General features: G+C 45.2%; 1 protein-coding gene and 1 pseudogene across 1 annotated transcript; both read left to right on the top strand.

Annotated features, from left to right (window-relative positions):
- The first annotated feature begins 16,794 nt into the window (after window positions 1–16,794).
- On the top strand, window positions 16,795–17,924 carry LOC118643842 (annotated as a pseudogene).
- Window positions 17,925–24,623: 6,699 nt separating this feature from the next.
- MAN2B1 (mannosidase alpha class 2B member 1) lies at window positions 24,624–38,806 on the top strand. Its single transcript, XM_036240733.1, has 24 exons — window positions 24,624–24,822; window positions 25,607–25,709; window positions 25,885–26,058; window positions 26,420–26,613; window positions 27,201–27,333; window positions 27,561–27,706; window positions 28,146–28,262; window positions 30,566–30,648; window positions 30,731–30,851; window positions 30,931–31,009; window positions 31,216–31,325; window positions 31,624–31,731; window positions 31,963–32,079; window positions 33,001–33,174; window positions 33,936–34,033; window positions 34,117–34,234; window positions 35,450–35,568; window positions 35,660–35,761; window positions 35,957–36,044; window positions 36,226–36,306; window positions 36,730–36,957; window positions 37,546–37,701; window positions 37,803–37,905; window positions 38,390–38,806. Exons 1-24 carry the CDS (start codon window positions 24,664–24,666, stop codon window positions 38,497–38,499), a joined length of 3,021 nt encoding a protein of 1,006 aa, XP_036096626.1. The 5' UTR covers window positions 24,624–24,663; the 3' UTR covers window positions 38,500–38,806.
- The last annotated feature ends 20,261 nt before the right edge of the window (window positions 38,807–59,067 follow it).

Genomic DNA, 59,067 nt, shown 5'->3' with positions numbered 1-59,067 from the left:
GGACACATCGAGTGGCTGCCACCCGCACGACCAACCAGGGCCGGGGACAAACTGCAACCGAAGTACGTGCCCTTAGCGGGAACCGAACCCGGGTCTCTCCAGACCGCAGGCCGACACTCTAACCGCTGAGCCAAACTGGCCAGAGCCTCATGAAGTTTTTGTAGGTAACCTAAACAATTGTTAAAAATGAATATATTTAATATATTTAAGTAGAATAAATGGTTTTTATTTTATTTTTTTTATTCTCACCCGAGGACATTTTTCCATTTTTTTGTTCAGATAGAGCGGGAGGGAGAGAGAGGAAGAGAGAGAGAGAGAAACATCGATGTGAAGGGACACATCGAGTGGCTGCCACCCACACGACCAACCAGGGCCGGGGACAAACTGCAACCGAGGTACGTGCCCTTAGCGGAACCGAACCCGGGTCTCTCTGTACCGCAGGCCGACGCTCCAACCGCTGAGCCAAACCGGCCAGGTCGAATAAATGGTTTTTAGATGAAACCTATAGCAGTAGTTGTAGAAAGTTTGTGTTACAAAGAAATTTTTTTTTATCCTCACCTGAGGACATTTTTCCATTTTTTGTTCAGATAGAGTGGGAGGGGGAAAGAGAGGGAGGGAGAGAGAGAGAGAGAGAGAGAGAGAGAGAGAGAGAAATATTGAGGTAAAGGGACACATCGAGTGGCTGCCACCCACACGACCAACCAGGGCTAGGGACAAACTGCAACCGAGGTACACACTCTTAGTGGGAACTGAACCCGGGTCTCTCTGGACCACAGGCCGATGCTCTAACTGCTGGGCCAAACGGCCAAGGCACAAAGAAATTTTTGGAAAAAAAAATTTAATGTGTGGTCAAGCTGGCTAATATTAGTATATATATAGTTAAGGTATTTTAATATCAAAAGTAGAGTTTCAAGATGGTGGCAGAGTAGGAAGATTTTTATGCACCTCCTCCCAGAAACAGACTGGATAAAACTAAGTTGGGAACATTCACCCTAAATTACAAACTGAAGTCTAACTGAAGAGGAAACTTTTATTCTCACCCGAGGATATTTTTCCATTGATTTTTTTTTTTTTTTTGGTATGTGCCCCTAGCGGGAATCGAACCCAGGATTCTCTGGTCCGCAGGTCGACACTCCAACCGCTGAGCCAAACCGGCCAGGGCTTTTTCCATTGATTTTTAGATAGAATGGAAGGGTGGGAGGGAGAGAGAGAAACATTGATGTGAGAGAGACACATCATTTGGCTGCCTCCTGCATGACCCCGATGGGGGCTGGGGAAAGAACCTGCAACCCAGGTACATGCCCTTGACTGAGAATTGAACCCACAACCCTTTGGTCTTCGGGTTGACACTCCAACCAATAAGCCAAGCAGGCAAGGGTTGACGAGGAAACGTTAAAAAAAGGAAGGGCAGAAAGCATCTTGAGCATGCACCTGCACAAAAGCTTGCACAGTGTGGTTGGGGTTGAGCCTCACAGTCAGCCAGCCTGAGGGGATATCCCACCCATGAATGGGACAAAAACAATCAAGACCAAATTACAACAGGACAGCCCAGATAACCCATATAAGGGACATTCTTAGAGCATCCAGCTCAGGAGATCAAAGAGACTGCAACACTGGGCCCCACAGGACACTGACTATATAAGGCCACCACACGAAGACTGGGGGGCATGGCAGTTCTACCTAATAAATAGAAACAAACACAAAGTGACAGCTAAAACGGAGACAGAGAAACAACAACTTAATGTAAGAAAAGGAAGTTTCTCCAGAAAAAGAGCTACAGTGTAAATGAAATGGAGGAAAGCAGTTTATCAAAGCATACTCACAGAATTTATTGGGAACTACAATAGCATGAGGAAGGAAATAGAATCTATGAAGAAGAACTAGTTGTAAATGAAGAATACCATATCTGACATCAAGAATACACTAGGCCCTGGCTGGTTTGGTTCAGCAGTTAGAGTGTTGGCCTGTGGGTCAAAGGGTTGTGAGTTTGATTCCTGGTCAAGGGCATATACCTGGGTTGAAGATTCAATCCCCAGCCCTGCCTGGGGTCAAGCAGGAGGCAACTAATTGATGTGTCTTTCTCACATCGATGTCTCTTTCTTTCTTTCTTTCTTTCTTTCTTTCTTTCTTTCTTTCTTTCTTTCTCTCTTTCTTTCTCTCTTTCTTTCTCTCTTTCTTTCTCTCTTTCTTTCTTCTTTCCCTCCCTCCCTCCCTCCCTCCCTATCTAAAAATTTTATTTATTTATTTATTATTTTTATTTTCACCCGAGGACATTTTTTTGTTGTTGTTGTTCAGATAGAGCGGGAGGTAGAGAGAGGAAGAGAGAGAGAGAGAGAGAGAGAGAGAGAGAGAGAGAGAGAGACATCGATGTGAAAAGTACACATCGAGTGGCTGCCACCCACACAACCCAACCAGGGCTGGGGACAAACTGCAACCGAGGTACATGCCCTTAGCGGGAACCGAACCTGGGTCTCTCTGGACCACAGGCCGATGCTCTAACTGTTGAGCCAAACCAGCCAGGGCTCTATCTAAAAAATTAATGGAAGAGTATCCTTGGGTGAAAATGGACCCCACCCCCAAATAGAATATGTTGGAAGGCCCTGGCCACTGTGTCTCAGTGGTTAGAGTGTTGGTCCATGCACCAAAGGGACATGTACGTGGGTTGAAGGTTGGATTCCTGGACCCAGTCAGGGTGCATGTGGGAGACAACTAATTGATGAGAGAAACACATCAATTACTCCCCCTCCCTCCCTTTCACCTCTCTAAAATATATCAAAGGAAAAAATAACCTCGTGTGAGGATTAACAATAACAAAAAAGGAATACACTGGAAGGAATTAAAAGTAGATTGAATGAAGCAGAGGATTGGATCTGTGATTTGGAAGACAAGGTAGGAAAAAATACCCAATTAGAGCAGCAAAAAGAGAAAAGAATTATAAAGCAGGAGGATAGTTTAAGGGAACTCTGGGACAATATGAAACATAACAACATCCACATCATAGGGGTAATGAGAAGAAGAAAGTGTGCAAGTAACAGAGAAACTTTAAAGAAATAATGACAGAAAATTTAGCTAATCTGGTAAATGAAAAGGTCATACAAGTTCAGGAAGCACAGAGTCCCAATCAAGATGAACCTTAAGAGACCCGCACCAAGATACATCATACTTAAAATGAGAAATGTTGCCCTGGCTGGTTTGGCTCAGAAGTTAGAGTGTTGACCTGCAGACTGAAGGGTAGCAGGTTTGATTCCTAGTCAAGGGCATGTAACTGGGTTGCAGGTTTGATTCACAGCCCTGGTTGGGGTATGTACGGGAGGCAACCAATGGATGTATCTCTCTCACACTGATGTTCTCTCTCTCTCTCTCTCTCTCTCTCTCTCTCTCTCTCTCTCTTCCTCTTTCCCTCCCTCCCTCCCTCCCCACTCCCGCCCTTTCTCCCTCCCTCCCTCCCACTCTATCTAAAAGGCAATGGAAAAATATCCTTAGGTAAGGATTAACAACAATAACAACAACAAAAAGACAAATGTTAAAGACACAGAAAGAATCTTAAAGGTAGCAAGAAATAGAAAATTACCTATGAGGGAGTTCCCATTTAACAGTCAACTGGTTTCTCAACAGAAACACTTCAGACCAGAAGGGTTTGGAATGAAGTATTCAAAGTAATGAAGAGTGAGGACCTGAATCTAAGACAAGTTTATACAGTAAGGCTATCATTTAAAATTGAAGGCCAAATAAAAAACTTTCCAACACCCCCTCCTCCCCAAAAAAGTCTAAAGGAGTACATTTACCACCAAACCAGCACTGCTAGAAATGTTAAAGGGACTGCTGTACGAAGCAGAAATTGAGAGAGATGAACACAGGTGTAAAGAAATAAAGGCAAAGGAAGGAAGGAAGGAAGGAAGGAAGGAAGGAAGGAAGGAAGGAAGGAAGGAAGGAAGGAAGGAAGGAAGGAAGGAAGGAAGGAAGGAAGTAAATAAGTACCTATCAATAATAACCTTAAATGTAAATGAATTAAATGATCCAATCAAAAGACATAGGGTAGCTGAATGGATAAGAAAATATTGCCCTGGCCAGTTTGGTTCAGTGGTTAGAGTATTGGCCTGTGGAATGAAGGATCTAGGGTTCAATTTCAGGTCAAGGGCACATACCTGGGTTGCAGGTTTGATCCCTGGCCCTGGTTGGGGTCGTGTGGGAGGCAACCAATGGATGTGTCTCTCTCATATCAATGTTTCTCTCTCTCTCTCTCTCCCCCTCCCTCCCTTCCACTCTATCTAAAAATCAACAGAAAACTATCCTAGGGTGAGGATTAACAAACAAAAAAACAAACAAACAAAAAGAAGATTTGACCCACATATATGCTGTGTACAAGAGACCAATCTCAGAACAAAAGATTCACATAAAATAAAAGTGAAGGTATGGAAAAATATTCCATGCAATTGGAAATAAAAGAAAAATTTTGAGGTAGCAATACTCATATATGAGAAAACAGACTTCAAAACAAAGACCATAACAAGAGACAAAGGTTGCTACATAATACTAAAGGGATTGACCTAACAAAATATAAGCCTTGTAAACATATATGCACTCAATATAGGAGCACCTAAATATATTTTAAAAACGCTTGGTGGCCTTTAAGGTAGAGATTGAAGCAATACAGTCATAGTAAGGACTTTGATACCTACTGACATCACTAGATGGATCTTCCACACAGAAAAATCAAAGAAACAGCCACCTTAAATGACACACTAGATCAGATAGATTTAATTGATATTTACAGAAAATTTTATCATAAAGTGGCAGAATATACATTCTTCTCAAGTGCATATGGAACATTCTCAAAGATAGATCACATGTTAGGACACAAAACAAGTCTTTACAAGTTCAAGAAGACTGAAATCATATCAAGCATCTTTTCGGATCACAATGGCATAAAACTAGAAATCAACCATCATAAAAACACTCAAAAACACTTATACACATGGAGGTTAATAGTGTGTTATTAAATAATGAATGTGTTATCAATGAGATCAAGGAAGGAATAAAAAAATTCCTGGAAACAAATGAAAATGAACACATTAGAACCCAAAATCTGTGGGACACAGTGAAAGCATTCCTACGAGGGAAGTTCATAGCATTACAAGAAACAAAAAGAGGCAACAAAATTTCAGACATCATACACAACAGAATTTTCACTGATACAACACCTAAGGCAAGAGAAACAAAGGAAAAAATGAACACATGGGACTACATCAAACTAAAAACTTCTGCACAGCAAAAGAAACAACCATAAAAATGGAAAGGGAACCCACTGTATGGGAGACCATAATTGCCAATGATACATCAGATAAGGGGTTAATTTCCAAAATAGAGTGCTCATACAACTCAACAAAAGGAAGACAAAGAACCCAATTAAAAAATGGGCAGAGGACCTAAATAGACACCTCTCCAAACAGGACATACAAATGGCCAAGAGACATATGAAAAAATGCTCAATGCCACTAATCATCAGAGAGATACAAATTAAAACAACAATGAGGTATCACCTCACACCTGTCAGAATGGCCGCCATCAACAAATCACCAAACAACAAGTGTTGGCGAGGGTGTGGAGAAAAGGGGACTCTAGTACACTGCTGGTGGGAATGCAGACTGGTGCAACCACTATGGAAAACACTATGGTGTTACATCGAAAAGTTAAAAATTGAACTGCCATTTGACCCAGTGATCCCACTTCTAGGAATATACCTAACAAGCCTGAAACACCAATCAGAAAGAATATATGTACCCTTGTGTTCATAGCAGCACCATTTACAATAGCTAAGATTTGGAAACAACCCAAGTGTCCATCAGTAGATGAGTGGATAAAAAAGCTGTGGTACATGTACACAATGGAATACTATGCAGCCGTAAGAAAGATCTCTTATTTTTTGAGGGACCTGGAGGGACCTGGAGAGTATTATGCTAAGTGAAACAAGCCAAGCAGAGAAAGACAAATATCACATGATCTCACTTATTTGTGGAATATAATGAACTAAACAAACTGATGCACAAAATTGACCCAGAGATATAGAGGTGGGATACAGACTGACAAACCTCAGAGGAGGGGGTTTTTGGAGGGGAAGAGATAAAGCACAGAACTTATATGCATGTATGCATGACCAATGGACATAGACAACAAAGCTGGGGATGGGTCGGGTGGGTTTGGGGAGGAGGGTGTCAATGGGGGAAAAAGGAGAAACATCTAACAAAAATAAACAAACAAACAAACATAAATAAATAAATAATAATAAAGAAACAAGAAAAAGCTCTAACAAACTACCTAACACTACAACTAAAAGAGTTAGAAAGAGAACAGCAACAGAAGCCCGAGTAAGTAGAAGGAAGGAAACATAAAGATCAGAGCAGAAGTAAGTGACATAGAGAAAAACACAAACAAACAAAAACAATACAAAAGATCAATGAAACCAAGACCTGGTTCTTCGAAAATATAAACACGATTGATGAATATTTAGCCAGACTCACCAAGAAACAAAGAGAGGGTACCCAAATGAATAAAATCAGAAATGAAAGAAGCAATATAACAACTGACACCACAGAAATACAAAGGATTATAAGAAAATAATATGAGCAAGTATATGCTAACAAACTGGAAAATCTGGGCAAAATGGACAAATTCCTAGAATCATACAATCTTTCAAAACTCAATCAGAAGAATAAAAAAACCTGAATAGGCTGATAACAATTAATGAAATTGAAGCAGTAATAAAAAGAAACTCACAGCAAAGAAAAATACTGGGCCAGATGCACTTATAGGTGAGTTTTTCCAGATATTCAAAGAAGAACTAACACCTATTCTCAAACTATTCTAAAAAAAATTCAAGATGAGGAAAGACTTCCAAGCTCTTTTTACAAGGCCAGCATTATTCTGATTCCAAAACCAGATAAAAACACCAAAAAAAAAAAAAAAAAAGAAAAAAAAAGAAAGAAAGAAAGAAAGAAAAAAAAGAAAAAGAAAAGAAAGAAAATTAAAGTCTACTATCCCTGATAAACATAGATACTAAAATCCTCAACAAAATATTAGCAAATTGGATCCAGCAATACATTAAAATATCATATACCATGACCAAGTGAGATTTATCTCAGGGAAGGAAGACTAGTACAATATTTATAAATTAATAAATGTGATAGATCACAAACAAAATGAAGACTAAAAATCATATGATTATATCAATAGATGCAGAAAAAGCATTAAACAAAGTCCAGCACCCATTTACAATAAAAACTCTCAGTAAAGTGGAAATAGAGAGATTGCACCTCAACATAGTAAAGAGCATTTATGACAAACCTAAAGCCAATATCATATTCAATGGGCAAAAACTAAAAGTGTTTCCCATAAGAACAGGAACAAGATAGGGTTGTCGGCTTTCACCACTGTTATTCAACATAGTACCAGAACTCCTTGCCCCAGAGATCAGACAAGAAAATAAATAAATAAATAAATAAATAAATAAATAAATAAATAAATAAATGGCATCCAAATTGGAAAGGAGGAAGTAAAACTGTTATTATCTGCAGATGACACAATATTGTACATAGAAAACCCTAAAAACTACCAAAAACCTACTAGATTTAATAAATGAATTCAGAAAGGTAGCAGGACACAAAATTAACATCGGAAAATCAAGGGCATTTTTATGCACCTATAATTAACTCTCAGAAAGAGAAATAAAAAAAAGTAATTTATCATTTCAACAATAACAACAAAATACCACTAATCATCAGAGAGATGCAAATTAAAACCACAATGAATTATTACCTCACACCTGCCAGAATGGCTACCATCAACAAATCAATAAATGACAAAAACTGGCGAGGATGTGGAGAAAAGGGTATCCTAGAACACTGCTGGTGGGACTGCAGAGTGGTGCAGCCACTATGGAAAACAATATGGGCTTTGCTCAAAAAATAAAAAATTGAACTGCCATTTGACCCAGTGATCCCACTTCGAGGAATATATCCTAAGAATCCCGAAACACCAGTCAGAAAGAATACATGCATTCCTAGGTTCATAGCAGCGTTATTTATAATAGCTAAGATCTGGGAACAACTCCAGTATCCATCAGTAGACGAGTGGATAAAAAATAGCTGTGGTACATTTACACAATGGAACACTATGCAGCTGTGAAAAAGAAGGATCTCTTACCCTTTGAGACAGCATGGACCTGGAGATTATTTTGTTAAGTGAAAAAAGCCAGTCAGAGAAAGACAAACATCACATGATCTCACTTATATGTGGAATCTAAGGAACAAAATAAACTAATGAACAAAGTAAATCCACAGCCATGGAAGCATGGAACAGATTGACAGATCTCAGAGGGAAGGTGGGAAGGAGGGCAGGAAAAGATTAATAAAAAAACTTATGCATAGCCCATGGACACAGACAATAGGTGAAGGCCTAGGGTAGGATGGGAGAAGGGTGGAGGGTACAAATTGGGGGCAATGGGGGACATCTGTAATACTCTCAACAATAAAATTAGATTAAAAAATAAACAAAAAAACAAAGGCCATAACAAGAGACAAAGAAGGTGACTACATAATACTAAAAGGAACAATCTAACAAGAAAGTTTAACCCTAGTGAACATAAATGCACTCAATATAGGAGAATCTAAATATATAAAAGAACTCTTGGTGAACTTTAAGGGAGAGTTTGACAGAATCTAATCATTGTAGGGGACTTTAACACCCCAATGACATCACTGGATAGATCTTCCAGACAAAAAATCAACAAGGAAACAGCCACCTTAAATGACACACTAGATCAGATGGATTTAATTGCTATTTACAAAATAAACTGATGAATAAAATAGATCCAGAGACATGGATGCATGGAAGAGACTGACAGATCCCAGAGTGGATGGGTGGAGTGGATGGGAAGAGATTAACCAAAGAACATATATGCATAGCCCATGGACACAGACAATAGTGTGGGAAAACCCTGGGGTGGGGATGGGGCTGAGTGGAGGAGGGGGGGGATGGGGAGAAATTGGGGATATCTATAATACCGTCAACAATAAATAAAAAACAAAACAAAATAAAAAATAATAAACACAACAAATAAAAAGTGTAAAAAGTATATCAAAAGTGAGCTGATGAAAATTTAGAGTTTGGTTTTCTTTCGCTTGGTTAAATTGACAAAGTTTTCTTGGACTGTGGGTTTGCTCCTGTAAGATATTGTAACAAGTTTGCTGCCTTGAATGCACAGATTCTGTTTTATTAAAATAATTTTCTGGCCAGCCAGTGTAGCTCAGAGGGTAGAGAGCATCGGCCGTGTACTGAAGGGTCTCCCGTTCGATTCCAGGTCAAGGGTAAGTACTTGAATTGCAGGTTCCACCCCCGCCCCACTGGGAACGCTTTCAGGAGGCAACCAATTGATGTGTCTCTCTCACATCGATGTTTCTCACTGTCTCTCCCCCTCCCTCCCTCCCTTCCACTCTCTCTGCAAAAAAAATAAATGGAAAAAATATCCTCAGGTGAGGATTAACAAAATAAATAAATAAATAAATAAATAAACAAACAAACAAACAAATAAATAAATAAATAAATAAATAAATACTTTTCTGTGTTTTGTGTTGTCTTATAAGGTCTTTAATTACTTAAGAAAATTGAATCTTCTCAATGTAAAAGCTAACCTATATTTGAAATGTCCAAACTGACTTCATAAAAAGTCCACTGATGCACTGGCCAATTTGGCTTAGCAGTTAGAGCATTGGCCCCCAGACCAAAGAGTTGCAGGTTCGATTCTGGTCTGGGGCATGTATCTCGGGTGCAGTTCAGACCCTGGTCCTGGTTGGGGTCATGCAGGAGGCAACAAATACATGTGTCTCTCTCATATAGATGTCTCTCTCTCTCTCTCTCTCTCTCTCTCTCTCTCTCTCTCCCACCCTCCCTCCCTCCCTTCAACTCTGACTAAAGATACATGGAAAAAGTATCCTCGAGTGAGGATTTAAAAAAAAACAGTCATCCCAGCCAGTGTGGCTAAGTGGTTGAGCTTCAACCTATGCACCAAGAGGTCCCTGGTTTGATTCCCGGTCAGGGCACATGCCCAGGTTGTGGGCCCAATCTCCAGTGGGGGGCACGCCGGAGGTGGCCAATGGATGTTCTCTTTCTTATTTTATTTTATTTATTTTTTTGGTATGTGCCCCTAGCGGGAACCAAACCCGGGACTCTGGTCCACAGGCAGACGCTCCAACCACTGAGCCAAACTGGTCAGGGCTCAATGTTCTCTTTCATTGATGATTCATGTTTCTAATTTTCTTCTTCTTCCTTCCTCTCTCTCTAAAATCAATAAAAGAAAACAAAAGTCAGCAGAAAAAAAAACCTCTATAGATTGTGGCATATGTGGCTGAAGCTCATTCTGCTTCTCTTAAATGACACCTCAGTGCCGTATTTTTGCCATCTTGATGTCCTTGTAATATGGCAATTATCTGCTCTCCACTCAGGGAAATTAAGATGGGTAAACAACAGATACTTTCTCTCTTGGATACACCTGTGCCTTTCCCTTCCCCCAGGGTGGTCCCTTTCCCTTTCTCTCAACTAAGCTTCAAGGGCCCTTCTTTGGCTTCTGTAAGTTGTTTGCTGAGCCTATGCAACCCAACTGACTCACTTCTACTACCTCCCTAACTTAAAAATTTTTTATTTATTTATGTTCTTACAGATACCCCCCCCCCCACTGACACTCTCCTCCCCACTCCTGTCCTACCCCCACCTTCACAGTATTGTTGTCTGTGTCCATTGGTTATGCATATATGCATATACATTCTTTGCTTTATCTCTTCCTGCTCTTCTTCACCCCCCAGGTTTGTCACTCTGTTCCCTACTTCTATGTCTCTGGGTCTATTTTGTTCATCTGCTTATTTTATTCACCATATTCCACAAATAAATGAGATCATGTGATATTTGTCTTTCTCTGATTGGATTATTTTACTTAGCATAATATTCTCCAGGTCCCTCCATATCATCTCAAAAGGTAAGAGATCTTTCTTCCTAATAGCTGCATAGTATTCCATTGTATATATGTACCACAGCTTTTTTATCCACTTATTTACTAATGGGCACTTGGGCTGTTTCCAGATTTTAGCTATTGTAAATAGTGCTGCTATGAACATAGGAGTGTATATACATTCTTTCTGATTGGTGTTTCAGGCTTCTTAGGATATATTCCCAAAAGTGGGATCACTGGGTCAAATGGCAGTTCAATTTTTAATGTTTTTTTAAATCCTCACCTGAGGACACTCTTGCATTTATCTTCAGATAGAGCGGGAGGGAGAGAGGGAGGAAGAGAGAGAGAGAAACATCAATGTGAGGGAGGCACATCAGACTGGTTGCCACCCATACAACCCCAACTGGGGCCGGGGACAAATTGCAACTATGGTATGTGCCCTTAGCAGGAACTGAATCCGGGTCTCTCTGGTCCGTGGGCCGATGCCCTAACTGCTGAGCCAAACCGGCCAGGGCTCAATTTTTAATTTTTTGAGAAAACTTCATATTGTTTTCCATAGCATAGTGGCTGCACCAGTCTGCATTCCCACCAGCAGTGTACTAGAGTCTCCTTTTCTCCACACCCTCACCAGAACTTGTTTGATGATTTGTTGATGATAGCCATTTTGGCAGGTGTGAGGTGATAGATATCTCATTGTGGTTTTAATTTGCATCTCTCTGATGATTCGTGACATTGAGCATTTTTTCATATGTCTCTTGGCCATTTGTATGTCCTATTTGGGGAAGTGTCTATTCAGGTCCTCTGCCCATTTTTATTGGATTATTTTCTTCCTTTTGTTGAGTTGTATGAGTTCTTTGTATATTTGGAAATTAACCTCTTATCCGATGTATCATTGGCAATTATGTTCTCCCAAACACTGGGTTCCCTTTTCATTTTTATTTTATTTTATTTTTCTTTATTGATTTTAGAGAGAGAGGAAGGGAGAGGAGAGAGAGGTAGGAACATCAATAAGAGAGAATATTGATTGGCCCCTACTTCATGCCCCTTACTGAGGATTTGGCCTGAAACCTGGGCATGTGCCCTGATCAGGAATTGAACCAGTGACCTCTTGGTGCATGGGTCGATGCTCAGCCACTGAACCACATTGGCCAGGCTCCCTTTTCTTTTTGATGCTGTTTTTTGTTTGTTTGTTTGTTTTTTTGTTTTGTTTTTTTTTGTGTTTTTTTTTTTTCTGTGTAGAAGTCTTTTAGTTTGATGTAGTCCCATTTATTAATTTTTACCTTTGTTTCTCTTGCCCTAGATGATGTATCAGTGAAAATTCTATGTGTGGTGTCTGAGATTTTGCTGCCTACATTTTCTTCTAGGATTTTTATGGTTTCACAAGTTACATTTAAGTCTTTTTATCCATTTTGAGTTTATTCTTGTGTATGGTGTAAGTTGCATGTACCTGTCCAATTTTCCCAATACCCTTTGTTGAAGAGACTGTCTTTACTCCATTGTATGCTTTTGCCACCTTTATCAAGTATTGATTGAGCATAATGGCTTGGGTCAATTGCTGGGTTCTCTGTTCTGTTCTATTGATTTCTATGCCTATTCTGGTGCCAGTACCAGGCTGTTTTGATTATAATGGCTTTATAGTATAACGTGATATTTGGAATTATGATCTCTACAACTTTGTTCCTCTTTTTCAAGATTGCTGTATCTATTCAGGGTCTTTTTTGATTCCATCTAAACTTTTGGAGTATTTGTTCTAAATCTGTGAATTATGTTGTTGGTATTTTTTTTTAATCCTCACCCAAGGATCCCTTTTTCCATTTTTTATCTTCAGGTAGAGTGGGGGGGGGGGAGTAGAGAGAGAGAGAACCGTCGACGTGAGAGGGACAAATCAATTGGTTGCCTCCTGCACTACCCTGACAGGGCCAGAGACTGAACTGCAAACTGAGGTACGTGCCCTTGATTGTAATCGAACCTGTGACTCTTTGGTCCATGGGCCGACGCTCCACCGCTGAACCAAACCAGCCAGTGGTGTTGTTGGTATTTTAATGGGGATTGCACTGAATCTATAGGTTGCTTTAGTTAGTGCGGACATTTTAATGATGTTGATTCTTCCAATTCATGAACAGGGCATATGCTTCCACTTTAAAGAAAACATTTTTTTCTTTATTGATTTTTCTTAGAGAAGAAGGGAGAGTGAGAGAGAGATGGAAACACTGATGAGAGAGAACATCGATGGGTTGCCTCCTACATGTCCCCCACTGGGGTTCTGGCCCACAACCTGGGCATGTGACCTGACTGGCAATCAAATAGATGACCTCTTGGTGCATGGGTCAACACTCAACCAGTGAGCCACAGCAGCCGGGCTATGCTTCCACGTTTTAATTTCTTCCTCTATTTTTTTTCAATGTCCTGTAGTTTTCAGAGTACAGGTCTTTTACCTCCTTGGTTAAGTTTATTCCCAGGTATCTTAATTTTTTTTTTTTTTGCAATGGTAGATGGGATAGATTTTTTAGTTTCTCTTTCTGTGTTCATTATTGGTGTATAAAAATGTCAATGAGACATCAAAATTACAACTAAACTACAGAACAACCATCATTTGGAACTGCCTGAAAATGAGCTTAATGGAAGTCCTACAACTACAAAATTAAAGAAGCAGCCCCATTGAGACTGGTAGGAGGGGCAGAGGTGCAGATGGGCTGGTCCCACAACCAGGTGTAGTGGTTAAAAACCAGGAGGGCTACCTCAGCTGGGAAGGTCCTCCGTGAGGAGCAAGGGGACCTCATCCCTCACCAGGCACCCAGCTCAGGGTTCCAGTGCCAGGAAGAGAAATCCCCATAACTTCTGGTTGTAAAAACCAGCCGGAACTGAGGCTGAGGGAGGCTGAGGCTTCGGGAGCCCCAGGCAATTCCTTTTAAAGGTCCCATGCACGGACTTACTCGAACTTACTCTCTCTGAGCTCCAGCGCAGAGGGAAGGCAGCCTGAAAGGCACCAGAGACATATGAGGAAGAACTGAGTTGTTTGGGACGAGGCCCAGAGAAGCAGCTTTCTCCTGGCAGATGTGCTGGGGGAAGCTGTTGTTCTTTTGGTGAGCCCTTCCCCCATGAGGCCGGCAGATGGGCACCATATCTAGTACTCCAGATACCTGACTTATACTGTTTGCCCTGCCCTGGTGATTCCCTGAATCCCTGCCCCATCCACATTTTGGTTCCACCCAAGCTGTTTCCAGTGCCTTTACCATAGGATTGGCCTGTTTTGCCTCCTGCTTCATATTTTCCTAAATTCTCTCAAACTAGCAGCATATGGCCACACAGAGTCCCCTACCTCTTGTTAAGTGGCCCCAGGACTGGCACTAGAAGCATCCAGCCTTGGCTGACAGCTTGGTTTTGCCTGGACATGTCCAAGTTCAGCTCAAGAAGCAGCCATCAGCTGATCACTTTGTACGTTATGCCTGGTGGCCCCAGGTAGAACACAGGCAGTGGCTGACCTTGCCCCAGAGCCAGCACACCCAGTGGACAGCTTCAAACAACATTGAAGCACCACCAGCCAACCACCTTCACAAGTGACACACTCAAGGAATGGACTCAGTGGGTACCATAGCCCTGCTGAAGTAAGTCTTGCTCAGTGTGGTGGGTCCCTGCACAGCTGATCATCCAAGGCAGTCAGAGGTTGGTGGTTAGTAGGCACAGCCAGTCCCTGCAGCTGATCAGCCTGCATAAAACCCTCCCATCGATGTGTCAATGGCAATCAAGACTCAATTACAGCAGAAGGGTGTAAAGTCTACACAAGGGGTACACCTTGAGGGCCCAGCTGGGTGACCAGGGAGGCTGTACCACTGGACCCTAAGGACAGCTACTACAACAGGCCACCCTAGGAAGCGTAGGAGACATAGCAACTCTACCTAATACATAGAAACAAACACAGGGAGGCAGCCAAAATGAGGAGACAAAGAAACATGTCCCAAATGAAAGAACAGAACAAAACTCCAGGAAAAGCACTAAATGAAATGGAGATAAGCAATCTTAACAGATGCAGAGTTCAAAATACTGCTTATAAGGATGCTTAATGAACTTAGTGAGAATTTCAAGGAACTTTGTGAGAATGTCAAGGAACTTAGTGAGGACCTCAAGAGCATAATAAAGGACCAGTCAGAAATGAAGGATACACTAACTGAAATAAAGAATAATTTACAGGATGAAAAGCAAGAACCTACAACCGAGATTACTCTATCCTGCAAAGCTATCATTTAGAATCGATGGACATATAAAGAGTTTCCCAGACAAGAAAAAGCTACAGGAGTTCACCATCACCAAACCATTATTATATGAAATGTTGAAGGGTCTTCTTGAAGAAAAAGAAGATAAAAAAATATGAATAAACAAAATGGCAATAAATACATATCTATTGACAATTGAATCTACAAACAAACTGAGCAAGCAGAACAGAAACATTCTCATAGATACAGAGAACATTTTGCTGGTTGCCAGATGGGAGGGGGGGTTGGGAGAATGGGTGAAAAAGGTGAAGGGATTAAGAAGTACAAGTAGGTTGTTAGACTGACAAACCTCAAATGGAAGGGGGGAGGTGGGGCGGGAAGAGAGAAACCAAAGAACTTATATGCATAACCAATAGACACTGACAATAGTGTGGGGAAGGCAGGAGGGAGGTGGGAGTGGGTAGGAGGGGTCAAGGGGGGAAAAAAGGAGGGACATCTGTAAATCATTCAATAGTAAAGTGTAAAAAGAAAATAAAATGCCACTAATTTTTGGATGTTGATTTTTTAAAAAATATTTTTTCTTTATTGCCTTGAGAGAGAGAGAAGGGAAAGGCAGAGAGAGATAGAAACATCGATGAGAGAGAACACTGATGAGAGAGAACATCAATAGGCCGCTTCCTGCATGACCCCTGATGGGGATCTGGCCCATAATCTGGGCATGTGTCCTGACCGGGAATCGAACCGGCGACCTCTTGGTGCATGAGTTGATGCTCAACCATGGAGCCACACTGGCTGGACTGGATGTTGATTTTGTATCCTGCTACTTTGCCAAATTCATTTATTAAATCTAATAGGTTTTTGGTGGCATCATTAGGGTTTTCTACATACAATATCATGTCATCTGTGAATAATGACAGTTTCACTTCCTCCTTTCCAATATGAATGGCTTTTATTATTTCTTCTGGTCTAATTTCTATGGCTAAGACTTCCAGTACTATGTTGAATAGAGAGAGAGAGAGAGAGAAACATCGACGTGAAAGGGACACATTAAGTGGCTTCCACCCACAAAACCCAGCCAGGGCCGGGGATAAACTGCAACTGAGGTAAGCTCCCTAAGCGGGAAACGAACCCGGGTCTCTCTGGACTGCAGGCTGACGCTCTAACCGCTGAGCCAAACCAGCCAGGGCTTGTTCCTTTTCTTAAGGGAAATGCTTTTAGTTTTTGCCCATTGAGTATGATGTTTGCTGTAGGTTTGTCATATATGGCCTTTATTATGTTGAGGTATGATCCTTCTATTTCCACTTTGCTGAGAGTTTTCTTTTTATCAAAAATTGGTGCTGGATTTTGTTAAATGCTTTTTCAGCATCTATTGATATGATCATATGATTTTTATCTTCCAGTTCGTTTATGTCGTATATCACATTTATTGATTTGTGAATATTGTATCAGCCTTGCATCCCCGTGATAAATCCCACTTGGTCATGGTATATAGTTTTTAAAAATATATCGTTGGATTCAATTTGCTAAACTTTTGTTGTATCGGGTTGTCGCTGACTTCCTGGGCCTGGACACCTGCTGCCTGCGGAGATGCCGAAGATCAAGTGAGGGGTGAGTGACCATTGCCTCGCTGAGAGCTGAAGGGTGCCTGAGGCTGCCTTAAGACCAACTGATATAGTGCTGGAAGTTGGACCTGGAACTGGCAGTATGACTGTTAAGTTGCTAGAAAAGGCAAAAAAGGTAATTGCCCATGAACTTGACCCAAGGCTAGAAGCCGAACTGAGCAAAAGCGTTCAGGGCACACCGTTGGCCAACAAACTTCAAGTAATGATGGGTGATGTGCTGAAAACAGATTTGCCATTCTTTGATGCTTGTGTGGCAAAATTATCAGATAACTTCTCCTTCTGTCTTTAAGCTGTTGCTGCACTGACCTTTTTTCAGAGGTGCTATACTTATGTTTCAAAGAGAATTTCCTCTCCGACTGGTTACAAAACCTGAAGATAAGTTATACTGCAGACTCTCAATTAATGCACAGCTGTTGTCCTGGCCAGTTTGGCTTAGCGGTTAGAGCGTTGGCCCATGGACCAGAGAGTCTCGGGTTTGGTTCTTGCTAAGAGCATGTATGTCGGTTGCAGTTTGTCCCTGGCCTAGTTGGGGTTGTGTAGGTAACAACCAGTAGATGTGTTTCTCTCTCTCTCTCTGTCTCCCTCTCTCCCTCCCACTTTATCTGAAGATAAATGCAAAAAATGTCCTCGGGTGAGGATAAATAAAATAAAATAAAATAAAATAAAAATAAATATGTTAAAAAAAATACACAGCTGTTAGCATGTGTGGACCATCGAATGAAAGTTGGAAAGAATAACATCAGACCACCACCCAAGGTAGAATCCAATGTTGTAGGAATAGAACCTAAGAACCAGCCACCGCCTACCAATTTTCAAGAATGGAATGACCTAGTAAGGATCACCTTTATTAGGAAAAACAAGACACTGTCTGCTGCATTTAAGTCAGGTGCAGTACAGCAGCTATTGGAAAAAAACTACAGAATTCACTATTTAGTCCATAGTACTGTAATACCAGAAGATTTCAGCATAGCAGATAAAATACAGCAAATCCAAACCAGCACAGGTTTTAGTGACAAGCGGGCCCGTTCTATGGACATAGATGACTTCATCAGATTGATACATGGATTCATTGCAGAAGGTATCCATTTTTCTTAGTTATCTGGAAAACAGAATTTTTCAAACTCAACAAAAGAAACTGGAATTATATATTTTTAATAATTTAATAATTTTTCTCCACTGAGACATTGTGCTTGACTATTTTTGATTTAATGCTACTGTTGTTACCAGTTATTACTCTGAATTTCTTAAGGTAATTAAGTAAGTCAATTTAAGTACCCATGGTGTTTTGGTTTTGGTTTGTTTTTAATGCCAAACACAGGGCAGGGTCCAATTACACATGATAATCTTCAAGCCCAATAGCCGCATTCACGCACAACTTGACACTTAAACTTATAATTTCTAACATGTTATTGTGTAAAGATGTTCTCTTCTATTTTCTCTGTTATATATTACTGTGAAGCCCTCTTTAGGCCTTTGTTCCTCAGCTGTAAAGTTGAAGTGCTTAACTGAGTCATATATTCACCATACTCTTACTTCTTGTTGTTCATGTGTACAGTAAAACAATTTCCTTATGATGTTTCAATTTTCTCTGTTTATTCTATACAACTTCTATCACTGACTACCCCTTTAAGCTATCCTGCAGCATCACAGTTACATCGGGGTTCTGGGAAAGCTTGAGCCTGCTTCTGAGGCCATGTGGTGCCAGACAATTTACTTCTGGGTATGATTCCTTACCTGTAAAATGAGAATGCTCAATTAGAATGTAAAATGAATTATAAGACTGGAAGTTTTTCCTTGGGAAGAGTCATAGGTTTAACAAAATTTACAAAGGTTTGCCCTGGCCAGTTTGGCTCAGAGGTTAGAGCGTCGGCCTGCAGACCAGAGAGTTCTGGGTTTGGTTCCTGCTAAGGGCACGTACCTTGGTTGCAGTTTGTCCTCACTCCGATTGGGGTCCTGTGGGTGGCAGCCAGTTGATAAGTCTCTCTCACATCGATGTTTCTCTTTCTCTCTTCCTCTCTCTCTACCTCCCTCTCTGTCTGAAGATAAATGCAAAAATGTCCTCAGGTGAGGATAAAAAATTTTTTTTTCCCCCAAAGCTTTTGGAAATCAAAATGTAATTTAAAATATCTGCCCATCGCCCTGGCCAGTTTGGCTCAGTGGTTAGAGCATTAGCCTGCGGTCCAGAGAGACCCGGATTTGGTTCCCGCTAAGGGCACGTACCTCGGTTGCAGTTTGTCCCTGGCCCTGGTTGGGTTGTGCAGGTGGTGACCACTCCATGTGTCCCTTTCACATCGATGTTTCTCTCTCTCTCTCTCTCTCTCTCTCTCTCTCTCTCTCTCTCCCCCTCCCACTCTATGTGAACAAAAAATGGAAATATGTCCTCGGGTGAGGATGAAAAAAAAAATCTGCCCATCAACTTCATAACAAACAAAAAGACTCAACCAGTAATTTTCCCACAAGAACAAGCTCCCAATATTCCTTTAAATTCTGGATGATTAAAATTTGCAGTACTTTTTCATATACCTCATGTTTAGTTTTCAGCTATTTTTTAAATGTAAGGTTGAGAATGTCAATAGATGTCATAACCACATCTTTAATTAGCTATGTTTAATTTTATCTATTTTTTTATCCTCACCTGAGGACATTCCTTGATATTTTATTTAGATAGAGTGGGAGGGAGAGAGAAACATCAACGCGAGAGGGACACATCAAGTGGTTGCTGCCCACACGATCCAACCAGGGCGGGGGGGTGGGGGTGCAATTGAGGTAGCGCCCCCAGCGGGAACCAAACCCGGGCCTCTCCAGACCACAGGCCGATGCTCTAACCGCTGAGCCAAACCGGCCAGGGCTAATTAGCTATGTTTAAATCATTATCGATATAATACTAATTGTTAATGTCCTTGAATAAAAAGTTATATAAATAAATAAATAAAATGTTGTTGTATCTCCCTTTCTTTTTTCTTTTTTTTTTTTTTTATCCTCACCCGAGGATATTTTTCCATTTTTTGTACAGATAGAGTGGGAGGGAGAGAGAGAGAGAAACATCGATGTGAAGGGACACATCGAGTGGCTGCCACCCACACGACCAACCAGGGCCGGGGACAAACTGCAACCAAAGTACGTGCCCTTAGCGGGAACCGAACCCGGTCTCTCCGGACCGCAGGCCAACGCTCTAACCGCTGAGCCAAACTGGCCAGGGCTCCCTAACTTTCTAAATAAACTTTGTCTTATAATTTGAAAAAGAAGAAATAGATGGGTAAACAATGATTGTAAGTTAACCAGTTGGGGTAATGGGAAACCCAAGCAGCCTTGATTCTTCCTGGCTCCCTGGCAAACCTCATTTTTATTTTGTTCTTGTTTTTGTATTTCTTCATGTACCATACAGCACGTAAGCTGGACTTTATTCAACCGTCACTTAGTATGGGTTATCAATATTTTCTTGCTGTTGTGTGTATATTTTCTGGATGGGTTGAATGAAGCCTTCTCTGTTTCAAGGTTGATGCTCTCATAGTAACAGAGAAATTGTTAGAAAATGTGTTTCCCACTTGGGGTATATACCTTCCAACCACTTCTTCAAAGCTATTTACGTAGCTCCACTATATGCTGTGGGATGGTGGTTCAGGACCTGTCACTGTTTCACTGTTTTTCTTCCTGACCTTTGTGAAATGGCTCATTATATTGATGACATAATGATAAGCCATGAAGATCTGCCTCTGCTGCAGGAAACCTTGCAGGCTTTACTGGATCATCTACAACAGAAAGCATGGGCAATGAATAAGCAGAAAATTCTAGGTCTGGGCCCTGCAGGAGAGTCCTTTGGAGTCATATGGTTGGGTAAGACCCTCATTGTCCCTGAGGCTGTCATAGACAAGAAAGCCTACCAAATACTAAAAAATATGAAAGGAGTACAGCCTTTTGTGAGAATTTAGGGGTGCTGGTGAACATTTATTCTCCACTTAGCACATATATTTTGCTCCTTATATTGCCTAGTTAAGAAGGGACATATAGCCCTGGCCGGTTTGGCCCAGTGGTTAGAGTGTCGGCCCATGGACCAGACAGGCCCGGTTTGATTCCTGCTAAGGGCATGTACCTCGGTTGCAGTTTGTCCCTGGCCCCAGTTGAAGTTGTGTGGGTGGGAACTAGTTGATGTGTCTCTCTCAAATCGATGTTTCTCTCTGTCTCTCTCTTCCTCCCCCTCTCTCCCTCCCTCTATCTGAAGAAAAATGCAAAAAAAACAAAAACAAAAACAAAAACAAACAAACAAACAAACAAAAAATAACACACACACACACACACACACACACACACACACACAGAAGGTACATATATGGGATTGGGGCACCAAACAATAAGCTGCTTTTGAGAAAGCAAAAATGCTGGTCCAACAGATTAATGCCCTTGGAATTTCCCAGGCTGGGTTGCCATTTGAATCAGATATTTGAATAACCCCAGAAGGCATGTGCAAAAACAGCAAAAGAAGCAAGTGCCCCTTAGATTTTGGTCCCAATAGTGGAAGAGGGCAGAAATCAGATACACCTTGATACCACTGACTTGCCTCTGCCCTGGCTCGGACTCCAATGCTGACTAGGTGGCATGCCTACTATAGCAGAGGAGTACTTTGTCAAATAGCCCTTTGTCTCTAGAGATGCAGCAACTATTAGGTTCTGTTAAATATATAGACCCTCCAAATTCTCCTGCTCCATCCCTGGGTCAGACCTTATAGCCTGGGAAGAAGGAATAGGGGAACTTGCTGGCACTTGGTATACTAATAGCTCTAGCTAGGGTAATTCATCTACCTTGACTGCAGTTGCCATTCAGTTGTCCATTGACACTATTTGGATGGCAAGGGAGCAAACCACAATAGTCAGTGGGTTGAATTAAGAGCTGTGTGGTTGGTATCACACATGAACCTTGGCCACTGATCCTGTGTACTGACACTTGGGTATTTTGCAGGGATTTACTTTATGGCTTGGACAATGGAAATGGAGGGGTGGATGATTATGAAGAAATATTTTGGGGACAAGAGATTTGGAAAGATAGTTGGGGCTTGCTTACAAGAGCCTGGGGAAGATCTTGGTATCTTCCATGTGCCTGCCCATAAGGCATCTACACCTCCAGGTAACCAGGAAGCAGATGCCTTGGCAAAAATACATGCTTTAGCAACTGAGTGGTCAGTTGACACCACAGATTGGGTACACTGGAAGAGTGGGCCTGATAGTGCCCAAATGGGATGGTGCATAGCTAAGGAGGCAGAGTTGCCTTTAACATACAGTGATCTGGTCAATACAATTATTGAATGCAGGTTCCATCTCCCATATAACAGGCAGCTGGGTTTGTTAGAATGAAAAAATAGTGTTCTTAAAAGATAAAATTACTAACTTGAAAACCAACTTTGCCAGGTATACAAAGGTGTTTTCCCAAGTGTAAATACACTTAAATGACCATCTTGTGGGGCCTATTGCTCTATATTCCAGGCTGGGAACTCAAATGAGCCACCTAATGTGGTAAAGGTGTGGGAAACAAAGGACACTGTAAGAGTCTTGATGCTTGCCACGGACCAGTGGGCCACGATACTGAGAGTAGCAGACCCTATTGTCCCTGGAGTGCAGACCATTTACTGGAATCTGCTATGGGATGTTATGCTGGAATGGGTTGGTTACTTCATGCCCCTGGGGGACAGAATCTGCTCAGTCTCCCATAGGACCTTGTCATCCTAATGCAGTTGGGACCCATGGAGACAGGCTATATGTGGACTGGTACATGCATCATTGAAAGAGGGGAGAAGGTAGGGGTCCTGATCTAATATATTCCTCCCCTATATACCTTCTTTTATTTTTATTTTTTTATCCTCACCCGAGGACATTTTTGCATTTATCTTCAGATAGAGCGAGAATGAGGGGGGGGGGTAGAGAGAGAGAAACATTGATGTGAGAGAGACACATCAACCACTTGCCACCCACACGACCCTAACCAGGGCTGGGGACAAACCGAGGTACATGCCCTTAGTGGGAACTGAACCCGGGCTTCTCTGGTCTGTGGGCCGATGTTCTAACTGCTGAGCCAAACTGGCCAGGGCCCTATTCACCTTCTTATAACAGAGAGCACCACTTCATCCTGACCAACAAATATAGTTTACAAAGCTGGGCCAGGTTCCAAACACTATGGCTACATTAATATCTGAAGATCAGCCTATGAGTGTAATTCTCATAGATCTCCCAATTCAAGTTCCTAGTAAATATTTGTCTCTCTGAACTTGTAGCTGTTTCTGTAGCATTCAGTTATAGGGATGTGTGTGTGTGTGTGTGTGTGTGTGTGCCTGTGCCATTATCCAAATTGAATGTGGTGTTCTTTTTTTTTTTTAATTTTTAAATTAATTAATTAATTAATTAATTATTGTTACCTATGTTTCTCCCTTTTCCCCCACTGATTCCACCCTTCTTCTCCCTCCCTGCCCTGTCCCCAGCTTTGTTGTCCATGTCCATCGTTCATGCATACATGTATATAAGTTCTGTGGTTTATCTCTCCCCCACCACCCCCTCTTCTGGGGATTGTCAGTCTGTACCCAACTTCCATGTCTCTGGGTGAATGCTGTGTTCTTATGCCAGATGAATCTGCTAACATTTCTTCTTTGGTAGCACATATAAAAACTCACGTAAATGCCTTAAATGACCTGGCCCAAGCCTAAGTGACTTACTAACCCACTGGGTGAGTTTTGGGTGGGTGTGAGGGCGGTGGAGCATGATGGAAAAAGGTGTTATTAATACTTGGACTGTTTATTTTAATGTCTTTTTTCTTGTATGTTACTTTACTGTTCCTGCAGACTGTGTCTCCAATGAGGTCAATTGGCAAATAAGAGAGCTACCTCCCTGAACTTTCTTGTGAACCACTCAGGATACCTGAGGGGTCATGTAAGAGCTGGTCACAAAGGGTAGTGTGTGGAGGAGAGACTGTTCCATGATGTGACCAATGCTGGACCCTTAGAGACTGTCTGATTGTACTTGATGTTCATTTGGACATAAATCATTACCCTTCCTTTGCCTCCTGCTATGTGCTATTCCTGGAACAGGGTGTCTGACTTGTTCAAGCATGTGAAGTAATTTTCATACCTTATAGCATTCATGTACTAGTCCCCCTCACCCCTTACCCAAGCGGAGCAGGGATCCATGTCCTCTTGCAGCCACCCAAGACGTGCCTCCTATGTAAACTTCCCTTAATAAGCTCTATTAATTATCAGACTGGAGTGGGCAGCCTAGTTCTTTGGACTTTACCTGCTCTCTGCTTATGGAGATAGATTTTCAGTCTTGGGCTTTTTTCTTGAGTCTGCGTGTACTAACATGGGTAGTTCTCCCAACCAGGCTGTATGCCTCCTATTCCCAGCGCTCCAAGGGCAGATCCTTTACCCAACGTCTCAATTCCCATTGAACAGAACAGGACCCCTATCAAATTCTCCCTGCTCCCAGCCTTGAAGGTTAATGGAACACCTTAGGACCCCATGCACAGTCCACTTTCTAGGCAAATGCGGCACGGGTAGGAAGATCTGAGACCTCTGAGCTTACTGGGACAAAGGGGCACTCTAAGTTCACAGGAAGGCCGCTAAACGCTCCTCTGTCCAAACCAGCACCTCCAGGGTGGGACATGCCCAATGCCACAAGAAGTACCACGAACCACGGCCTCAATCCCAAAACGCACTGAGTTGCGTCCTAGCCCCGCCCCTACGTATAAGCGCTTATTGGCCAGGCCGCGACCTGGGGGCGGGGCCTTTGCTGGGCCTTAGCCTGGCCGGGAACTCACAGGAGGAACACACAGCGGTGGCCGCGGCGGCGGCGGCGCAGCTATGGGAGCTAACGCGCGGTCTTTGGGGGTCGACGCTGGCTGCGGCCGGGGTGCAGCGGGTCCCTGGACAAGCTTCCGCGCGCTGCGACCACTGCTCCCACCCCTTTTCTTTCTTTTTTTGTTTTTGGCTGCGCCCAGCGCTCGGGCCGCCGGATACGAGGTGAGCCGGGGCCCAGGAGAGGAAATGTCCACAAGCCGGAGGGAAACCCCGAGTGGGGTGTGGAGGTGTGGATGGGTCTGTTCTATGGGTGCCTAGTTTATGATCGCTAGTATGACAGGGTGGCTTGAGTTCGTGCTTTGTGTCAGTGAGGGGTCTGTCTCTGCGTCTCTGAGAACCGGGCTGCTTGTGCCTGACCTGCCTCCCTCCTTCTGTGGGTCGGCTTGCCTGGACTTTGCATGCATTGAACTGTGCTGTGTGGTTGGGCGTGTGTGTGTGTGTGTGTGTGTGTGTGTGTGCGCGCGCGCGCGCGCGTGTGCATGCGGTGGCGTGCTGGATGAGAACTGAAATTCTGGAGTCAGCTGGCCTGGAGTTTCACCCTGGGTCCTCCACTTCCTGGCTGCGTGACTGTGTGACCTTAGGCCAGTCACTACAATTCTCTGATCTCAGTCCTCTTATCTGAAAACTGGAGATAATATTGTCACTATCCCGCAGGGTGGCTGCTTTGTGTTTACAAATGCTTAATAAATATTAGCTACTACTATTATTATTTTCCCAGGGTGTGAATGAGAGCTGCCCTGAGGAGATATGCCACTAGGGAGTTGTATCTGTGATCACAACTATATGCATGTCCTCCCTAGGAGGGCTTGGCCCGACGTCTCTAAGTCACTCACCTGTAGATCAAGATTTACCTTGTGTCCCCCACCCCCACTCCCACCCCAGTCTGCCTCTTGACCTTGGGGTAAGTGACAGGGTGTGTGAGTGTGTATTTGGGGTCCCTGTGCAGACATGTCCCACCGTGCAGCCAGACATGCTCAACGTGCACCTGGTGGCCCACACACATGATGACGTGGGCTGGCTCAAGACAGTGGACCAGTACTTTTACGGCAGTGAGTAGAGAGGGTGGGGTCTGACAGCTGGGACTCCCATGATCCCTTCAAGCTCTTCAAATCCTTTTTGGGTCCTGGATATTAGGGTGGGGGCAATGCCCAGCTTGGGGTCCTGTGTCTAGGACTGTCACCTTTGGCTTGCTGATCCCTGATTGCTTGACCCCTGTGCCCACAGTCCACAATAACATCCAACATGCGGGTGTACAGTACATCCTAGACTCGGTCATCTCTTCCCTGCTGGCGGAACCTACCCGTCGTTTCATCTATGTGGAGATGGCCTTCTTCTCCCGTTGGTGGCATCAACAGACAAATGCAACACAGGATGTTGTGCGGGACCTGGTGCGCCAGGGTGAGCTGCCCCAAGGAAGTGAAAAGAGGAAGCCCAGCCTAGCTTCTGTTTCCTTCACCCTGGCTTCTCTAATTTTATTGTGCCATGTGTAGACTGAATGTGCATGTGACCCTGCTTGCTTGGAATTTCCCTTTATTTGTAGAACTCCTATGTATCCTGCAAGGCCCCACCTCCAGTGGATCATCTGGGATGCCATACAGGGGGCTCTCTGTTCCATATCTCGCTACACTGTCATGGGAGAGACCCCTCTTCTCCTTCCAGGCGTGGGCATGCAGGCAGGTCTTCTCATCCCCTGCATTGCCAGACTCAGCCCCACTCCTGGCCCTGATAACCTACTTGGATTTTGCCCCTCCTGGCACAGGGCGCCTAGAGTTTGCCAATGGTGGTTGGGTGATGAATGACGAAGCGGCCACCCACTACGGAGCCATTATAGACCAGATGACACTAGGACTGCGCTTCCTGGAAGACACGTTTGGCAGTGACGGGCGCCCCCATGTGGCCTGGCACATCGACCCCTTTGGACATTCTCGGGAGCAGGCCTCACTGTTTGCTCAGGTGCTTTACCCGCCTCCCTTGAATCCTCCCCTTCACTAGCTTTGACTCCTCCCTCAGCCATTCAAGCCCCGCGCATCCCTGCAAACTCACCTGGGACCTGTCCCTCTGACCTCCCCTGGAGTCCCACTCCTTCCTCTCTGGCCTTGGCCTCTCACTGCTCCAGCCCAGACTGACCATTGTCCTGCAGCTGGTGACTCCTCTTCTCCTGGCCCTGCCTCATTTGCTAGGAAGGATCCTCCAGGTGGCAGGTGGAGGCCTGCCCTGCTTTGCAAAAGACTTCTTGACCAGTGTCATGACCCCCTTTGGTCTGCAGAAGAGGGAATATTTTTTCAATTCATGCTCCCTTTCTGGAAGGTGGAGCTGGTTTCTAGCATTGAACCCACCCCCTCTTACCTCTCCTGGAGTGCATTCTGACCTTTCCCTAAGTTTGCATATTCACTGGAGGCCTCCTTGATTTCTGACCTGCTTTTTTCTGTGCTCTGACCCACCCCTTTCGTGCTGAGGGGGTTGGGTGAAGGGGTGGTGAGAGGGCCGGGCACTTAGTCATCCTGCCCTCCATTCTTGTCTTCATCCCACCCGACTCCCAGATGGGCTTTGACGGCTTCTTCTTCGGGCGTCTGGATTATCAAGATAAGTGGGTGCGGAAGAAGAAACTTGAGATGGAGCAGGTGTGGCGGGCCAGTGCCAGCCTGAAGCCCCCTGCTGCCGACCTCTTCACCAGTAAGGGGGTAGATAGGTGGGGGCAGGACCATCTCCAAAGGCATGGTTTTACACTCTGCTGTCATCATCTTGACATTTTTAATAATTTATGACCAAGAGCACAACATTTGCACTTTGCACTGGGGCCCTGTAAATTCTGAAGTCTGACTTGGGTGGGACATGCTAGGCTTTGACTTCAGGGCAGGTCCCAGGTGCTGGCCTACCCCCTGAGCCTGGTGTAATCACAGGTGTGCTCCCCAACATGTACAATCCACCGGAGAATCTTTGCTGGGATGTCCTGTGTGCTGACAAACCTGTTGTGGAGGACCCGCGCAGCCCTGAGTACAATGCCAAAGAACTGGTCGATTACTTCCTAAAATTAGCCACAGCCCAGGTAACCTCAGTGTCCAGAACCTGGAAGACTGGTGTACATAATGCATCAGGCCCTTCCCACAGCCCAGAGATTGATTCCCTAACACTTCCCATACCCTCAGAGGAAGGTAATATTCCATTCACCCTCACCACACCCTTCTTCTGGATTTTCGTATTTCTGATTAGAAGCCTATGGACCCCTTCACCACCACCACACTCAACATGGTAATGAAAACAGCATGGCATGATGCCTTAGTACTCTCATCTGTGTGGCAGGCCTAAGAGAATTACTCAATAGTTTGTGACTATTTTTATTCATGTCCCTACATTTTCATGTTTCCACACACCCCTCCCCTCATGCCACTGTGCATTCACACTTGACCACATATATACCAAGACACAGTTGTACACAGGGGTGGCCAGGATGCTCTAACCTGAGGACATTTCCTTTCTGTCTTCAGGGCCAGTTCTACCGCACCAACCACACCGTGATGACCATGGGCTCAGACTTCCAATATGAGAATGCCAACATGTGGTTCAAGAACCTTGACAAGCTCATCCAGCTGGTTAATGCCCAGGTGAGTGTGCCCACCCTGTGTGCACATGAGTGCTTATATTGCTGGGCCTTTGGTCAGATGAGTAGCTGTGGGTGTTCTCTTACTTTTCTCTTGCTCCTATAACTAACTAATCACAACAATGTAGCGGCTCCAAACAAGAGAAATATATTATTTTATAGTTTATAGGTCAGAAGTCCGACACAGGTTTCACTGGGCTAAAGTCAACATGTTGGCAGGGCTGTGTTCCTTCTGGAAGCTCTAAGGGATAGTTTCTTTGCCTTGTTCATCTTCCAGACGTCACCCACATTCCTTGGCTCACAGCCCCCTTCCTCAATCTTTAAAGCCTGATCTTGCACATCTCTCTCTCTCTCAATTCCTCTTCCCTCTTTCAGTTGTAAAGACCCTTGTGATTACATTGGGGTCATCCAGATAATCCAGGATAATCTCTTGTTTAAGGTCATCTGATTAGCAGCTTTAATTCCATCTGTAAATGTAATTCCTATTTGCCATGTCACAGGTTCTGATAATTAGGACACAGACATTTTGGGGTGGCCATTATTCTGTCTACCACGGATGTGTTGGTATGGCCCTTGTAAGTGGCCTGTGACCTGTGGCTGTGTGGGCAGGCAGTCATTCTCCCATCAGCACAGAACCTGTTTTCTCTCTTTAATCAAAGACATTCCTTCCCATCAGTTCTGTCCTCAGAGTTGTCTACCACCACAATCTCCCTGTCCTCACCTTCCACTCGCTCCCTGTACTGCTGTTTCACCAAAACAACTCTCAGTAACATCACCAAGGGCCTTCCAGAAGACATTTCTTAGTCTTCCCCATACCACTGAGGAGCCTTGATCACCCAGATCGCTTCCTTCTGCAAATACCATGTTCCTGAGCTATCAGGACATCACACTTTCTTGGTTTTTCTTCTGCCACTGACAGCTCCTTTGCCCACTCCATTGTACTGGAAATGGGAATCTCTCAGTTCAAATCTTGGCTCTGCCACTTACTGGTTCTGAGACCTTGAAATATTTAGCACTCAGTGCCTCAGTATTCTTATCTAGAAAATGGGCATAATGGTGGTTCTCACCTGATATGTCTGTGGATGAGAGTTTAATGAGTTCATTTACATAGATCAGTCAGAACAGTGCTAGGTAAATAAATAATAAGTATTATGATTTTTTTTTATTATTATTATTTGAGGCTGAAAACATTCTGCTTCTCATTTAAGACACCAGCTACATTGTTCCCTCCTCCAGGAAGCATTCACAAACCCCAGGTGGAGATCTTGCTCTTCCTGTACTCATACCAGTCTTCACAAATACCTGTCACATCCAGGCTGATTGTAACCAACTGAATATCTGTTCAGTTGCACTTGGTGCGAATTCCATGAGAGTGGATCTGGCCTCTGATTCTAGATTGCGCCAGCGATCCTGAGCATGTTGAAGAACTGAGAGATTGCTGAGTGAATACAGTGTGTATATGGGTTTGCTTATGTAACTGTGTAATGACTGTGTGTGCAGAAGTGTAGATGTGTGTACGCACGTGAAGGCATGTAGTCCCTTGTGCTTCCCTTCACTCAGTGAACACCTACAGTGTACAAGGCACTGGTATGAACAGCCTTTCCTCAGGGAGGAGGTTATCTTCTTGTTCTTCCACCTCCCTCAGTTGAAAGTGAGCCCCCATTCATTATAACAATGTGTCATTTGGTAATAACCTGACAGTGCTGAGAAATGATTATTCCTGCCCTATATGTCATACTTAGTTTTTCTCAAAAAATTAATCCTTACTTGAGAATATTATTTCCATTGACTTTTTCTTTTTTAGAGAGAGTAGAAGGGAGAGAGGGAGGAAGGGGGAGAGAGGGAGAGAAACATTGATGTGAAAGAGACACATTGATTGGTTGCTTCCTGCCTGTGCCCTGACCGGGGCCGGAATCAAACCTGCAACCCAGGTATGTGCCCTTGACTGGGAATCAAACCCTAAACCCTTTGGTTCATGGGCCGACACTCTAACCGGTGAACCACACTGTCCAGGGCTTCATGAAATTTTGTAATAATAACATTTAAATTATTTTACAAGGTTTGTAAAATTTCAAATTTATTCTTGCATCACTGAAACTCTTTACAGGCTGGTAACATTTAGGTCTGGCCAAAATACATTTTCACACTTGGTTATTGGTTTGCACTCAAAATGTGTATTAAGAGAATCTAAACCCACTGGATGCATAAATGTGTGTACGTGGTGCCCACCTATGCCTCCCCCCTCCCCCCCCCCGGGGAAGTTTCAGACTACCAAGGGCTCACACATGCCACACTTTCCCCCTGCAGCAGGCCAATGGGAGCCGTGTCAATGTTCTCTACTCTACTCCAGCCTGCTACCTCTGGGAGCTGAACAAGGCCAACCTCACCTGGTATTTGGGGGGCCTGGGAAGCTCGGGGGGTTGGAATGCCCTGTGGGTAGTGACCTTACTCTCAATGCCTCTGCCACTGCAGGTCGGTGAAACAAGATGACTTCTTCCCTTATGCTGATGGCCCCCATATGTTCTGGACTGGCTACTTTTCCAGCCGGCCAGCTCTCAAACGCTATGAGCGCCTCAGCTATAACTTCCTGCAGGTGAGTGGGTCCTGGACTCAAGGAGGCAGCCCAGGGGTCCTGACAGGCCCCATGCCTCAACATATTCCCTGCCCCCCAGGTGTGCAACCAGCTGGAGGCGCTGGCAGGTCCCGCGGCCAACGTGGGACCCTATGGCTCTGGAGACAGTGCACCCCTCAGTAGGTGTCTGGTCAGTGACGGGGTAGGGATGGGGACGGGGCTCAAACGGGGCACCAGACCTCCGCCTCATCCTTGAGTCCCTTCTGAAAGCCCCTAAGAACCCTGGCTCCCCTGTACGAGACCTTTTGTATCTCCTTGAGGTCAGGGCTCAGTCCTGTAGTGATCCCACCCAGCTTACCACTTGCTCACCTCCATCTGCCTGCAGATGAGGCAATGGCAGTGCTCCAGCACCACGATGCAGTCAGTGGGACCTCCCAGCAGCACGTGGCAGACGACTACGCGCGCCAGCTGGCAGCAGGCTGGGGACCCTGCGAGGTGCTTGCGGCCAGGCCTGGAGTATAAGGGCAGAGACAGGGAGGGGCGTGGTCGAGGGCAGTGGGCGGGGGTCTAAACGGCTTGTGGGGCGGGGCTTGTGGTAGAAGGGCCGTAGACAGGAATGGATCAGAAAGAGGCAGCAGGGCGGAGCCTATAAGAGCTCGTGGGGCGGGGCCTGGGATGAAAGGGGCCGGAGACTGGAGTGGGGAGAGACCTGGAAAGGCTAGTGGGGCGGGGCCGGGTTGGGGAGTGGAGACTACACAGTGGGCTTGCAGTGGACCCATTTGCTCCTCCACAGGTTCTCCTGAGCAACGCGCTGGCGCGGCTCAGCGGCTCCAAGGTGGAGTTCACTTTCTGCCGCAACCTTAACATCAGCCTTTGTCCGCTCAGCCAGACCGCGGAGAGTGTGAGCCACGCCTGGGACCGGGATGGGTCCAGTGGGTGGGATGAGAACCTGCGAATCCGCGCGGCTGGGTGAAGAGGAGATGGGGGGTCGCTCTGGGCCAGATCACGTAGGACGCAGTGAAGCTGGGGCTGGACAGAGATCACATGGGGACTTGGGTCCTTGCTGTGCATCATGGATGGGTCTGGAGAAGGCCTGCTGTGAGTCATGCCCACTCTGATCCTCCCACCCCAGTTCCAGGTGACCATTTATAACCCTTTGGGGCGGAAAGTAGATTGGATGGTGCGGCTTCCAGTCAGCAAACACATTTTCCTTGTAAAGGATCCCAGTGGCACAGTTGTGCCCAACAATGTGAGCCCATTTAATAAATATTCCTTCTATGAACACCCTTCTCCTATGACTACCTCCCCTCATGGGCATTTCTCCCTTTCCCCCATGGACACCGCCCTCTCTTGGATGCCATGTTTTCTTGCCTTCATGGATACCTGCCCTGCCCATGAATACCTCCCATCCACTACTTTCTCTTCCTACTCTGAATCCCCCACCTCTGCCTCTTAATATGATACCTCCTGGGAACATTCCTCCCCTGTGAGTATCTCCCTCTTTTTAATATCTCCCCATGAAATATTTTCTATTTATGAATATTCCCCTCATCCTGGAAGGCCTTTTCCCATGAACCTCTTTCTCTCCCTAGTATCTTGTCTTTTCCTCACTCCCCTGCCTCAAAGATCTCTTCCCCCATTTATTCCCTCACTTCTCCCCCTTCCTACAGTCTCTCTACCCTCCTGGTGGGTTGTTTTCCATTTAATGAATCTTCTGTGCAATCTTTATTTTATTTATTTATTTTTTTATCCTCACCTGAGGACATTTTTCCATTTTTTGTACAGATAGAGTGGGAGGAAGAGAGAGGAAGAGAGAGAGAGAGAGAGAAACATCGATGTGAAAGGGACACATCGAGTGGCTGCCACCCGCACAACCAACCAGGGCCGGGGACAAACTGCAACCGAAGTACGTGCCCTTAGCGGGAACCGAACCCGGGTCTCTCAGGACCGCAGGCCGACGCTCTAACCGCTGAGCCAAACCGGCCAGGGCTTCTGTGCAATCTTTAATTCAGAGTTTCTGTCACCCCTCATTTTCCTCACCCAACGTCTAAATTTCTTCTCTCCATCCTGGAACTCCTTCCCCTCCTGGATTGTGGCCCCTTCCTCTATGTGCACCTCTATGTGTGTATGCCCAGCCTCTTTACTCAGCTTCCCTTCTCCCTTATCTGAGGTGGTGACAATGCCCAGCTCAAACGGACAGGAGCTGCTTTTCTCAGCCTCAGTGCCTGCCCTCGGCTTCAGCATCTACTCAGTAACCCAAGTGCCTGGCAGGAGCCCACGGGCTCCCGTGCCCCAGCCTCGATTTCAGAAGCCCTCGTCCCGAGACTTGACCATTCAAAATGAGGTGAAGCCCCATTCAGATCCCCTTCCCTGCTCTGGTGACAAGGTTGAGGTGTCATGGTGGGCTGTATTCACTCTGGGTCAGCAGGTCTTGGGTTTATGGTGTAATGTCATCAGCCCTCCATTGTGTGTTCTTGAGTGAGTGACTGCTTTCCTTGAGTCTCAGTGTCCTCTACTGGGGCTGTCTTGAGGGCCTAGTGTGGTCTTGGGTGGCCCTTGACAGATATGTCAAAGCTGATGATGGTAGGGTTTGCAAATTAAGTGAAGGTGTGTCAGAGACCCGAGGGAGGGAGCCATGTGGCCGTTGGGGGAAGAGGAATCTAGACAGGCAGGGAACAGCAGACACAAAAGCTCTAAAAGAAATGAAAATTTATAAATTTTCCTGGGTCTTTAGAAGTCTTGTGGACTCTGGCACTGTGATTCCTGTCAGTTGCACTAGCAGCCCTGGTCCTCCAGCAGACTAGCCGAAGATTGGATTTAGGGGGTTGCATTGACCTTGGCAGCTATGGGGGGAAACAGATGGGGGTAACCAGGAAAGGGTCAGCAGCAGTCACTAGTCCAGAAAGGCCCCGGAGGTGGTGATAAGTGGTCAGATTGAGGATAAGGTGGAAGGTGGAGCTGTTAGGATTTGCTAGTAGGGTCAGGAGTGAGGAGGGAGAGAGAGAAGAAAGGAAGGTTGACTCCAGGGTTTTCTCCTGAGTCCGAGGACGAAGCTGCCCTTGGCTGAAGGGATGGTCATTAAATTCTGTCCTGTTTTCTGTCCAGTACATCTGGGCTAGGTTTGACCCTGACACCGGGCTCTTGGTGGAGATGAAGAACCTGGAGCAGGACCTCCTGCTGCCTATTCGCCAAACCTTCTACTGGTGAGGGATGACAACCAGGCCAGGAAAGGGGGTGGGAGCATAGCTGGGGCCCCTTGCCTGACGCTCACCTGCCCTGGCCCTAGGTACAACGCCAGTACAGGCAACAACCTAAGCACCCAGGTCTCAGGTGCCTACATCTTCAGACCCAACCAACAGGAACCTCTGCTCATAAGTCATTGGGCTCAAACCCGCCTGGTGAAGGTCTGGGGCCAGGAATAATGATGGGCTTTGGGTGGTTTGGAGCCTGGGAGGGTGGTGTGCAATGTTTGGGGTGGGGGTGGGGAAAGGATTTGCGTCTCCATCAGATCAGAGGGCTAAGTCCTGAGGGGAAGATTTGAGGATCCTTGCACAGGGCTGGTCTTCAGCTTTGTATGCTGTGGCATAGAAAGGTATTCACATCTGCTGTGAGTGTTAGTATATTACTTAGCTTTTGAAACTCAGTGTGGTATATTCCCACTTGGCCCATGAATAGGGAGATGCAGCTTCTTGAAGAGTTCCCCAAGGATCTGTGTTAGGACAGGATTATACTTGCAGTGGATATTGGAGAGTTCACAGTTGGTTAGGGCTTCAGTGATTCTCACTCAGGGTAGGTATCTGAGTGTGCATCTGGTTGGAAACAGGGGCTCACACTTGTGGGGTTTCCCAGGGCTTCTTGTTGATATTTCCTTTTTGGATGGAAATGGGGCAGGTAATGGTAAGATTCACCTTTGACATGACTCCCCTTGCAGTGAATGTCTGCATACCTGGGCTAGGATATATATATATATATATATATATTCTTTTAGGATATAGTTTTACTATTGTTACAGAGTTACTCAAATTAACTGCTGAAAACAAGGCAGGTTTTCTCCCATGGAACAGAAAGTCTGGCTTAGCCATCCAGGTTAGGTGGAGTGGTTCCATAGTCATTAAGACCCCTTCAATTTCATTGCTCTGCCTTCCTCAACATTCAGCTTCTACTTCATGACCCAAGAAGGCTGCTCAAGCTCCAGCCTTTACATTTGCACTTGAGTTAGTGGGAGAGGGAAAGGGGCAAGAAACATTCACAATACTTTGATTACTTTCCATTGGGCAGACCATAGTCACACTGCTACTGATAGCCTCAGGGAAGACTGGGCAATACAGTCTTTTTTATTCCAGGTATCTACATGCCCAGTTAGAATCCTGTTCTAAGGAGGCAAGATGGGGTAGGGGTGGGCAGCAAGCATGTATGCCACACTCAAGATGTATGTGGTAATGACTGTAGTGGGAAGTGTGGGCATCACACCTAGGCAGGTGAGGCAGGTAAGTGGGATCCTCATGCTATTAGTGGGGTGTACCCTTATGTAGGTGTTTGTGAGGTTCACAAAGAGGTGGACATTTGTAGGGTTCACCTCCACTCAAGTGTGGGCTCACACCTGCCCAATGTGCCTGCAGACGGACTTGGTGCAGGAGGTGCACCAGAACTTCTCAGCCTGGTGTTCCCAGGTGGTTCGCCTGTACCCAGGACAGCGGCACCTGGAGCTGGAGTGGACAGTGGGACCAATACCTGTAGGGTGAGTGGCACAGGCTGGGACTAAGAGGGGGTGTGCTGGGGCAGAGTGGAAGTAGGCGAGGCTCACAACTTTGTCATTCCATCTGGAATAGTGATGGCTGGGGGAAGGAAGTCATCAGTCGTTTTGACACTGCCCTGGAGACAAAAGGACTCTTCTTCACTGACAGCAATGGCCGGGAGATCCTGGAGAGGAGGTGGGGGTGACTGGGGGCCCCCATGGGTGGTCTGTGGTTTTGGGGACCCATGGGTGATGGGGGCATCTGCTAATCCTCTGAGTGTGGGAGGGAGAGGATGAAAGGGGAGTGAGGAATGGATGAGCTGAGGAAGGGGAACTAGGAAAGGGGAGTCAGAGCCTGGGTCTGACCAAACCCTTCCCCTTCTCTCCCCAGGAGGAATTATCGACCCACTTGGAAGCTAAACCAGACTGAGCCAGTGGCAGGAAACTACTATCCAGTCAACAGCCGTATTTACATTACGGTACCCCCTCCCCTATCCTGCTCCCCACCTCTCTCAGATACTCTTCTACACAGTGGGTGTCACCCCTCATTCTTAGCATCTCCCAACTGTCTTTGGCAGTGTCCACCATATCCCGTGTTGCCTGCTTGGGGCTAGGGCTGGTTGGCAGTGTGCTTCCTCACTCTCCCCCCTTGCTTCACAGGATCAGAATGTGCAGCTGACTGTGCTGACTGACCGCTCCCAGGGGGGCAGCAGCTTGAGAGATGGCTCCATAGAGCTCATGGTGAGTGGTCTGAGCCTCATCTAAGCGAGGGTTCTCCCACCAGTTCCCACCCTGGCTCTCTTCTGGACCGTGAAGCTAATTTATCTTCCAGTTCTCTGCTAGGTGCACCCCTCTGTTTGGGGTCCCACTAAGCTGAGACCTCCATTCCTAAGTGAGACGTTTACTCCATGCTTTTTATCCAATCGCTACTGGGGCACCCCTTCTACTTCCTGACCTGTTCTGTTTAGACCTCCGTTAGGTCCTTACCTCCCCTAGACCTAGTCCTCTGCTAGGTAGGATCCATACTTTTGCTGGGGTCTCCCTCCCAGACCTTCATTCTCATCCGATCTTCACAATCTTCATTTTTTCTTTAAGTTCTTACAATATCTGGCCCCGAAATTGGCCAGAGGGTCCCTCAGCCTCTCCTGGCCACTCTCCCCGCAGGTGCACCGACGGCTGCTGAGAGACGATGCACGTGGAGTTGGGGAGCCGCTGCTGGAGTCGGAGTCGGGGTTGTGGGTACGAGGGCGGCACCTCGTGTTGCTGGACAAAGCCCAGACCGCGGCTGTTAGGCACCGGTTAGAGGCAGAAAAGGAGCTCCTGGCCCCACAGGTTGTGCTGGCCCGGGGTGGCGGCACCCCGTACCATCTGGAGGTCGCCCCGCGCAAGCAGGTGAGGGGTGGCGCGCAAGCAGGTGAGGGGTGGCGGGTGGCAGGCCAACAGAAAGAGAGGAGCCAGATGGTGGCTGATGTGGGGAAGGGTCCCTTTAGGCTTAGCCAGGACGCATCTTGCAGGCCCCAACTCTTCCTGGGAAGGCCATGATCTAGCTAGCTTCCAGTCGCTGCTCAGTCTCATCCCGCCTAGACTTGTTCACATCCTCAGCTCCCACCTCTCCAGGTTTCCTACTTCCTCACCTCGTTCCCTCCTTCTTATCTCCCCTAGGCTCGGTTCTGCCCCATCCTTGTCCATTCATCCCGCCCTCACTGGGGTCTCAGGCCTGATCAATTCATACCGCCCCCAACCTAGCACTGCCCCATCCCTCATTGGCTTAGCCCTCGTGTTTCGGACTGAGCCGGGTCTTTCCCAGGTTAAATCCCGCCCCCATGAACCCGGCTAGACTGCTCCCCTCACAGCTAAACCCCTCCCCCCAAGTCGGATCTTAGCCTTCGGGCCTGGAGTCTGCCCCGCCCCTCAAGTTCACCCCCCTCCTCCGCCCCGTCACCCCCCTTCGCCCTGCTTCTTTCCTCTTCTTTCCCGAAGTTCTCCGGATTGCGCCGGGAACTGCCGCCCAGTGTGCACCTGCTCACACTGGCCCGCTGGGGCCCGAAAATGCTGCTGCTGCGCTTGGAGCACCAGTTCGCGGTCGGGGAGGACATGAGCGGCAACTTGAGCTCTCCAGTTACTTTGGACTTGAGGGTGAGGAGGGCAGAGCTGTGAAGGAAACAGGAGAGAAGCAAGAGGGGAGTGGGGAAACCCCTCTTTGACCCAACTCAGACCGGCCCACCTACTACCCGCAGGATCTGTTCTCTGCCTTCACCATCACCAACCTTAAGGAGACTACGCTGGCTGCTAACCAGCTCCAGGCCAGTGCCTCCAGGCTCCAGTGGACACCGAACACGGGTGGGAGCCAGCCCCTGGGGCCGGGAGCTGGGGGCTGTGTGGGAGGTGTGGGAATGTTGGCCAGGACCCAGGTCCAGCTTGAGGATCTGGGGCAATGTTCAGATCCAGGTTAGGGGTTTAAGGGTCTTAAGTAGGTACAGCAAACTAGTGGTGGGTCTTGGGTGTTTGAGGTTGGCATCCAGTCAGTCTCAAGAACAGTATTTGAGTCTGTGTCAGTGTCTAGTTCAGGATGTGGGGTGGGGTTGTTCATTAACCTTGAGTTTGGGCTTGAGGGTGTGTGGGAGCTGGCCAGGCATTGGGAAGGATTTGGGAGTCTGGGAGTGGTATCCAGGCCCTGGGAAGCTGTTGAACAGTCTGGTAGTGAGGCCCTGGGGACAGATTTGAGGGTGAATGGCTATGTCTAGGCCCAGGGGAGGGAGCACGGGGGTGGAGGAGTGAGGCAGAGTAAGTCTGTGCCCTTCACTGTTCCCTTGCACCTCGCCAGGCCCCACACTCAAGCCCTCTCCCTGCCGGCTGGACCCCGCCAGCATCACACTGCAGCCCATGGAAATCCGCACCTTCCTGGCCTCAGTCCAATGGGAAGAGGATGGTTAGACCTGCTGGGGGCAGGCTGCCCCCTTCTCCACCTCAGCCCCCTCCTGCAGAGGTGGGGCAAACGTCCTCTTTTCTTGCTGCTGTTGCACCAGTGAAAGCCATTAAAATGCCACTACCAAGCCTCGGGTCGAGGTGTGACTGAGTGCTTTTTTTTGAGGGTGATAAAATTTATGACCCAGAAAGGTCTGTAATCTCTAGCTGACCCTTGATCCGAAGCCTTGCAGAGAGTCACTTGGCTGCCTGAATCCTTACACCAGACTCTAGTGTTCACACCCTGCCTCATCCACTCCTCTGTCCACCAGTCCTGCTTCTCTCCTCCCTGCACCTAGGCCATTGTACAGCTGTCTTGAGGAGCCTTCGTGAACCAGACATACCCTGGGACCTCCCGGATCTGGCTGTGAGGCAAGGAGTCTGGGAGGTCCTGGGGGAGGAAATGGATTCAGAGGTAAATCCCAAAGCAGGACTTGGAACAGGTGGATTGGAGCTGCGGGCCTCCCAGGAGAGAAAAAGAGAGCGAGCCTGACATGCCCTCATTTTGATGTGCTCTGGGATCAGTTTTGGAAGGAGACCTGATGAAATAGGAGGTTTAGGGTCAAAAGTAAGTGACTTCTATGTGCAGGCCCCTTGAAGGTGCTTTGTGGCTGTGTGTGGTTAGCCGAGTTTAATTGGGGAGGGTCTGGGCTCAGCTGGGAAGGGGAGGGCTGAACCAAGTGGAAGTGGGGCTGAGCTCAGGACAGGGTGGTGTCAGGTTGGGGGTGGGTTCCACCTGCAGCCCACGGGAGACCAGCATTCAGCACTTTTACCCTTCCCCCCAGTCGGATGTACCTCCAGAAAATATTTCCAAGTGCCCTTTGGGGCGGGGTGAGGAGGACAACCATAAGCCTAGGCCAGCTAGGAATCTCTGGGGAGTGCACCCTGGTTCGGATGAGGTCACTGGTAGGACCTGAGTGCCAACTGTGCCTCTGGAAACTTTTTCTACGTCTTCCCCTAAAGAGCTGGACCCGAGAGATTTCCGGAGATCGTGTAGTTGCCATCCTGCATGGGGTCCAGTTGTTGGGTGCACCTCCTGAAAACGAAAACATTTTTGTTAATGCCTTTTTTTTTTTTTTTTTAATTGATTTGAGAGACAGGAAGGGGGAGAGAGAGCGAGCTAGAAACATCTATCGGCTGCCTCCTGCATGCCCTCTATGGGGGGTCGAGCCCACAACCCAGGCATGTGCTCTGACTGGGAATCGAACTAGCGACCTCCTGGTGCACCGGACGACACTCAATCGACTGAGCCACACCAGTTGAGCCTTCCTGAAAATTTTCCAGCCAGAGGGGGGAGGCAGCAGAGTCAGCCAGGGTAATAATGAGCATTTGTGCCAGGGCTGTATGCTGTCTTGTTTTGGGCCCACCAAAATTGCTTAGAAGTATTCCTCTGGTGGCAGAGATCAGGGTGGGCTGGGCTGTGCACCCCAGGGATGATATCTTAGGTCCAAATGTACATACACCACCTGAAGACTTATCCAAGTCCTCTTCCAAAGGTGGGCACTGTTCTGGGCTGGCCAAGGCGACTGGTGGAGGTTGCCCTCCCTGTGTCCTGCACGGAGCCTGATAGGCTGGATGCATCCCTGTGAACCTCTTTCCTTTGGTGATGGGGCTGGCACGGGGTAGCCAGAGAGACTCAGGGTGGGCACCGGGGCCAGGTTGTGGTTCTGCATGGGTCCTGGTATTGAGCCTCCCTGGTGGTGCCTCCTGAAAACATTCATGTCCCCATCCAAAGGAGAGGCACTGGTGTGGTCTGAACAGGTAGACCCATGGGCTCAGGTTCTGTCCCTCTTGGGTCCTGGTTATTAGGGGTGCTCTCTGAAAATTTTTTTTCTTTATTGATTTCAGAGAGAGAGGAAGGGAGAGGGAGAGAGGGATAGAAGCATGTATGAGAGAGACTTGATTGTCCGCCTCCTGCATGCCCCCCACTGGGGATTGAGTCCACAACCTGGGCATGTGCCCTGACCGGGAATCGAACTGGCAACCTCTTGGTGCATGGGTCGACACTCAACCAGCGAGCCACACTGGCCAGGCCAAATTTCCCCTTTTTATAAAGACACCAGTCATAATGGATTAAGGACAAACTCAGTGACCTCACCTTAACTAATTACTTCTGCAATTACCCTATTTCCAAATAAGATCACATTCTTAGTTACTGGAGGTTATAATTTTAGGGTGATACAATTCAACCCACAACAGGTTCCAAGCATTACAAGTGCGCCCCTCCCCCATTTTATTTTACATTTAGGGATAGTTTTCTAAGTCTTCTATCAGAAATTGGGACTGACTTGGGCCAGACAGGGAGGCTGGTGAAGCACTCTCTGACCATCAGATGTCTTGGGGGTTCCACTTTTAGGATGTGCCTTTCCAAAGTGTTTTTGAATTCCTCTCTGAAGGGGAGGACTACTCCAGGCCAAATGGGAGGCCTAGGAAGATCACCCTAGGACCAGGAGATCACCCTAGGTACTAACTAGTGTGTGGCTATAGAAGAAACCTCCATAAGGTTTCTAACCCCCCTGTGGTGTTCTTTTGGGTGACAACTACCAGGGCCTATGTGAGACTGGCTGAGCTCACAGGGTTCTACCTGGAACTCCCTGGGCACTGGATGTGCCTGCAGATTTTTCCCACTCTCCTTCCTCTACATGTCTATCTTTATGCCAGTGTCACACTGTTTTGATAACTGGAGCTTTCAGTAAGTTTTTTTCTTTTTTTTATCCTCACCCGAGGACACTTTTCCATTTTTTGTACAGGTAGAGTGGGAGGGAGAGGAAGAGAGAGAGAGAGAAACATGGACGTGAAGGGACACATCGAGCGGCTGCCACCCGCACGACCAACCAGGGCCGGGGACAAACTGCAACCGAGATACATGCCGTTAGCGGGAACCGAACCCGGGTCTCTCCGGACCGCAGGCCGATGCTCTAACTGCTGAGCCAAACTGGCCAGGGCTCAGTAAGTTTTAAAATCAGAAAGTGTAAGAGCTCCAAATTTGTTTTTATTTTTAAAGATTGTTTTGGCTGCCCTGGCCAACTAGCTCAATTGGTTAGAGCATTGTCTCAAAATGCTAAGGTTTTTGGGTTTAGTTAGCATTGTCCTGGCATGCCAAGGTTTCGGGTTCAATCCCCAGTCAGGGCACATTAACGAATGAATACATGGATGGGTGGAACAACAAATCAGTGTTTTGTTTTTTTCTTCTCTCTCTCTCAAATCAATCAATAAATACAAATACAAATAAAAGAGAAAAACATTAAAAAAGATTATTTTAGCTATTTGGAGTACCTAGAGATTCTAGTATGTTATAAAAATCCATTTTATTTTATTTATTTATTTTTTCTTTTTTAATTAATTAATTTATTTTTATTTTATTTTTTTTATCCTCACCCGAGGACATTTTTCGATATTTTGTTCAGATAGAGTGAGTGGGAGAGAGAGAGAGAGAAACATCGACATGAAAGCGACACATTGAGTGGTTGCCACCCACACGACCCAACCAGGGCTGGGGACAAACTGCAACCAAGGTACGTGCCCCTAGCGGGAACCGAACCCGGGTCTCTCCGGACCGCAGGCTGACGCTCTAACCGCTGAGCCAAACCGGCCAGGGCTAATTAATTTATTTTTGTTACAGATGTTTTTCCTTCCCCCCACACTGATTCCTCCCTCCCCTCCCCCCAGCTTTGTTGTCCATGTCCATTGTTCATGCATTCATGCATATAAGTTCTGTGGTTTATCTCTTCACCAACCCCTTCTTCTGGGGATTGCCAGTCTGTACCCCACTTCCACGTCTCTGGGACTACCCCATTCCTCAGACTGTTATGTTCATTATATTCCACAAATAAGTGAGATCATATGGTAGTTGTCTTTCTCTGTTTGGCTTGTTTCCCTTAGGATAATACTTTCCAGGTCCCTCCATGTCTTCTCAAAGGATAAGAGATCTTTCTTTCTTACAGCTGCATAGTACTCCATTGTATATATGTACCACAGCTTTTTTATCCATTCATCTACTGATGTGATACATCACCTAAGGCAACAGAAACAAAGGACAAAATGAACACATGGGACTACATCAAACTCAAAAGCTTCTGCATAGCAAAAGAAACAACCACCAAAATGGAAAGGCAACCCATCTATGGGAGAGCATAATTGCCAACGATACATCAGATAAGGGGTTAATTTCCAAAATATATAGAGTGCTCATACAACTCAACAAAAGGAAGACAGAGAACCCAATTAAAAAATGGGCAGAGGAACTAAATAGACAGCTCTCCAAACAGGACATACAAATGGCTAAGAGACATATGAAGAAATGCTCAACATCACTAATCATCAGAGAGATGCAAATTAAAACAACAATGAGGTATTACCTCACACTTGTCAGAATGGCCGCCATCAACAAATCATCAAACAACAAGTGTTGGCGAGGGTGTAGAGAAAAGGGGACTCTAGTACACTGCTGGTGGGAATGCAGACTGGTGCAGCCACTATGGAAAACAATATGGCGTTACTTCGAAAAATAAAAATCCATTTTAGAATGGATTTTTTTCTATTTTTGCAAAACACTTGGTTGGGATTGCAGTGAATTTGTAGATTAATTTGGGTAGTATTGACATCTTAATATTAAGCCTTCCAATCTATGACCACAGGATGTCTTTCCATTTATTGGTATCATCTTCAGTTTCTTTCAGCAACATTTGTAGTTTTCAGTGTACAAGTCTTTTGCCTCCTTGGTTAGGTTTATTCCTAAGTATTTTATTCTTCTTGATGCTATTATAAATAGAGTTGTTTTCTTTCTTTCTTTTGTTTTTTGTTTTTTTGTTCAGGTAGAGCGGGAGGGCGAGAGAGGAACAGAGAGAGAGAGAGAAACATCGATGTGAAAGGAACACATCGAGTGGCTGCCACCCGCACGACCGACCAGGGCTGGGGACAAACCGCAACCGAGGTACGCGCCCTTAGTGGGAACTGAACCCGGGTCTCTCCGGACCGCAGGCCGACGTTCTAACCGCTGAGCCAAACCGGCCAGGGCAGGAGTTATTTTCTTAATTTCCCTTTTGAATTAATTGTTCGTAGTTGGTATATATAAACAACTGATTCTTGGGTGTTGATTTTGTATCCTGCAAGTTTGCTGAATTCATTAGTTCTAATAGTTTTTAGTGTGCAATCTTTAGAATTTTCTACGTATAATATCTTGTCTGTGAACATAGAACATTTTATGTTTTGCAAGGCCGGTGCAGCTCAGTGGTTGAGCGTTGACCCATGCACCAAGAGGTCGCCAGTTTGATTCCCTGTCAGGGCACATGCCCAAGTTGTGGGCCCAATCCCAAGTGGGGGGCATGCAGGAGGTGGCCAATGAATGTTCTCTCTCATCGATGTTTCTATCTTTCCCTCTCCTTACCTCTCTCTCTAAAATCAATAAAGAAAAAAAAAAGGTAAATTTTATGTTTTCTTTTCCAATTAGGATGCCTTTGATTTCTTTTTCTTGTCTAATTGCTCTGGCTAAAACGTCCAATACTATATTGAGTCCAATTGGTGAAAGAAGGCATCTTTGTCTTGTTCCTGATCTTAGAGGAAAGGTTTTAGTCTTTCATAATTGAGTACAATGTTTGTTGTGGTCTTTTCATATATAGTCTTTATTATGTTGAGGTAGTTTTCTTCTGTTTCTGGTTTATTTATTTAAATTATGAAAAGGTGTTGACTTTTGTCAGCTGCATTTTCTGCCTCAGTTAAGATGATCATATGCTAATGTGGTATATTACACTGATAGAAGGAAAGGTTTTCAGCTTTTCATGATGTTTTATTTATTAAAGCCTCATGAAGATTTTGCCCTCTGCCTCATTGAGTGCTGAAAATGGTGGTTAATAAGAAAGAAGATAGATTTTTTATTTTTATTTTACAAGAAATCAATGGTCTTGAAATAATAAATGTTTTATCTGTATCGCATTCCTGTTATTTTCCTACATGCTCAGGATCCTAATATTAGAGAGAAATTAGATGTAATGTAATCACAGTAACAATGTGTAAAGTCATTTCCATGGGTTCTAAATTTAAGAGAAAGTAAGTGTGGACAGAGAGTTGGTTTCTGATGATCAAGTCATAAGAATAAATGTTTGGAGACAAGAGAATCATATGTTACCTTCCTATAAATGAATTCTGGGAGTCCAGTGTTGTCAGTCTCACACATTGTATCGATACATATTTGGGGGTTTTAGGACTTTACTGGGTCCTTCACAGAAGAAACCCTACAAAGATGTGATGAGGGAAAACTTCAGGACCCGACCTCCACAGATAAGGATGAGGACATTCCTTCAGTTGTCGATTAGAGAACAAGTGTTCCCGGCTCATCAGCGTTGTTCCAAGATGTGCCATGTGGATAGGGAAGGAGCTGGTAAGTAAACTGGGCATGTTCACAGCTCATCATAGACCCAGAAGCTAATAATTTCCATAATTCTAAGGCTTTGGAATCATTTTCTGGGTCTGAATTTTAGGAAAAGAATGGGAAGATCTTGACATTGAATATCAATGAAAAAACCAGGTGAGAAAGTAAAGGTGAGCCACACAATAGAGAGAAATGTCTCATGTCAGAATTCTAGTATGTTATAAAATTTTAAAAAGAAGCAAGCAAACAAAAAGTCCTGCTTCAAATGTACATTTTCTTAGAAAAAGTTTACTGAAAATACTTTCTTTTCTTTTTAAAAATGTTTTTATTGATTTTTTAGAGAGAGAGGAAGGGAGATAGAGAGAGATAGAAACATCGATATGAGAGAGAAATATCAATTAGCTGCTTCCTGCAGGCCCCCTACTGGGGATGGAGCCTGCAACTTGGGCATGTGCCCTGACGGGGAATGGAACTGGGACCTCTGAGTCCATGGGACGATGCTCAATCCATTGAGCCACACCAGTCAGGCTGAAACTACTTTCATAAATATAACATATACATTCAGTGTTTGTAAACTAGTTCATTGGAAACAATATTAGTAAACTGTATATATGCATATTACAGTTTAATAATAGCAAGGGTGAAGTCTTCTTGGAGAGCATTCAGTATATTTAATTTCAGACAATTCAGACAAGACAGACTACCTCACCTTTTCTGTAAATCACAATAAATATAATGAATATAGAATCATTAATAAAGAAGTCATTAGTATTGTCCTCATTTTTTACAGAGGCCAATGGGTAGAGAAAGTCTGTGGGAGTAAAGAGGTTAGTCAGTGTGGAGAAAACTTCAACCTTACTTCAAATCTCAGTCTGAAGAAGAAACCTGCTAGTATAAAACCCTGTGAATACAGTGCATGTGGAAAAGTATCAGTCATCCCTTAATAGGCACATAAGAGGTCACACTGGACACAAAACATATTGGTTTAAAAAATATGGAGAAAAGTCATATAAGTATAAAGAATGTGGTAAAGTCTTATCTATGGTGGTTTGAAAAATATAAAAGAAATCATAATGAAGAAGAAACCTATAAATGTAAGGAATGTGGGAAAGTCTTCAGTTGTTCAAGTTCACTTTCATTAAATGAAAGAATCCACACCGAGGAGAAACTCTATACATGTAAAGAATAGGGAAAAGCCTTCATTTACTTTCAAAGACACGTGACAATGCACACAGGAGAGAAACCATACAAATGTGCAGACTTTTGGAAAGGCTTCAGTTAACCTAGCTCCTTTCTAAAGCATGAAAGGACTCACTGGGTAAAGCCTTTTGAATGTAAACAGTGTGGGAAAGACTTGAATTGGCCCACACTATTACATACATATGAAAACTACCATGGAAGAGAAATAAAAAGGTATGTAATATGAGAAAGCTTGAAAGAAATTAATTCATATATAATGTACCAGAAAACTTTGATTTTGTTTTAATTCTTTACCCAAGGATATTTTTTTATTTATCATCAGATAGAGTGGGAGGGAGGGAGAGAGAGAGGGGTAGGGAGAGAGAGAGAGAGAGAGAAACATCAATGTGATAGAGCCACATTGACTGGTTGCCTCCACGTCACACGACCTGACCAGGGCCAGAGACAAACTGCAACCGAGGTATGTGCCCTTGACTGGAATTAAACCCATGACTCATTGGTCAGCGGGCCACACTCTAACCGCTGAGCCAAACTGGCCAGGGCTGTACCAGAAAACTTTAAACCTGAAAGAGTTCTTATTAAAGTTGTAAATATATTATGTTTATTAAATTTTTAAAATTTAATTTAATTTAATTCTTTTTTATCCTTACACGAGGACATTTTTCCATTTTTTTGTTCAGGTAGAGTGGGAGGAAGAGAGAGGGAGAGAGAGAGAAAAACATCCACGTGAAAGGGACACATCGAGTGGCTGCCTCCCACATGCATGACCCAACCAGGGCCGGGGACAAACTGCAACTGAGGTACATGTCCTTAGTGGGAACCGAACCCGGGTCTCTCTGGACCGCAGGCTGACGCTCCAACCGCTGAGCCAAACTGGCCAGGGCTTAATTTTATTTTTTTAATCCTCACCAGAGGACATTTTCCCATCGATTGTTAGGTAGAGGAGGAGTAGAAGGGGAGAGAGAGGGAAACATTGATGTGAGAGAGACACATCGATTGGTTGCTCCCCACACGGGATCGGGGATCAAACCTGCAACCAAAGTACATGCCCTTGAGCAGGAATCGAACACAAGACTCTATGGTCTATAGGCCAACACTCTAACTGCTGAGCCAGGGCTGAATGTTTTTTTAAAAGTGCATCATTGGAGCACTGGCCGGTTTGGCTCAGTGGTTGGAACGTTGGCCTGTAGACCAGAGAGTCCCAGGTTTGGTTTCCGCTAGGGGCACATACCAAAAACAAAAACAAAAATAAATAAAAGTGCATCATTGGAGTGTAGATTTCTACTAATTACTTTCAGAAATAAATATGCAGGTGAGATAATTCTAAGAGTTATTTTTAAACAATAGCACATCAGATTAAAAGGTAGTGCTTTTCCCTTAAAACATTTAATAATATTTTTTCAACATTTTGAATCCTGTTAGATTCAGGGGGTAATTGAAGTATAGTTCTTATATGTAGTTAGGTTAAAAATTTAAAAATAATATCTGTTCATTCTATGTTAAGGGGCCATTGAAAAGTGACAGCTGCTATTTGGTTTTCTTAGTGGCCTTGTGGGAATTCTTTATATCCCTAGTCTACTATATACTAAAGTGTATATATATTTTCTACCTTTCTTACTTATCCTTTGGCAGGGGGATGATTGGTATAAGAGCCGTTTTCCATTTTCCTTACTAATAAATTGAATAAATTTTTATGTATGGCAAGTTTAGAAGAGAATATAGTTTCATGTGAATTATTATTTTCATATTTGGACCTTGTGTTTTTTCCTTCCTTCTGACTGGTATTTGATGGATAGACTTTGAACTGAGAAAAGGGACCCGTGAAAACATCTAATAGAGCTATAGAGGCAGTCACCCAAGGAATAAGTGAGGTGAGCTATAGAGAGAGGGTATTATTTTGAATAATGTCCTAATTGAGTATAAAGGGAGATATGAGAAATTTTCAACACTTTTTTATTGCAGGAGTGGCTGGAAGTCTTTAGTTTCAATGATCCTCACAGCCCCATAGCCCATTTTGCTGTTTACAAGTTTTATTTCCATATGTTTATTTTATTTATTTATTTATTCTCACCCAAGGACATTTTTTGATATTTTGTTCAGATAGATTGGGAGGGAGAGAGAGAGAGAGAAACATCGACATGAAAGGGACACATGGAGTGGCTGCCACCCGCATGACCCAACCAGGTCTGGGGACAAACTGCAACTGAAGTACGTGCCCTTAGCAGGAACCGAACCCGGTTCTCTCTGGACCGTAGGCCGCCGCTCTAACTGCTGAGCCAAACCGGCCAGGGCTCATTTCCATATGTTTAGATGTCCAGCACATGTGGAGGAGTGGGAGACAAAAGTAATAGCTATGGGTTATAATAAAGAAAAAAGGAATTCAGTATTTGCCTATTTTTAGTTAAAGTTACTTATTGGAGGGGTTTCATTCAAATAGGCACCACAAGAGTATTCTCGTGGGGTGATGGCATGTTTTCCATCTTTTGATGGAAGCATTACTATACGTTTGGGAAAATTCACAAGTAACCAGAAATATTTCACACACACACACACAGTCACTTAATGACAGGATATATTCTAGAAATGTGTTGGTAGGTGATGTTGTCATTGTTCAAACATTAGAGAAACCTAGATGGCGTACCATATTACACACCTAATCTATATGGTACAGCACTGTGATATATGAGGTCTGTCACTGACAAAAATGTCATTTTGTGGCTCATGACTGTAAATATATATAGATATATATTTATTATCAGAAAACAAGCAATACAAGAACTTCTGGTAGGTAAACATGGTACTCGCCTCCTCCCACAACCACATCAAAGTTACAACTAAACTACAGAACAAATATCCTTCAGAACTGCCTGAAATCTAACTGAACTGTAGTCCTACGACTACAAAATTAAAGAAGCCACATGGAAACTGGTAGGAGGGGCAGAGGCGCAGATGGGCCACACCCATGTAGCGGATAAACCAGGGGAGCCCTGGCCGGTTAGGCTCAGCGGTTAGAGCATTGGCCGGTGGTCCAAAGAGTCTCAGGTTTGATTCCAGTCAAGGGCATGTACCTTGGTTGCAGTTCAGTCCCCAGCCCTGGTTGGGGTTGTGCGGGAGGTAACTGGTCGATGTCTCTCTCTCTCTCTCTCTCCCCTTCCCACTCTATCTGAATATAAAACAAACAAACAAACAAACAAACAAAAGAACAAACCAGGAGGGATATACCTAGGCTGGGAAGGTCCTCCCTGAGAAGCAGGGGTCCTCGTCTCACACCACGCACCCAGCTCAGGGTTCCAGTGCCAGGAAGAGAAGTCTCCATAACTCTGGCTGTAAAAACCAGCGGGAACTGAGGCTGAGGGAGGCTGAAGCTTCTAGAGCCCCAGGTAACTCCTCTTAAAGGAGTTCGTGCCCACACACGAACTTACCCTGACTTGCACCCTCCAGGCTCCAGCGCCAAGCAGAGGCAGCTTGAAAGGCACCAGAGACATATGGGGAAGAACTGAGTTGTTTGATATTGGAGCGAGGGCTGGAGAGGCAGCCATCTCTGAGACAGACGTGCTGGCAGAGGCCTTTGTTCCTTAGGTGAGCCCTTCCCCCATGAATCTGGCAGAGGGTTACCATATTTGGGACTCCAGAAACCTGACTCATACTGTTTGCCCCGCCCTGGTGATTTTGTGAGGCTCTGCCCCACCCAACTTCCGGGTCCATCTAAGCTGTTTCAGTGGCTTTACCATAGGATTGGCCTGTTTTAGCTCCTGCTTCAGAGTTTCCTAAATTCTCTCAAACAAGCAGCATATGGCCACAGAGAGCACCACATCTTTTGCTAAGTAGCCCCATGTCTGGCAGTAGAAGCAGCCAGCATGGTTCACAGCTTGGCTTTGCCTAGGCACCTCCAAGCCCAGATCAAATAGCAGCCATTGGCAGACCACTTTGTAGCTTATGCCAGGTGGTCCTAGGTAGAACACAGGCAGTGGCTGACCTTGCCCCACAGCCAGCACACCTAGTAGACAGCTTCAGATCATGTCGAAGCACCACCATCCAACCACTTCCATAAGTGACACACTCAAAGAATGAACTCAGTGGGTATCAGAGCCCTGCTGAAGTAAGTCTTGTTCAGTGTGGTGGGCCCCTGCACAGTTGATCATCCAAGGTAGTCAGAAGTTGGTGGTTAGTAGGCACAGCCAGTCCTTGAAGCTAATCAGCCTGCATAAAACCCTCCCATTGATGTGCCAACAGCAATCAAGACTCTATTACAACAGAGGGGTGTAAGGTCCACACAAGGAGTGCACTTTGAGGGCCCAGCTGAGGTGACCAGGGAAGTTGTGCCACTGGATCCTACAGTACACCTATTACAACAGGCCACCCTAGGAAGCCTAGGAGACATAACCACTCTACCTAATACATAGAAACAAACACAGGGAGGCAGCCAAAATGAGGAGACAAAGAAACATGTCCCAAATGAAAGAACAGAACAAAACTCCAGGAAAAGCACTAAATGAAATGGAGATAAGCAATCTAACAGATGCAGAGTTCAAAACACTGCTTATAAGGATGCTCAATGAACTTAGTGAGAATTTCAAGTAACTTTGTGACAATGTCAAGGAACTTAGTGAGGACCTCAAGAGCATAAAGAAGGACCAGTCAGAAATGAAGGATATACTAACTGAAATAAAGAATAATTTATAGGGAATTAGTAGTAGAGTAGGTGAGGCCAAGAAGCAAACCATCGATTTGGAATAGAAGGAAGCAAAAAACACCCAATCAGAACAGCAAAAAGAAAAAAAAAAAAAGATTAGAATAGTGTAAGGAGCCTGTGGGACAACTTCAAGCATACCAACATTTGCATCATGGAAGTTCCAGAAAGGAGAAGAGAGAGAGCAAGAAATTGAAAACCTATTTGAAAAAATAATGACAGAAAACTTTGCTAACTTGGTGAAGGAAACAGACATACAAGTCCAGGAAGCACAGAGAGTCCCAAACAAGATGAACCCAAAGAGGTCCACACAAAGAAAACATCATCATCAAAATGCCAAAGGTTTAAGACAACAAGAGAATCTTAAAAGCAGCAAGAGAAAATCAGTTCATTACCTACAAGGGAACTCCCATAAGGCTGTCAGCTGATTTCTCAAAACAAACAAACAAACAAACAAACAAACAAACAAAAAAACAAAAAACTTTGCAGGCTAGGAGGGAGTGGCAAGAAATATTTAAAGTGATGAAAAGCAAGGACCTACAAACCAAGTTTACTCTATTCTGAAAAGCTATCATTTAGAATCCATGGCCATATAAAGAGTTTCCCAGACAAGAAAAAGCTAAAGGAGTTCATGACCACCAAACCAGTATTATATAAAATGTTAATTGGTTTTCTTTTTTTTTTTTAGTCCTCACCCGAGGACATTTTTTTGATATTTTGTTCAGATAGAGTGGGAGGGAGAGAGAGAGAGAGAAACATCGATGTGAAAGGGACACATCGAGTGGTTGCCACCCACACGACCCAACCAGGGCCGCGGACAAACTGCAACCAAGGTACATGCCCTTAGCGGGAACCGAACCCGGGTCTCTCCCGACCGCAGGCCGATGCTCTAACCGCTGAGCCAAACTGGCCAGGGCAGTTAATTGGTTTTCTTAAAGAAGATAAAAAAATATGAACAATAAAATGGCAATAAATACATATCTATCAACAATTGAATCAACAAAAAAAATGAGCAAGCAGAACAGAAACAGACTCATAGATACAGAAAACTTTTTGTTTGTTGCCAGATGGGAGGGGGCTTGGGTAAAAAAGATGAAGGGATTAAGATGTACAAATTAGCTGTTAGACTGATGAACCTCAAAGGGAAGGGGGGTTTCTCTCTCCCCTCACCCAAGGGGAGAGAGAAACCAAAGAACTTATATATATATATACGCATAACCAATAGACACAGTCAATAGTGTGGGGAAAGCAGGAGGGGAGTGGGAGTGGGGAGGAGGGGGTGAAGTGGGGCAAAAAGGAGGGACCTCTGTAATACATTCAACAATAAAGATAAGTTTAAAAAAAAAGAAAGAAAACAAGCAATACAATTGGTTACATATTCTAGGAGAATGTTAAGCTCTCATGAACCATGATTTTTATGTGTTCAATACTTCTTTCACCACTGTGGGATTCTTCTTGGGAAGAATGGAACGATTGGTGAAGAAGGCCACAGGCCACAATAGGCCTTTCTTGTAGCCCTGTCTTAATTGAAAAACACCCCTTAGGGTTATATTGCCTTCATCTCATACACATAACTAGGAGTGAAGTGACAGGGCTCCCAGAATCTGTCTTTGAGTTTAAATTAGCTTCCATGTAGAGATTTTTGGACTGTGTACTGTGGTTCTGAACCATAAAGGGTGTATATAGCAGGTTGCATCTGCCTGGGGCCAGCCTCATTTGTGTGCATCAGCATCATTTCCTTCCATTGCCCTCCACAGATTATTTCCAGCCCATTATTTCTCAGCTCAAGCCTACAGGTGCCTGCTACTTGGAAACATCTCAGAAATTTATGCATATCCCACTCTGGAAAATTTCTCTGACCATGCGGCTGTGAGTTGAGAGCATGATGGAAGCATTCGCAGAACCTATGTCATGGGCACATTCCCCTTGGCTAGAGCAATCCCCGTTTTTGCATAGTTATATGTACTTGCTTACTTAATTACACAACACACATATTGACTGTGAATGAAACAAATGGCTCCAGAGTTTCTGTTTCATTTTTAAGTGACAAAAATGTTCAAAAATTGTGGTGCTGATTTAAGATTATCTGTGAATATACTAAGAGACATTGAATTGTACCCATTAAAGAAATTCACTGTATGGTATGTGTATTCCATCTCAAAGCTATTCAAATAGAAAATGCATTTGGAGTTTTGAATCAATGTGTTTAGTGGTTAAGAATTTTCAGGTATCCTACATTTCCAAAACCTTTATTACTTTTTTCATGTTGGTAATAATTGGAATTCAATTGCCTTAGGGATATCATAGCTGTTGTGTGTCAATACCTCTACGCACACAATCAAAAACTATCTAATTTTTTTTTTTTAGTGTATAATATATACCCGAGTGATACACTTAACACACCTCACAAGTTATGGTTGGTCAGAGAAGAGCCCCTGTGCCCCGGCAAGGGCTTCAGGGTTCCAGTTTCCCAGCAGAGCCAAGAGCTAGAGGAGCCGTGGGACTCGAGCTAGCTCAAGTAGTTCCACCTGCGCGGAGCTGGGGAGAGGAGGTGGGTGGAAGCCTCAGCGTTGTTAACAAAGATGGAAACGGAGCCAGACTCCATTTTGATGGAGATCATTTTTAAATGGGTTTGTAAACAGGGATCACAGTTCCATGGTTGGCGTCCTGATCTATGCCAACACCAGACCCGGGGAGGACCCCTGATTCTGGTCCCCAGTCTGCCCTGGCCAGGGGCAACCCTCTTGCTGAAGACAAGGGCGTCGCTTCATCTGGAAACGGTGCCTGGAACTCCCTGCGTACACCTGTGTTCTGCCTTCAGAAAAAGTTGCAGGAAAATACCACTGTGTCTCTAGGACCAGGAGAAAGTTTTGTGTAAAAACCAAAAGTCGCTGGAGCGGACAGGCTCCACCCACCTGCTAAAGCTGGTTTTCTTAGCAGTCTGATCTCCCTGGTTGTCACTCAGGAAAACGGTGGGCGGGTCCTTGTGAACTGTCCAATCAGGGGCGCAGGAGCAGCAGCAGTGCGAGACAGAGCAAACCTGGTGGACACTTCTGGTGACGCTCGATCTGTGTTCTGCGGTTAACGGTCCAGGTTAGTCTCAGTGTGATAAGCAACGGCCGGGAGAGCTGTGGGGACGATGCCCGTGGACCCCAGAAACCGGGAAATGGTGAGTGTGTTCCAGGACGGGGACGAGGGGCTGGTTGGACCCGGATGGGGCAAGACCTGTCCTCCCCGCGGTCAAGGCCGGATTCTGCGGAGCCGAGTCCCCACCGGCGCCGCTCGAACCTCTGACACCCCCTGCACGAAGCGTGGGGGCTGGGCTGGCCGGACCCGGGTGTCCTGTCCTGTCACTGTGCGAGGTGACCTCGGCCCCGGCCCGGAGCCTCTTTGGGCGGCTCCGCTCCCGCAGCCCCGCGTACCCCCAGATGATGGGGTGACCACGGGGTGGCTCATTGGGGACAATTGGGACTGGGTCTCCAGGGGCCTGTGTGTAGGAATTTTGGTATGTGTGATCCCTAGTCCCTCCTTCCTCAGGGGGACTCGTTTTCTCTTCGGTTTTCCAAATGTTTGGAGAGCAGAGTCCCAAATCCACGACCCTGTCTTCCCAGCCTGTTTCTTGATGAAACTAGCTATTTTTCTGAATTTCCAGTTCCCTCCTGCGATCCGTAACGCCAACTTCCCCTTGCCGATTCACAGCATTATTATCAACTGTTTTTTTATTATTTTCACCCAGAGTCATGGGTGGCTTATTTATTTTTATTAGAAAAATTTTTTTCTTTTTTAATTTTAGAGAGAGAGGAAGGGAGAGGGAGAGGGAAAGATAGAAACATCAATGAGAGAGCACATAGACTGGCTGCCTCCTGCATGCTCCCCACTGGGGATGGGGCTCTCAACCTGGGCATGTGCCCTGACAGGGAATCGAACCAGCACCCTCTTGGTGCATGGGTTGATGATGCTCAACCACTGTGCCACACGGGCCAGACTATGTTTTTTTTTTTAATCCTCACCGGAGGACACTTTTACATTTATTCTCAGAGCGGGAGGGAGAGAGAGAAAGGGAGAAAGAAGCATCGATGGGAGAGAAACACGACCCCTGCCAGAGTCAGGGATTCAACCTGCAACCTAGGTATGTGCCCTTAAGTAGGAATCAAACCCGCAACTCTTTGGTCTTTGGGCCAACGCTCTAAACACTAAGCCAAACCGGCCAGGGCTGATTTGGGGTTTTTTGCTTGCATTCCCCATTTTGTTATTTCTTAGGGTTTCCATCTCTGCTCACATTACCTATCTGTTCTCACATGTTGTCCACTAGTTCCATTAGAGCGCTTAGCACATTAATCATGGTTGCTTTACATTTCTGGTCTGATCCTTCTAACAAGTTGCTACATCTGAATTATGTTCTCTTGCCTGTTCTATCTCTTAACACTCTGTGTTTGAATTTTCAGCATGCCTTTTAATATTTGGTTGAATGCTGGACATGAGGTACTGTGAAGAAGGAACTGAGGAAAGTAGGTTTTTAGTGTGAGGTTTTATGATTATCTGGGGTTTAGGCTGTGTTTACTATTTGCTGTAACTATTTTAGGCAAATATCCTCAGACTTTGCCTCAATGTCATCTTTAGGTTTCTCCAGAAGCTTCTGAAACAAGTTCTGAAACAGTTCTTTCAGTGTATTCCACTGTTGTTCAACAGGAGTGTTGGTGCTGTAGTGCTGTGTTGTGGGTGGAGAGGAAGTGTTCTGTAGTCCTGTGATTTGGTCTCAGTATTTTAATGAGCTCGTGTCCTGGACCTTCTGTGGTATAATAGAAAGATGTTATATGGTTCCTAGCAAAGACCTCCCTAAAGCTCTTGGACTATCAGAGTGATAAGGGTGATAGGAGCATCTTATGTTGTAATGAGGTGACTGTTCACAGGCCCCTCAGTGGCTTCAGGATGGGGATTGCTCACCAGGAAGAGCAAGCTTTGGTTAGAGACAGGACTTTCAGCCCAGCCCGAAGCTCTGGGGACAGGAGAAGGTTATTGAGTTATTCACCACTGAGCAGTGATTTAATCAGTTGTGCCTAGGTAAGGAAACCCTATTGAACTCCTAAACCTTGGGCTTCAGAGATCTGATTGGTGAACACATCAGTGTGCTGGGAGTGTGTCACACCTGGACAGTGCATGGAAGCTCCTACCCTCCCCGCCCTCACTTTGCCCTGAGTACCCTTTCCATTTGGCGGTTCCATTTGACTCTTGCTTTATGATAAACTGATAATAGTAAGCACTTTGGTTAGTTCTGATAGTAGTTTTAGCATATTAACGAACATGAGGGGTGTTCTGGGAACCTGTGAATTTGTAGTTGGCTATGGAGAAGTATGTATGGCCTGAGTCCCATCTGCAGCTGGCATCTGGCATCTCACATGTGGGTTGTTTGTGGGATTCAGCCCTTAAGCTGTGGAGTCTGATGTTAAGTCTGGTTAGTGGTAGAATTGAACTGTAGGCCACCCAGTGTTGGGGAGGTGGAGAAATGGTTTGAAAAGCACACCACATATCTGCTCTCAGGAGGAAAAAAAAGCCTGTGAACCTCACAAGTGTTTCTGAGTCTGCATCCCCAACCTCATGTTCAGTCAGGCAGAAAGGCTGGAGGGGAGTTAAGTTGGCAGTTGCTGTACCCATGTCAGTTTGGCTCTGGTAAAACCCTGGTCAGTTCAGCCCTGGTGAAACAGAATCTTTGAGGACAGGCCTTGTTAAGAAGAACAGAATAGACTTCCGGTCAAGATGGTGGCGTAGGTAAACACAGTATCGCGTCCTCCCACAACCACATCAAAGTTACAACTGAACTACAGAACAGTTATCATTCAAAACCACCTGAAATTGAGTTGAATGGAAGTCCTACAACTACGGAATTAAAGCAGCCACATTGAGACTGGTAGGAGGGGCAGAGGCAGATGGGCTGGTCCCACACCCACGTATGGCGGATATAAATCAGGAGGACACCTCAGCTGGGAAGGTACTCTCTGAGGACTGAGGGGTCCCCGTCCCACACCAGGGGCCCCGCTCAGGGTTCCAGTGCCAGGAAGAGAAGTCCCCATAACCTCTGGCTGGAAAAACCAGCGGGAACTGAGGCTCAGGAAGGCTGAGGCAGCTGGAGCCCCAGGCAGCTCCTCTTAAAGGGCCCGCGCAGGGAATTATTGGACTCACTCCCTCTAAGCTTAGAGAGGAGGCAGCTCGAGGGCGCCAGAGACATACAGGGAAGAACTGAGCTGTTTGGCATTGGAGCGAGGGCTGGAGAGGGGGCTTCTCTGGGACAAACGTGCTGTCAGAGGCCTTTGTTCCTTTGGTGAGCCCTGCCCTGGGGCAGCCGACAGCTGCCATATCTGGGACTCCAGCAACCTGGCTCATACTGGTTGTCCTGCCCCGGTGATTCCCTGAGGCCCCGCCCCACCCAACTTTCAGGCCCACCCAAGCTGTTGCCAGTTGCTTAACCATAGGATTGGCCTGTCTTGGATCCTGCTTCAGGTTTTCCTAAATTCTTTCAAACAAGCAGCATCTGGTCTCAGCTAGACCCATGCCACTCGTTAAATAATACATAGAAACAAACACAGGGAGGCAGCCAAAATAGGAGACAAAGAAACAGGTCCCAAATGAAAGAACCGAAAAAATCTCCAGGAAAAGAACTAAGCGAAATGGAGATAAGCAACCTAACAGATGCTGAGTTCAAATGCTGCTTATAAGGATACTCAATGAACTTAGTGAGAACCTCAGTGAACTTAGTGAGGGACTCAAGAGCATAAAAAAGGACCAGTCAGATATGAAGGACACACAGTCAGAAATGAAGGAGGCACTGACTGAAATAAAGAATAATTTACACAGATTCAAAAGTAGAGTAGGTAAAGCCAAGAAGCAAACCATCGATTTGGAATATAAGGAAGCAAAAAACACCCAATCAGAACAGCAAAAAGCAAAAAGAATCCAAAAAAATGAGGAGAGTGTTAGGAGCCTCTGGGACAATGTCAAGCGTGCCAACATTCGTATCTTGATTGTGGCAGAAGGAGAAGAGAGAGAACAAGAAATAAAAAACCTATTTGAAACAATAATGGCAGAAAACTTCCCTAACTTGGTGAAGGAAGCAGACATACAAGTCCAGGAAGCACAGAGAGTCCCAAACAAGATGAACCCCAAGAGGCCCACACCAAGACACATCATCATCAAAATGCAAAAGGTTCAAGACAAAGAGAGAATCTTAAAAGCAGCAAGAGAAAAGCAGTTAGTTGCCATAAGACTGTCAGCTGATTTCTCAAAAGAAACTTTGCAGGCCGGAAGGGAGTGGCAAGAAATATTCAGAGTGATGAAAAGCAAGAACCTACAACCAAGATTACGCTATCCTGCAAAGCTGTCATTTAGAATCGATGGCCACATAAAGACTTTCCCAGACAAGAAAAAGTTAAAGGAGTTCTTCATCACCACCAAACCATTATTATATGAAATGTTGAAGGGTCTTTTTGAAGAAAAAGTAGATAAACTATATGAACAAACAAAATGGCAATGAATACTATCTGTCGACAATGGAATCTACAAACGAAATGAACGGGCAGAACAGAAACATTCTCATAGATACAGAGAGCATTTTGTTGGTTGCCAGATGGGAGGGGGTTGGGGGAATGGGTGGAAAAGGTGAAGGGATTAAGAAGAACAAATTGGTTGCTAGACTGACAAACCTCAAAGAGAAGGGGGTTCGGGGGTGGGAAGAAATAAACTAAAGAACTTATATGCATAACCAATGGACACAGACAACAGTGTGGGAAAAGGCAGGAGCGGGGCGAGAGTGGGGAGGAGGGGGTCAATGGGGGAAAAATGAGGAACATCTGTAATACATTCAACAATAAAGATTTTAAAAAAGAAGAACAACAGAATATTGTGGGCACTTTTCAGAATGTCTATTTTCCTATCTCTCCAATTTGGAGACAGCAGTTGTCCCTGTGACCTCAATTCTTTGATAGCTCTAAGACAGTGGTTCTCAACCTTCCTAATGCCACAACCCTTTAATATAGTTCCTCATGGTGTGTTGACCCCCAACCATAAAATTATTTTTGTTGCTACTTCATAACTGTAATTTTGCTACTGTTATGTCTTAGGCGGCCCCTGTGTAAGGGTCATTCGACCCCCAAAGGGGTCACGACCCACAGGTTGAGAACCGCTGCTCTAAGAGGAGTTATTGATTTTGTTTGCTTTTTTCTGCTGAAGATGAGAATGTCACTTTAGCCTCTTACAATGCAGATGAGAAACTAGACGTCTCTGACTCCAT

The sequence above is a fragment of the Molossus molossus genome, unplaced genomic scaffold (assembly GCF_014108415.1).
Source record: "Molossus molossus isolate mMolMol1 unplaced genomic scaffold, mMolMol1.p scaffold_m16_p_4, whole genome shotgun sequence".
NCBI classification, from domain to species: Eukaryota; Metazoa; Chordata; class Mammalia; order Chiroptera; family Molossidae; genus Molossus; species Molossus molossus.
The sequence above is the reverse complement of the archived record's forward strand: the minus strand, read 5'-3'. Positions and strand labels throughout refer to the sequence as shown.

Coding starts and splice junctions, on each gene's coding strand:
- MAN2B1 (XM_036240733.1), top strand. CDS start 24,664: ATGGGAGCTAACGCGCGGTCTTTGGGGGTCGACGCTGGCTGCGGCCGG. Junction 26,059..26,419: donor GCGGGACCTGGTGCGCCAGG/GTGAGCTGCCCC, acceptor CTCCTGGCACAG/GGCGCCTAGAGTTTGCCAAT. Junction 36,958..37,545: donor AGGTCGCCCCGCGCAAGCAG/GTGAGGGGTGGC, acceptor TCTTTCCCGAAG/TTCTCCGGATTGCGCCGGGA.